At 37.5% G+C, this 72089-nt stretch overlaps 4 protein-coding genes and 1 long non-coding RNA gene across 6 annotated transcripts in view; 2 read left to right on the top strand and 3 right to left on the bottom strand.

Moving 5' to 3' along the window:
- Window positions 1-38202: 38202 nt before the first annotated feature.
- On the top strand, window positions 38203-43106 carry LOC110711890. The gene is made up of 4 exons (XM_021890332.1): window positions 38203-38360; window positions 39346-39636; window positions 41962-42219; window positions 42549-43106. The coding sequence occupies exons 2-4, from the start codon at window positions 39403-39405 to the stop codon at window positions 42894-42896; spliced, it is 840 nt and encodes a 279-aa protein (XP_021746024.1). The 5' UTR covers window positions 38203-38360; window positions 39346-39402; the 3' UTR covers window positions 42897-43106.
- Window positions 43107-55594: 12488 nt separating this feature from the next.
- LOC110711838 (serine/threonine-protein phosphatase 7 long form homolog) lies at window positions 55595-59353 on the bottom strand. The gene is made up of 7 exons (XM_021890272.1): window positions 59080-59353; window positions 58146-58243; window positions 57411-58067; window positions 57181-57320; window positions 57018-57105; window positions 56487-56920; window positions 55595-56405 (listed from the first exon to the last, which is right to left on the bottom strand). The coding sequence occupies exons 2-6, from the start codon at window positions 58236-58238 to the stop codon at window positions 56828-56830; spliced, it is 1071 nt and encodes a 356-aa protein (XP_021745964.1). The 5' UTR covers window positions 58239-58243; window positions 59080-59353; the 3' UTR covers window positions 55595-56405; window positions 56487-56827.
- A 183-nt stretch (window positions 59354-59536) lies between these two features.
- LOC110711935 (serine/threonine-protein phosphatase 7 long form homolog) lies at window positions 59537-60550 on the top strand. Its single transcript, XM_021890372.1, has 3 exons — window positions 59537-59563; window positions 59661-60094; window positions 60176-60550. Exons 2-3 carry the CDS (start codon window positions 59795-59797, stop codon window positions 60548-60550), a joined length of 675 nt encoding a protein of 224 aa, XP_021746064.1. The 5' UTR covers window positions 59537-59563; window positions 59661-59794.
- Window positions 60551-61055: 505 nt separating this feature from the next.
- Window positions 61056-62616, bottom strand: LOC110711839. The gene is made up of 4 exons (XM_021890273.1): window positions 62272-62616; window positions 62028-62094; window positions 61619-61731; window positions 61056-61483 (listed from the first exon to the last, which is right to left on the bottom strand). Exons 1-4 carry the CDS (start codon window positions 62319-62321, stop codon window positions 61324-61326), a joined length of 390 nt encoding a protein of 129 aa, XP_021745965.1. The 5' UTR covers window positions 62322-62616; the 3' UTR covers window positions 61056-61323.
- A 7237-nt stretch (window positions 62617-69853) lies between these two features.
- Window positions 69854-72089, bottom strand: part of LOC110711981 — a 14858-nt gene continuing 12622 nt past the window's right edge. The window contains exons 3-4 of one of the 2 annotated variants that reach the window (XR_002509467.1): window positions 71211-71328; window positions 69854-70169 (exon numbers count right to left, since the gene is read on the bottom strand). This is a non-coding gene — a long non-coding RNA (uncharacterized LOC110711981). The remainder of the gene's footprint in view (window positions 70170-71210; window positions 71329-72089) is intronic. The other variant, XR_002509468.1, reaches the window with a different exon arrangement.

The raw sequence follows: 72089 nt of genomic DNA, 5'->3' as shown, positions 1-72089 counted from the left end.
TTTCTGTGGAAACTCCTTCATGATGGCATAGTGGTAAAGGTAAACCTGGCTAACAAAGGCATTTCAATCAATGCTATCTGTGATTTTTGTTCTGAGGATTTGGAAGATAGCCAACATTTGTTCCGTTACTGTTCTCTAGCAAAGGCAATCTGGGATAGTAGTCCCCTGACTATTTGCTATGATCTTCCTAAACTCCCTTCTCTACGAAATTGGATCAAGCACTTTATCCTGCTCTTCTATAACAAGGATGGTAAACATAGTATATGTATCACCAAGTTTATTGCTACTCTGTGGGGTTTGTGGACAACTAGGAATGAAAGAATTTTTAAGGGAGTCGCGGTAACCATGGCAACGGCCACAGAACTGGTCAACATAGCCCTTAAGGATCACGAGGTGTTCACTGAAGGGATAAGGGGCCTAGGCCCAAGTATGATAAAGAAAGTATTAACTCCCCTGCCTCCTGGCTTCAACCATGTTCACTTAGGGGTATAGAAAACCAACTTTGCTAACTTTATTTTGTAGGTTGATGGCTCCTGTGAGAAAACGTCTACAAGGGCGGGTATCGGCTGGGTTACCTCTGGGCCTAACCACTCTTACCCTTTTGATGGTGGAGATAAGTTTGGGATGGCATCCTCGTCTTTACAATGTGAGGCTTGGGCATGCCTTGAAGCATTAAATGGGCCGAAACACAAGGAAAGGAGGAAGTTCTAATTCTCTCCGACTCTGCCTTGCTAGAAAATCTTAAAAGTGCCCGAGGGAACGATATCTCGATTGCTTGGATGCTTGAGGAGATTAAGTCTGTGGCCATTAGTTTCAGGAAATGTTCTGTTATTAAGGTCATGAGAGATCAGGTGCAACGGGCAAATGATATTGCGAAGAAATGTCGTTGCACCCTCTCTAATTTAGTTCTTTAGTCATGTTCTTGTTAATTTGCTATTGTCAAAAAAAAAAAAAGATTATTTATGGCATGCAATTGTTGGATTATGTGTTTGATTATACCATTAATCTTCTACAATGTTACTCCTTATTAAGCATGTTTATGAAGTCATATTGGTTGCTTAAATTGGTGAGCTCTTAATTTCACATAAACTTGAAATTTCACATTATTGCAAATAAATTGCTTGTAGTGTGAAAGTTTATGGTGAACATGATTTTTGAAGCCCTTAAAATGTTAAAGATTCAATCTTTGATAGTTTAAATGGTTGAATCTTAACTTGCTAAATTCCATAATGAACAAATTTTTGGTTTTAATTATTTTTGAAGTTGATTAAAATCTTAAATGTTCATACTTGTGCTTTAAATATCATTACTCTTCATATTGGAAGGTTGTAATGTTCATATGTGCATAAGTAATTGTTGGATAAATTTTTTCATTGGATGATTATTTATTTATTCAACTATTTTTTGTCAAATCTCATTATTAATTTATGTTAGTGATATTAATTGTGAGAATAGCCCTTAATTTTTGTTGTATCAAGTTAAGCCAAAAATAATTAAAGAATGGTTCTTGAATTTATTTTGGTTTGTGCACTAAAATTGAATTTATTTAAGTTGGACTTGTTTTATTTTCAATATTGCTCAATATTAGTTCTAAAATTAATTTAGAATTAATTTACGTCACACAAAATTCAGAATAAAATCTTAAAGCACAACAAGCACAAAATCGAAGCCCAAGTTTTCGAGCACCTAGGCTCGGCTAGCAGGGCTGCTTGCACAACCCACATGTTGCTGCCGAGCCAAGGGTGTGCGTGTATGTGCGTTGTGTGCGAGCAAGTGTGCGGCAGGCCAGCACGCAAGCACTGCTAGGCAACGCGCGTATAGCGAGTGCTAGCAAGCACAGCAGCAAGCTGCCAGCGCCAGCAGCGTGCACACATGCGTAGCATGCTGCAAGGCTATTGGTGCCAGCAGGTGCGCCATGCTATTTGCTGCTAGCTGAGCGTGGCAACACCCGCATGCGACTATTGGCTAGGGTGCCTAGCAACCCTTGGCTTGGTTGCTAGGAACTTGGCCCTTGAGGGATTTGCTATTATGCGCTTTTGCGTTTTTGCATATTTTATTAAAACGAGGCTAGGCCTTTGTTTTTCCATGTACTTGCAAAATTATTTTTGACAAAAAAGTATTTGGTTAACTGGCTTAATTAATTTTAGTGGGAGCTTCATTAATCATTTTGAGCATAAATTAGCCTTAATTGTGCTATTATTATTGCGTTAATTCACATAATCGGATAATTAATTTGACTAGTTTTAATTAGGCGCGTTAATCGGATTAACCACCTAAGTTAGTAACTAGTTTGCGCTCGTTTTGAATTGTTGCTTGAATTATTTGTAAAATGCATGGGCCATTCACTTTAGAAGTGAATGGATGAATGAAATATATGATCTAATGCAGGTTTTACAAAATGGCAACTAGTATGGCCCAACTAGGATAGTAAATACGGACTGCGTTCCGTTTTGTATTTTTGTAAATCTAAATACGGACTACGTGCCGTTAAGTATTTTTGTACTTAAATTATTTAGATTAGTCCCAGTTTTTATATTAGTTGCATAATTGGTGGTGATGTCTCAAAGACAGTGTTTCTAAGAAGACGAAGCCAAGAAGATGCAATGAAGGCCTTGAAGATTCAAGTTTCAAGGGGCTCATGCTAGTTTGCCAATGCATCTTTATTTATGCCTTATATTTTTTGCTTATATATAATTGCAATATTAGATGCATGTTTAGGATTTCGAATGTTGAATGATTAGTTTAGCTCACTTAAATCAACCAACATATAAACCCTATGTCCTTATAAAATTGAGTTAAAATTTGCCATTCCAAAATAAAACTGATAAGTCTATTTTATATATTTTTATTCCCCGTCCCTTGGTCATAGTTAGGAGTATTTTTGGCTCTTCAGAGCCGATTTTATTACTAATATGCATTTTTTAGTGTTTTCGTAGATGTGGTATTATTTTACAGGAAATTGCAGAATTGGAGCATTTCCCCGTACTTAGTTGAGCTACCGCGAGCATTGGAGCGGGAACGCATTGCTATGATCGTGTCCCAAAGCCCAGGACCGTGTTAGAGAAGTCGACTTGGTGATTAAGGGCTCGGTGATGAAAAGAGGAGCTCGGACATTGGACCCAAGGAAGATAATATATTGGGCTAAGGTTCTAAGCCCAAAGAAGTGAAGGAATATGGGCACCTGAGCAATCGCCCGATCGGGCAGGGCTTCACCAAAAGGCGCGCCCGGCCGGGTGAGGGAGTATAAGAAAGGGCGAGCTTCTCCCTATCTCGCGCCCGACCGGGCGCGAGCGAAGCATTAGAAGAGAAAAGGCGCGCCCGACCGGGCGCGTGGTTACGTTAGGATTTTTAATTTGTTTTAGCTATTTCTTTAATTTGTATTAAGAGTTTAGTATAGATACGCTTTTGTTAAGCGAGTTAGAGACGACTTTTCTTTACCTTCCTTTTCTCTCTCTCTCTCTCTCTCTCTCTCTCTAAGTTCTCTCTTACTTTCTCTCTCTACACTTTTTCTCTCTACACACTCTTGTGTATTATGCAATTAATAATTTCCATTAATTTTGGTAACAATTTCTTCCCTCATTACTTTCAGTAATTTAATTGCTTTGATTTAATTATGTCTTGCTTTATTAGTTTGCTTAGTTTAGATTTTAATATGTGTGAGTAGTTTAATTCTAGGTTTGTGGGGATCCACGAATAATACAAAGGGGTAAATTATTATTGTTAATTATTTATGATTGATTAATTTCCTATTGATTGATTTAATACTATGCAATTAGATTTGTCCAGGTTTAATTGTATGAGTTTTGCAATATTGATTCGAGATTCGAGAGATGAGAATTGATGTTTAGGCTTAGTTTCAATAGGCATATTAATCTATAAATGGTTAGGTTGAGATTCGAGAGATTAGATTTAATACCGGTAGATTGATTATGTGATTATAATATGTAGCGACAACCCTTTATAATCTGGTTGATTTATGCATTGATAATTGATTGTTATGTTTACCCTAGAGTATTATTTATTTGCTTAGTTTTATTATTAGTTTAATCCATACAAATACAAATTTATTACCTGATAATTTAGATTATAATAATTAATTAGGAGTAAAAGAACATTGTTTCCTTGTGGATTCGACCCTACTTCCCTATCTACTTTAGTTAGAGGACTTAGGAATTACTTTTGATTAGGTGATACGACAAGAACCTGTCAAAAAATTTGGCGCCGTTACCGGGGAAACGGTTTTATTTTTATTTTTGATTATTATTGTAGTCTAAGTTATTTTCTTTCGTCTCAGAGAACGCAAGTTCTTTGGAATAGTTTCTCATACTTGTTTGTTTAGTTCTGTGTTTATGCCCAGGAGTTCTAGATCAGGTTACATTCCGTTTGACGCTGAAATTGAACGTTCTTTTCATAGACAGAAGAACCTTTTTAGACAGGTACGAGCTACTTCCGAGGGTACTATACCTTTGGAACCACCATTTGATTCTAGTGATATAGAAGTTTATTTAGAACTAGAAGCAGAGATGACGCACCAACCACCTCGAAAGCTCAGCGATTATTCGCAGCCGTCCCTGGCAGATTTCCCACATTTTTCTCCTACACCCGAGCTCAAGGGAGTACAGTTCGAGATTAAACCCCAATTTATCACCATGATCGAGAGGAAGCAATTTAGCGGAGCTAAGGGTGAAGATCTAAATCTTCACATCTTGGATTTTTGCCAATATTGCAATACTATTAGGCAAGCTGGGGTTATGCAGGACCAAATCAGGGAGATTCTTTTTCCTTTTTCTTTATGTGGTAAAGCTAGATTGTGGTATAATGGACTGAATAGAACTGCACTTGCTATTACTGACTGGGAAACTATTGTTTTGAATTTCTATAACAAAAACTACCCTGCAGAGAGAACAGCTTTATTAAGGAGTAAGATCTTAAATTTTTCCCAAGAAGCAGATGAATCTTTGTATGAAGCTTGGGAAAGATTTAAGGATTTACAGAGAGAATGCCCTCATCATGGGCTAGCACAGTGGCAGATAATCCAAGCCTTCTACAATGGGATTGGATATAATTCAAGAATGATTTTGGACTCTGCAGCTAACGACAGATTTATGAACTTGGATGTGACTATAGCGAGTAATGTTGTTGAAGAGATGGCTATTCATAATTCCCAATATGGGAATCCCAGAGGATTTGCAAATAAGGGAAAGCACCAAGTTGATTCTATATCCTTTTTGCAAGCACAATTGACTGCTATTAGCCAGAAATTAGACAATGTTAATAATTCTAGTTCATCTTCTGTAGCTAATGTTTCTGCTGTTAATAATAATATTAATGATGTTTTTGTGAAAATTGTGGAATTGTAGGTCATTGGGAACAAGATTGTAGGAGTTCCATGGAGCAAGTTAATGCCTTCCAAACCTATAGGCAAAATAACCCATACTCCAACACTTATAATCCTGGCTTCCGAGACCATCCAAATTTTTCCTACCAGAGTACCAATGTGCTAAACCCTCCACCTCCACAACAACCACAACATCAAGCACCACAACAAACACAGCAAAAATATTATCAACCTCCCAACCAAAGGGCCCAACCACAAAATCCATCTCCATCCACTGACCCTGCCTTGTCAGAAATTAGAACTATGTTAGCAAGTATGCAAAAACACATGCAGAGTAGGGATGCACAAATTGATTCACTTTTAGCCCATAATAAAATCGTGGACAATCAAATTGCGCAACTTTCCTCTGCTCTACAAACTCGCCAGCAGGGAGCCCTACCATCGCAACCGGTGCAACCTACAGATCACGTGAATGCAATTACGCTGAGAAGTGGTTCAAATTACGATGGGCCTTCTATGCCCAAAGATGATGAACCTATCATTACAAAAATTGCTAATCATGATTCTGTTACACCAAAGATTGTTGTTACTAGCCCTGCAGGGCTTCAGAGTAAAACTAACATTTCTGATGATACATTGCAGAGTATAACTCCAAAGAAGGATAAAAATCAAGACAAGAGTGGGGATGTACAGAAACCAGTTATCAAGCTACCATTTCCTAATAGACATCTCAAGAGTATATTAGATAAGCAGTTTGGTAAGTTTCTGGAAGTCGTCAAGAATTTGCAGGTAACGGTTCCTTTCACAGAATTAATTACTCAAGTTCCTGCATGTTCTAAATTCATGAAAGAAATTTTGACCAGAAAAAGATCTATTAGTGAGGTAGAGACAGTTTCTTTTACTGAGGAATGTAGTGATACACTATAGAATAAATCTCCACCTAAGCTAAAAGATCCGGGTAGTTTTTCTATTCCTTGTCACATTGGAAATTTGATGATTGATAAAGCTCTATGTGATTTGGGTGCTAGTGGAAGTGTTATGCCATTATCTGTGAGCTCTAAATTAAATATGGTTATTACTCTGCAAATGGCTTATCATTCTCTTAAATATCCTTTAGGTGTTTTAGAGGATGTACCTGTTAGAGTAGGTAAATTTTATATACCTGTTGATTTTGTTGTTCTTGAGATGGAGGAGGATTTGCAAATTCCAATTATATTGGGTAGACCATTCCTTCATACTGCAGGGGCAATAATAGATGTGAAAAGTGGTAAACTTACATTATGCGTAGGGGGTGAAAATATTTTTTTTAATCTACATAATGCCCCTAAAAGCCCCATGTTGGAAGAAAAGTGATGTAGTATTGATGTGGTTGATGTATATAATTTTTCTTATAAGCCCCAAGCTCTCGTTAGAGATCCCTTGGAGGCGGTATTTTGTGTTACATCTTCCACAAGAAAAGCCACTACATGGAAGGATGAAGTGGATGCTATAGAAAGGGCTCTAAATTGTGTAGGATTTGGGTTTGAAGATGACCAAGTGGAGAAAAAGGAACAAATTGAGAAAAATTGGACTCAAAGTGTTGTAGGGCGCCCGACCGGGCGAGCACTCGCCCGATCGGGCGCGAGAGGAAGTCCGTATACGAGCAATTTTGCCCGACCAGGCGAGATGGCGCCCAACAGGGCGCGAGAGAAAAGAGGATTTTTGCCCAAAATTCTCCTGACCAGGCGAACATCCGCTCGACCGGGCGCGAGAACAAAGGTCGAAAAAAGAGTCAAGCTCGCCTGACCGGGCGCGAGAGCGCGACAGTAAAACTGGCCAACTTCATAACGCCATAACTTTTGCGTTTCTTAATGGAATTATGCATGTGACCTATAGTTGGAAAGCTCTTCAAGTCTACTTTCCAATGAAATTAGAATCACTGCATTATCATTTGTATAAAAAAGTTTATGATCGAAATAGTGAAGCTGACTCGTTTTTAACTCTTTTCCTACTAACATTTTGTTTCTTTCTTATCCAGAATTGTACCAAAGTGATGACCTGTGATGCTTGGGATGGTGGCGGCTACAAGTTTGATGATGAGGGGTAGTCGTTTGGGTTACTAATTTCTCTTTGAGCCAATGAGGACATTGTCTGGTTTGGCTTGGGGGGGAATTTCTTGTATATATATATAAGTTTTTCTTCTTTCCTTTTTCTTTTTATTTCTTTGGTATGCTTTCTAGGTTAGATTTAATGCTTTCAAAAAAAAAATCAAAAATACATTCCAATGAATTATAAATCATGCTTCCCTATTGTGCCCCATACATGTAAATTGTTTTGATTCTTGGTATATGATGATGAGTATTGTGGATAGGTAGCCATGATTTGATGTTTGGTTTCTTGGATGCCCTAACATGAGTCAATTTTTCCCAACTCCTTGTGAATATAGTGCTTGACTAGTTGATTTGGTTAGGAATGTGTGTTAGTTCCTGGTATATCAATGAAGTTGAGTATTGGTTTATAACTCTGAGTAAAGTTTGTATGACTCATTATTATGCACATTGAGGAGGACGAAGACGTTTGTTCTCTTAGGTGGCCTTCAGATGATATTAGATACATTTGTTCCCTTCTTGCTACCCATGTTGTTTCTTGTGCCCTTTTCATTGTTTATTAGCCACACTACAAGCCTATTTTTCCCCATTGGTTACTAGTCCCGAGCTTGGCTTGGGGGAGATATTAGTGAGTGAGGTGAGGGAGTTTGTAGTGTGCGTATTCATTTGCAAAATTTGGGTGGGTTTTGAGAAGTTGTTTGTTTGTTCTTATATTTATGGATTGGAATAAATATTGAAAAGAGTGTGTTCAAAAGTGAAAAAATTCCAAGTGAGATAGAAAAGAAAAAAAGAGCAAATGAAAAAAAAATTGTTTCAATGTTCAAGTATTCTAATGAAGGTTGCTCAAAAGAAAAAAAAAATTTAAAAAAAAGGAGTTCAGAGATTGTTTATTCACTCTATTTCCTTATTGTTATATTTTATGAGTGCAATTGTAAGTGTTGGGAATTTTTATTATAATTGGATGTTTGGTGAACTTTTGGTAGAGTTGAGTTGTGTTGGAGATGATTTGGTCATTATTTAATTTTGACCTTGGTTTTATTTATTAGGATTTTAGCTCCCTTAAGCATGGCTTTACTCTCACATTTTCCCAAATATTTCCTACCCTTTGCCTAAGCCTTACATTACAAGCTTTGAAGACCTTCCGACCTTTGTGCATAGAGTTGTGTGAATGTGAAATTAGTTGTTTTCCAATGCAAGGAATGATTTGATATATTTCGAGTCGACTGCTAGGTTGAGTGCTTGTTTTCTTAAACACACGAGTGCATGAGTTGGGAGGGCATTGTTCACATTAAAGGGGTTGGATGGAGAGCGATCGAGTACATCTTTTACTCGCCACATAAATGAGAGTTGAGTGTGTGAGCACAAGTCTTGAATTCCATATACATTTGTGGTTTTCTCTGTTTGACAATTGTTAAGGAAGATTGGTAGTTGGATGGATTTGATTGGTTGACTTTGATGCATATTTGTTGGATTTGCTTTAAATCGATTGTGCTTGATTTAAATTATTTTTGGGGTGAAGTTTTGGCTTATTTATTCATTGCTTTTCTTAGGGAGAAGCAAAGGTTTGGCTTGGGGGAGTTTGATAAGTCTATTTTATATATTTTTATTCCTCATCCCTTGGTCATAGTTAGGAGTATTTTTGGCTCTTCAGAGCCACTTTTATTACTAATATGCATTTTTTAGTGTTTTCATAGATGTGGTATTATTTTACAGGAAATTGCAGAATTGGAGCATTTCCCCGTACTTAGTTGAGCTACCACGAGCATTGGAGCGGGAACGTATTGCTATGATCGTGTTCCGAAGCCCAGAACCGTGTTAGAGAAGTTGATCCAGTGATTAAGGGCTCGGTGATGAAAAGAGGAGCTCGGACATTAGACCCAAGGAAGATAATTTATTGGGCTAAGGTTCTAAGCCCAAAGAAGTGAAGGAATATGGGCACCCGAGCACTCGCCCGACCGGGCAGGGCTTCACCCAAAGGCGCGCTCGGCCGGGCGAGAGATTATAGGAAAGGGCGAGCTTCGCCCTATCTCGCACCCGACCGGGCGCGAGCGAAGCATTGGAAGAGAAAAGGTGCGCCCGACCGGGCGGTGCCTCGCCCGACCGGGCGCGTGGTTACGTTAGGATTTTTAATTTGTTTTAGCTTTTTCTTTAATTAGTATTAAGAGTTTTTATAAATACGCTTTTGTTAAGCGAGTTAGAGACGACTTTTCTTTACCTTCCTTTTCTCTCTCTCTCTCTCTCTCTCTCTATTATCTCTCTTACTTTATCTCTCTACACTTTTTCTCTCTACACACTCTTGAGTTTTATGCAATTAATTATTTCCATTAATTTTGGTAACAATTTCTTCCCTCATTACTTTCAGTAATTTAATTGCTTTGATTTAATTATGTCTTGCTTTATTAGTTTGCTTAGTTTAGATTTTAATATGTGTGAGTAGTTTAATTCTAGGTTTGTGGGGATCCATGAATAATACAAAGGGGTAAATTATTATTGTTAATTATTTATGATTGACTAATTTCCTATTGATTGATTTAATACTATACAATTAGATTTGGCCAGGTTTAATTGTATGAGTTTTGCAATATTGATTCGAGATTCGAGAGATGAGAATTGATGTTTAGGCTTAATTTCAATAGGCATGTTAATCTATAAATGGTTAGGTCGAGATTCGAGAGATGAGATTTAATACCGGTAGATTGATTATGTGATAATAATACGTAGCAACAGCCCTTTATAATCTGGTTGATTTATGCATTGATAATTGATTGTTATGTTTACCGTAGAGTATTATTTATTGGTGAACCTATACCCTAGAGCTCTTTATTATTGCTTACTCCTTTGATTTATTTGCTTAGTTTTATTATTAGTTTAATCCATACAAATACAAATTGGTTACCTGATAATTTAGATTATAATAATTAATTAGGAGTAAAAGAACATTGTTTCCCTGTGGATTCGACCCTACTTCCCTATCTACTTTAGTTAGAGGATTTAGGAATTACTTTTGATTAGGTGATACGATTAGAACCTGTCAAACACTTACCGAAAATTTGAAAGTATGTAATGGGCTATGCCAAAGAAAAGCATTACCACTCTCCTAGAGAAGTAAGGTATACTAGGTATACAAATTAGTTTTGGTTAAACTCAACGATATCGGTAAGGATTCCTTAGATGTCGTGGCAATGGAGATAAACGTAAAGAAAGCATTAGATGCAACGTTATATCAGACCAAGAATAACTTAGAGCTATTAGCAATTGGATTGCTTACCTTAAAATATTAAGTGTTAAGACAAGCCAAAGCATGCTTGATCACTTTTTTGATTTTTTGGGTCTTGGAATCATTTTATTCTCGCCAAAAAGGGACAAATTTTAAATTGTGGATAAAACACTTAATAAGATTGAAAGTTTGCATGTATGCTTTAAATTTCTTTCTTATTGGTTTTATGAATGGTTTTTCATTGCAAATTCTTTCATTTGTAATAAAATGTCTGCAATTAACAACATGTGCCCGGAACTCCCCGACAAGTTGGCTTTTAGCCTAAACTTGGTCAACTTCAAGGAATGGGAGGTGGAACTCCAGAAAACTCTACGAAATTGTTCCATGGAGTATATTTTATATACTTTCATTCTGAGCTTCTACTCGAAGGGAATCATGAGTGATGAAACTCATGATGCATGGTCTTCTAATTGCAAGAAAGTCTCACGACTAATGGCTAATTCCATCCCGGAAGAATGGAAGGAAAAGTTCTCCTCCTATTTTCCGGACATGTTCCTCCAAGCACTTGAGGACGTTGTCAATGTGAGAGTCACCAAGAGTCTCAATGGAAACTATGATGGACATGTATTTGACGTGACTAGGTCACTCTCAAACATGAAGATAAAGCCACCAAAAGAGGGTTGCCTTACCAAGGAAAGGTACTGAGTTTGGTCTAGGGTCTACAATACCAAACTGAGACCTGGTATGCCCCTCCAACCTCATGTGCTTAGAATGACTAGGCTCTTCAAGCATATGGAGCTTCTTGGAATCCCATTAGAGGATGAGATGGCGGGTCATATCTTGCTTGGCTCACTCTACTTGGGCTATGATGCACTTAGGATGCATATAGCTGTCGGGAAGGAGTCACACTCATTGAATGAGGTGGTACAAGTGCTTCACAAGGAAAACTCCTATGGAGCTACCAAGATTCCCTTGAGAGTGAAGAAGGAGTTCAAGAACCAAGAGAAGATGCGATGCTTCTATTGTGGTGGGCAAGGCCACTACAAAAGGGAATGCAAGATCTTCCGAGAAGATGAGGAAAAGAGAAATGCTCCATCCACCTCAGGTATCTTCATTAACACTTGTTTATAAGCAATTCATAGGTATTGGATACCATGTATGACTCACTTTATGCTCCTATTTCAGGGACCAAGTGAAAGGCTTCACAAGTGAATGTGCGACTACAATCAAACGATGAAGATGGTCCTTCTGCCGTGTTTGTAGGCACAATGTTTGTCTTTTGAGATGTAATAGAACTTATTGTGCTTTATCGTTGAACATATTATGATCTTTGGAGTTGGACGCCGGGTAGTTTTGATCACAAGGCAATGACAATGGTTGTTGTACATGTCTTGATTAAATGTTCTATAGTATTTCACATTCATACATGAGATTTCACTAGACAAACAAGTTTATAATGTTAATGATACCACTAAAAGGGTTAAGACCAGCGAGTCGGATCAAACCTACTTGTGGCATTGTCGTCTGGGCCACATAAACATCAAACGAATCAAGAACCTCCTCCAAGAAGGAATTCTTGATTCATTCGACTTAGAGTCGTTTGAAAACTACGAAGGATGTCTACTTGGCAAGATGATAAAACAGCCATTCTCCAAGTTAGGAGAAAGGGCTAATGACTTATTGGGCCTCATACACACGGATGTATGTGGACCAATGAGCACAACCGCAAGAAATGTTTATCACTATTTTATCATAATCACAAACGACTATAGTAGATATGGCTATGTTTACCTTATGTCGCACAAATCTGAATCCTTTGAGAAATTCAAAGAATTTCAGAGTGAAGTGGAAAATCAGCTTGGCAAGAAAATCAAAGCCTTTCGATCGGATCGTGGTGGCGAGTATTTGAGCTACAAATTCGACGATCATCTGAAAGACCATGGTATTCTCTCATAATTGACACCTCCCAAAACTCCACAATGGAAGGAAGTGTCCGAGAGGAGAAATCGAACTCTGTTAGACATGGTTCGATCCATGATGGGTCTTACCGATCTTCCTATCTCTTTTTGGGGACACGCACTTCAAACCGCGGCACTAACACTGAACTGCGCTCCATTAAAAGCTGTCGAAAAGACTCCATATGACTTATGGACGAACAAACCTCCATGATTGTCTTTTCTTAAGATTTGGGGTTGCGAAGCATATGTCAAAAGACTCATGTCCGACAAGCTTGCACCAAAATCGGACAAATGTTTCTTTATGGGGTATCCAAAAGAAACAAAGGGGTATTACTTCTACAACCAATATGAGAACAAAGTATTTGTTGCTCTAGATGGTGTCTTTTTAGAAAAGGAGCATCTTTCTAAATGACAAGTGGGAGGAAAATCGAACTTGATGAAGTTCAAGAAGATGAGCAACAAAGTCAAACTGACAAAACTGATAATCAAAGTTCTTTGTAAGCAACTGTTGATAAAATTCAGAGTCAGACCGATAATATTCAAAGTCAAACTTGCAAATGCTCATTCTACTACCCTGCGTAGGTCACAAAGGTTAAGGTCTCAACCGGATAGATACCTCGCTATCGTCTTAACCAAGAATCAAGACATCCTAGTTATGGATGAAGATAAGCTAGCGACATAAAAACAAGCTATGAAGAGTCCTAACTCTACAAAATGGTAAGAAGCCATAAAATCCGAGATGGACTCCGTGTTTGAAAATCAAGTCTGGGACTTAGTTGATTTGCCCGAAGGTTATACACCTATCGGCTGCAAATGGATTTTCAAATTGCAAACCGACAAAGATGAAGTTGTATATGTATACAAAGCTAGGCTAGTGGCAAAAGGTTACAGGCAAATTCACGGAGTTGATTATGATGAAACCTTTTCGCCATACGCCATGCTTAAATCCGTCTGGATTATCCTAGAAATTGCCGCATATTATGATTATGAGATATGGAAAATGGACGTCAAAACCGCCTTCCTTAATGGGATTTTGAAAGAAACTGTGTACATGACACAGCCCAAAGGTTTTGTAGATCCAAACAGTGCTGGGAAGGTATGCAAGCTTAAGAAGTCCATTAATGGATTAAAGCAGGCAAGCAGAAGTTGGAATCTGCGATTCGATGAAGCCATCAGTAAGTTTGGTTTTATCAAGAATCCAGATGATTTTTGTGTATACAAGAAGGTCAGTGGGAGTGACATTGCATTCCTTGTCTTATATGTCGATGACATATTGCTCATTGGAAACAACATTCTAATGTTGGAGTCTGTAAAGACTTGGCTTGGAAAGTGTTTTTCAATGAAGGACTTGGGAGAGGCACAGTGCATATTAGGCATCAAGATCTATAGGGATAGATCTAAGAGGATGATTGGATTGAGCCAAAGTACTTATATTGATAAGGTAATGGCATGATTCAATATGGTGGAAGCTAATAGAGGCCACCTACCCATGGCATAACTCTCAGCAAGAAATAGTGTCCAAAGACACTTGATGAGTGAGAGAGAATGAGTTAGATTCTATATGCTTCCCTTATTGGATCGATCATGAATGTCGTGATATGTGCAAGGTCGGATGTGTTATATGCCTTGAGTGCTACGAGCTGATACCAATCAGACCTAGGAGAGGCGCATTGGACTGCGGCAAAAAATATCCTAAAGTACCTGAAAGGAACAAGGATAAATTTCTAGTCGATGGTGGAAGTAAGGATTTGGTTGTTGAAGGTTATACCGACGCAAGCTTCCAGACTAACAGAGACAACTTCAAGTCGCAATCAGGATACGTGTTTTGTCTTAATGGAGGAGCGTTCAGTTGGAAGAGTGCTAAGCAAAGCACGACTACAGATTCTACAACCGAAGTTGAGTACTTGGAAGCATCAGAAGCAGCTAAGGAGGCAGTTTGGATTCTTAAGTTTGTTGGTGAACTTGGTGTTGTACCCTTTGTAAAGGGATCGATAAACCTCTATTGTGACAATAGTGGAGCTATTGCTCTGGCTAGGGAGCCAAGGGAACACCAGAAAATCAAACATGTCATGAGGAATTTCACATGATAAGGGAATGGAAATCCGAGGGTGAAATCAGAATTTGCAAGATTTTAACGGACGACAAAGTAGCCGATCCACTCACTAAACCTTTGTGTAATCCCCCGTATGTTTAAATATTTTATAAATGAAATTTTATTTTATTTATAATATTTATTTGTATTTTTCCAGAATTTAATTTTAAAAGTTTCCAATTATTAATTTGGGTCAAAAATTATTTTAGGCAAAATTATTTTATGAACCTATATCCTACAATCTAGTATCATAAAAACAAAGCCTAACACATTTGTTTATTTAGCTGGCCCACTATTTTCATGAGGCCAAATTCTACCCAACAATTCTCTCCTATAAAAACCCCATGAATCCCCAAATTTTCCCCCACACAAAAAGGTTAGTCTTATTTTCCTCCTCCTTTATTTCTTATTATTTTCATAAAGCTTATGTAATTAATTTTTGGGTTTTGGTTTTTAGTGCTTGAAATTAGTTTATTTAGTATCAAAATCATGTTTTTGATGTTTTAAACTAATAATTTCAGATTATAATTGTTGTTTTAATTTTCAGATTTTGAAATTTTAAACCTAGGGTTTTAATTTAGTTAAATTGGGATTTTAGGGTTCTAATGATCAATTAATTTGGGGCTTTTGTTCCTATTGAATTTCTAATTATTATTAAGCATAAAAACAAATTTTTACTTTTTCGTAATCAACTTATGATCTCCGTTCTTAATTTATTTTTAATCACGTTTGGATTTTTACTCGTTCGATTTTTACAAAAAATAGTGTTTTTCGTGTGTAAATAACGTTTTAATCAAATCACACTACCTTTGGTAGTGATCACCACCCTATCGTGGCCAAATTCAGTCTCTAAATATGGTTTTCGGGCAGTTTTTGATTTTTAACGAAGGTTTAATGTTTAAAATAAATTTTCAGATTTTTGTAAAGCTCTAAACTTGCTCTAATTTTATGAAGAAGTATTTATTTTAATGTTTTTATGTAGGAAATTTTCAGAATAATATATAAGCTTTTAATTTTAGAAAAAAGGAAGGTTTTAAAGTGTTGTTTAATTGAATTTTGAAGGTTTGATTGAGTTTTTATGAAACTAGTTGAATTCTAATTATATATTTTAAGTTTAGATTGTTGTATTCATACATTCTACTATTAAATTAAATTTTCAGATTTTAATCTTGGTTTTAAAGGTTTTAAATCAATGTTTTATGATGGATTTTTAGATTTTTAACATACTAACCTACTATACAATGATTATTTCAAGTAGAGATGTTTATGAGGTTGTTTTATAATCTTAAACTAAATTTCCAGATTATAATCCTTACTTTAAAGTTGCTCAAATTTTATGTTAGAAGCTATATTTTCATGATTTTAACATATAAACTTATAGTTGAACTATTGAATTATTAACTTTGACTAATGTGAGTATTTAAAAGCATTATCTCAATAGTTTAAGGGGTTTTAAAGTAGCTTGGTATTGCTGTAAATTATATTGCTTGGGTATTGATTGAATTATTATTATTTGGTTTAGGAAAGAACTTTGTAGAAGACGATTTCTAGTTCCTAAAGTGGCCAACCAACTCGTTTACTCAAGGTACGTACAAGAATACGAAACCTTGACTGTAGAAGCATGTTTAAGGACTTGGAAAACCTTAGAATCATGTTAAGGAAACTTGTAGATTGGTTGAAATTGTTTGGTAGTGAATTTGATTGATGATTAATGTGATGATTGGTTTGATTCATGTATGAGAAATGCGTATTGGTTTCTCTTGTAAGTATTATTTATGCAATAACTTGCAAGATGGGCTTAGAGACAAAGGTACATGAATATATGGAATGAATTATTTTATTACTCATTCATAATTAATGAAATGGAATGAGTAAAGGGAGATTTAAAGTCTTATAAGACGAGGTTGAGGATTGAGGTGCCCTATGCACTTAAGGTGTTTATACATCGAGGTAGTTAAAGGATTCAATAATAAATATTGTTTGTCACTAATAATTCAAGAATTGAATTGGAAATTTGAATTATTTGAATGATGGATGAATGATTGGTTGTATTGTTTTGCATTTGAGTCATCACCAAGTTTAAACTGGTAAATCACGTAAAGTGCAAGAAGGATGAGCAATAAAACTCTGGATTTGTGCACATCTAGAGTATTGACAATCAGGGGTTGGGGTTCACGGGGTATTAGCCGTGTACTTTCTAGAGGTCGTCTGATCTACGAGTCTTTTGTTTACAAATGTTTTTCTTTAAATTATAAGGAGTTAGATGAGATCTCATACTAGCTATAACCACGGAGTCGCGCCCGTCTGCCATTGGATGTTTATCAATGTTTCCAAAAGGAGGCATAGGGTTTTTCTTTTATTGATGTTTTGAATTGGAGCATGGGGAGATAACCTGGTCTATTGCTTAATCAAACCAATGAATGAAATGAATTATTTTTAGTAATTAGTGAGGTCTTAGTAATGTTAACAGTTGAGGCGTGTGTGTTTGAGTCAATAATTAGATTATGTGTGCTGATTGATTTTAGTAACATGTTAGGGATTCTTTGTTATATTTTGTAGCTTGTATGTACTCAGCATTGCTGATTGCGTGCTTTTGTGTGTCTTTTTCTTGGTCATGGCCTTCGCCTTTTCAATGACCCTATAATGATCCAATTTTTACACTTGTAATATTGGGGAGCAGATTAATTATAGGTTTATACATAATCAGAACTTGCATCAAGGTGGTGGGGATTTGAGTGGAGTGTTGGATATTTCCACAGTTTATTACATTTCATAAGTTTGGATTTAATTAAACTCTGGTTCGATTTATTTACTACTTTTAATTGGGTTTGAATAAGGGCCTTAATGGTTCCAACTTGTATGACTAAATTTAGTTTTGATTTTTGGTTTTGAAACTTATTGATAATTGAGTTAGTTTTTTCGTTGCTAAATTCTGAATTAGCCTTAACGTTTGAACACGTGGCGGTAGCACGTCAGTAATTCTCTTGCAAATTGATAAAAGTATTTACAGGTTTTTAAGAGAGAATTATTGGGGTGTTACACTTTGCCTCAAGTGAAACACAACAAGCACGTTGAGGCAATGGGAATTAAGCATGTCGGAGATTGGCTTTAATTTCCCTATTTATGTGTTGTAATTAAGTTGTGGAGATCTGAATGTAAAACACTAAGTTAAACCATTTATTCATGGTGTAATCTTAATTTTTCGCAAATTAATATTCCATTTCTAGTTAATTAATTGTGATTTATAATTAAATAATGAGTCCATTCGATTTAAGAATATTCAAAATAGGGTATCAAGACAATGTTTTGGATAAAGAAAAACCTATTAAGTGAACGTTGAATATCATATCGAAACTATCCCTAATCGAGGTCATTTGAAAGTTGGACGACTAATGACCATGTGAGATTAGTGTGTAGTATGATTTATTGCACCGTTTCTTGTGCTACAAGGACAAGATTGTCATAAATCATTTGCAAAGGTATAAGTTTGGAACTATACCGGATCGACCTATGAGAATACTTTCAGAGATTTATCAATCGTCAAAGTATATTACTCATTATGGCTATCGGAACCTCTTTCCTCGACCATGATAAGTATTGTTAGTTCTCTTGTTTGAGTACTAGTCCGTTTTGATGTTGTCAAACGTCTGCCGCACAAGGGGATTATAAAGGCAAAACACGGACGGCTAGGGCCTCTTAGTAAGGAAATTTAATAATGCAAGACTGGGAATGTCCCCCTATTAACAGTAGGGAATATGTCTTTGTTGTTTACAAGGCCTCTCAAAGAACGAGACTGTGAAAATGCATGGCCGTGCTCAGATGGATTTTAGAAATCATCTGCTTATTGACCGTCGAACTCGAAAATTGAGAAACACTTCTGGACATAATAAGGATGAAAAAGAATCTTACCTTATAGTTCATAAAGAGACATTAAGTGACATAGGAAAATAGGCTATACACAAACAGCACACTTGTCTGAAAGGACAAGTAGGAGATTGAAAGGAATGGTGTCCTTCGAACAAGTGTATTATTCTGATAAAGGGTTCGGAAGTAATTAGGAAAGCTAATTATTCAGTGAGGTCAAGTGATCGGAATTCCAAGCAGGAGACCAATTCTGATTAGTAACATTAATGAATAATTAATAGTACAGCTTGCTCTTGACTGAACCCTTCGGGTCACACCCAATCGTGTAACCGAACCAAGGCGACGAATTAATCCGTAGAATCAATTGAGTCGACAGAGAATTTACGAACTAAGACGTCGGATTCCGAGCTAGAGCGTTGAAGCCGAGCGTTGTAAGTCGAGTCAATTTATGCAATCGATGAGACGAGAAAATAAGTCAAATGACAAGTCATCGAAAAAGACCTAGCCTCGGATTGACCTAGCCAACCGAGGACTAGACAACATTAGCTAACATGGCTGCTAGCCATGAACTAGCCTCGGTCGCAAGCCCAGCAGCCATGCATGTGCGCTGGCCGGGTATGCTGGCTGAGCTAGCTAGCTACCAGCGCAAGGGCTCGCAAGCAATGGCTGGGTGAGCTTGCAGCGCTAGCTTTAGCCTGCAAGCCTGCGAGCAGGCCGATGCTAGCAGCACTAGCACCATCCCGCAAGAACGCGAGTAGGCTTAGCAGCAGCCCGCTAGCGCCAAACAGCTCTCGTGGGCTTGCAGCGTGCTAGTAAACCTAACCAAGGGAAAAGCTGCCAGCTGGGCGTGCTTTGGAGCAAAAGGCTTGAGGTCGATCTTCCTTGTGTTGACCAAGTATGAGTTGGTGGGTTTATGCTCTCCAAGGATGGGTTTGTGGTCCTTACCTACTCCCTCCTTCATGTTTACACTTGTCATTTGACTATTGCATAGCTTATTTAACTTAATTTGGAATTAAATTAATTGCTTATTTTCACATTTCACCACTTCTTCCACATGGAAAGTTGATGGAAACTCTTGGGAGTTTTTCCCTATAAATACCCACCTTGGGTATTGGGAATACTCACTTGAGTAGAACTTAAAAGGAATCTCCTATTAAGTAAGAAATCCTTATGTTCATAAAACTCTAGTAATTTTGGTCTAGCCCCATTTAAGCAACAGGGTAGGGCCTCGTTCGGTAATCGAGGGTATGAGACGTCGGAGGTCTTGCATTTACGGGGCTTGAAGTTTTCTTAGTTCGAGCTCGATTACTGAACCGGCCCCATTTGCATTTGTCTCACTTATATCATTCCAACAAACTGGCTTCTACACTTTTGACCATACAAAGCTTCAAATGGTGTCATTCCAATGCTTACATGATAACTGTTGTTGTAGGAAAACTCGATCAGATCCAAGTGATCTTCCCAAGACCCTTGATACTCCATCATGCATGCTCTCAACATATCTTCCAATGTCTGAATTGTTCTCTTAGTCTGACCATCTATCGCCGGATGAAATGCTATGCTCATTAACAACTTTGTTCCCATCACCTTTGCAAACTTTGCCAAAAGTTAAACAAGAATCTTGAATCTCTATCCGAAATGATATTCGTGGGTACCCCATGGTACTTCACCACAAACTTCACATAAGCTCTTCCCAACTGATCCATAGTCCAAGTACTTCTCATGGGTATAAATGTTGCTGACTTTGTTAACCTATCCAGTATTACCCAAATAGTGTCATTTCCAGCCTTGATCTTAGGCAATGCTCCAACAAAATCCGTAGAAATTGACTCAACTTCCATTTTGGCATTTCCAAGGTTTGGACCTTTCCTTGAGGCCTACGATGCTCAATCTTCACTTTCTGACATGTTAAACACTTGGCCACAAATTCAGCTACTTCTCTCTTCATATTGGGCCACCAAAAAGTCTTCTTCATATCCTTATACAATTTATCCCCTCCAAGATGCATTGAATAAGGAGAATTATGGGCTTCCTCCATCAAACTTTGCTTCAAATCTCCACGACTCTATGGTACACACCATCTTCCCTTGAAACGGATACTCTCTTCATCACCAATGGTGAAATCCAACACTTGACCTTCATCGATCTTTTTCTTTATTGCTTTCAATTTCTCGTCTTCCAGTTGACTTTCCCTTATCTCATCATAAATGGATGGTTGAATAACCAATGCATTCAACATCGTAGTCACTTCTCCATGTTCTATAACCTCCAAATTCATTTTCTGAAATTCAACACATAACTGATCTTGTACCACCTTACATTCATCGAATGTTCTGACTTCCTAATCAAAGCATCTGCCACAACATTAGCTTTTCCTTCATGATATTGAATGTCCAATTCATAATCACTGAGAAATTCCAACCATCTCCTTTTCCTTCCATTCAAATACTTTTGGGTGGAAATGTACTTCAAACTCTTATGATCCGTGAAAATCCTACAAGTCACCCTATACAAATAATGCCTCTAAATCTTCAAAGCAAACACTATTACAACTAACTCCAAATCATGGGTTGGGTAATTCCCTTCATGTGGTTTCGACTGCCTTGAAGCATACGCAATCACTCTTCGTTTCTGCATTAAAACACACCCCAATCCAAACTTCGATGCATCACTATACACCTCATATAGATTGCTTCCATCAGGCAAAGCTAAAACAGGTGCGGTTGTGGTTAACCTTTCTTTCAAGTTCTGAAAGCCTCTTCACACTCCTGAGTCCATGAAAACTTATGCTTTTTTTCATCAAACTTGTCATGGGCTTTGAAATCATTGAAAAATCCTTCACAAGCCTTCTATAATAGCCTGCTAAACCCAAGAAACTTCTCACGTCCGACACATTCTTTGGGGTTGGCCATTCACTGACAGCTCGAATCTTAATTGGATCAACTGAGACTCCTTCCTTGAAAATCACATGGCCCAAAAATGCCACTCTTTCCAACCAAAACTCACACTTTGATAACTTAGCATACAACTAGTGCTCCCTCAAACATGACAATACTCATCTCAAATGCTCCTTATGCTCCTCTTTATCCTTTGAATAAATTAAAATATCATCAATAAACACCATTAAAAACTTATCTAAGTATGGCTGAAAATCCTATGCATCAAATCCATGAACACTTCTGGTGCATTGGTCAAACCAAACGTCATAACTGTGAACTCATGATGACCGTAGAGGATCCTGAAAGCACTCTTTGGAATATCTTACTCCGCAATTCTCAAGTGGTGATAACCAGACCTCAAGTCTATCTTTGAAAATACTCCAGCCCCTTTCAACTGGTCAAACAAATCATCGATCCTTGGTAATGGATACTTATTCCTCACTGTAACCTTATTCAACTCCCGATAATCAACACAACCTCATACTTCCATCCTTTATCTTTACAAACAACACTAGAGCTCCTCAAAGTGAGGAACTAGGTCGAATGTAACCTTTCTCCAACAAATCATCCAACTGAGTCTTCAACTCATTCATCTCAGCTGGAGCCATCCTATATGGAGCTTTAGAAATAGGTCTAGTACCAGGCACTAGGTCGATAGTGAACTCAACATCCCTCACTCGTGGCATACCAGGAGTCTCATCTGGAAACACATTAGGAAACTCCTCTATACCAGGAATACTTTCATCAACCTTCTTTCCTCACTTCCAACTTCTTGAACACTACACATGAACAAAGGATAACCCTTCTTAACCAGCTTCTGTAGTTGCATTGCAGAAATAACTCATAACCCTGAACTTTTCTCTTCCTTTTTATATACCACTCTAGTTTTACTTGGGCTATTCAAAGTAACCTTTTCAGCTGCACAATCAACCTTTGCTTCATACCTTCCTAACTAATCCATACCCAAAATCACATCGAGACCCCTTAAATCGAACTCGATCAAATCCGATGGAAATTCTACCCCAAAAATGGAGATAGGTACACCCTTAAACAACGTGGAACAATTCCTCACTTCCTCAGACGGAATAGACACATCTAGAGAAACTGACTTAGGACTCTCTAACTCGAGACTTTCAACTACTCTCTTAGAAATAAAAGAATGGGATGCTCCCGAATCAAACAAAACTTTCTCAGACAAAGAACTTATAAGGAAAACACCAATTACCACATCATTAGCAGTTTCAGCCTCATGGCTGTTCATCACGAACACACGACCCTTTGGGGCACCTCCCGCAATGCTACTGGTTCCAACCATAGGTGCAAATCCACTAGGCTGAGATGGTTTGCTAGGAGCACTAGACTCTTTCACCTTTCCTGACTTAACGTCGGCCTCTTTCTTGTAACACTAATACTCACGGTGTCCCAACTTTTGGCGGTAACGGTAAGTTACCGGGTTCCCTTCACAGTCCTTCCCTAGGTGGTATTTCTCACACCGCTTGCAGATATACTTCCTCTTGGGTCTGTCACCCCTTTGGTTTCCATTTCCTCTAGCATTGGCAGACTGGCCTCCATTCCCTTTCCTAAAGTTCCCTTTGTTGTCCCTCCTATCTCCAGAATTCCCTTGGTGGTTACCATTGGGCTTATGCCTCTTTTCACCCTAGTGAAAAGAGTCCTGGTTCTTCCTTTTCTCTCTAGAATGCTCCATCTCCCTCCCCTTGAATTCGTACAAGTGGGTTGCACGGCCATAGACTTCATCTAGGGTCTCAAAAGTAACTCCCCCTAGCTTCCCTTGGAAGGTCAAGGTTAGGCCTTGCTCAAATCTTTGAGCTTTGATGTTTTTGGTAGGGACTACTTTCGAGGCAAGCCCTCATCAACTCAATGAACTTGTTGTAGTATTCATTGATAAACATGTTCCCCATTCTCAGGTTGGTGAACTCCATACACTTCTGCTTCCTCAGGTAGGAAGGGTAAAACTTCTCCCTCAAGGCTTCCATAAACTCATCCCACCCAAAGTTAGGTCTTTTCAACAACTCATCCTTTCTTTGGGTCCACCATACGTCAGCTTCCTCCGTCAGGTAGTAAACACCATTGTTCACCCTCAGCTCACTTGGGAAATTGATTGCATCAAATAGCTTGTCAATCTCCCTAATCCAGTTTTCAAGATTGGATATGTCTTCCTTTCCCAAGTAAACAGGTGGTTTGGCTGCAACAACTCTCTTAAAAACCTCACTATAAAAGTCAAGGTCAGAATTACAATTCCCTTTGTTCACCACTTTCGTGATGTTTTCAGTGCTATAGGTTAGCTTTCTAAGGACCTTCCCTACTTTGGATTCAGTGTGCTTACTTCCCATTTGGTTTCTCATCCTTGCAGACATACTTCTTAGGTATAATTACCATAATTTTGAAAATTAAAACAGTTCTACTCATATAAGTATTTAATTCGCTCAATAACATAAAGAAAATTTCAATAAAATAACTTTATTTCATTAATAATCAAATAAAAGTACAACTTTGCCATCTAAAACAATTATTGAAAACAATAACATAACATAGTTCAATCATTCAAGCAGCACTCTCAACATAGTCATCCTCATCAGGACCATAATCAGGATCATCTTGCTTAGACTTTTTCTTTTCACTTGGGTCAGTTATGAAAGTTGGGTTATATCCACTATAGCTTGGAGTATGACCTGTACTTGAATTTAGGTTGAGATCACTTAGAGTATCGTCTCGGCTTGCAAGTGGAGTGTAAGTTGGGCTCCTGAGTGGGCTAATACTACCACGAGGTTGATTTGAAGAAGCATTGGTCTTTTATTGAACTCTTGGTGAAAGTGGATGATATTCTGGACTTGGTAGCTTTTGATTAACTTCTTAGGTACGAGTTCTGGGCCTTTTGCAGTATGAAAATGGACTTTTGGGCTTGGACGCTTTGGAGGTTCATAGCTTGGAGTACGTGAAGGAGAAGGGTAATTCTTGCTCCTTCCAAGAGGTGGTATGGACTCATCACTGGAGGACACAAATTCATGACAACTCTTTCGGTATGAAAAAGGTAGTTGAGCATTTGAGTAGTACATATGGTCATCTTCTCTCAAGGTACCAGTCTTTGAAAGTTTGGGAAATCTCACAATTCTCCTCCTAGGCTAGACATGGTTGCTAACCACTTCCCTTCATGATGGTGTTTTTCATTCCACATTCCATTCTTCTTGATCACATCCCCATACTTGTGAAAGAGAGGTTCATATTGAGAGCTCTAGGTAGATGGGCTAAGGCCAAAAGAATCATCCAAGGTGGTTGGGTCAAAGCTTCAAATCCATATTTTTCATAGAGAGTTAAGGCTAAAGTAACAATGCCAGTCATAAACTCACTAACAGCGACTCCATCATCTTTCAAGTAATGCAAGTTGAATTATTTCTTTCTCATTTCATCAATCATTTCCATCTGTTTCACATACACATGCAAAACAATCAATTCAATGCTAAATCACATAAACAATTCAACTCAAAAATTCATTTGCATAAAGCAATTCATAACTCAATCAACCAAGTATAACTCAAGATTAGAAAACCAAGGAAGAGAAGAAGAAGAAGAGTGGCGGCAAAAGGGCAGCAGTCGTTCGGTATGTGGCTGCTGGTGACCGGAGGTGGTGGCTGGCGTTGGCGGCTTGCCAGAGGAGGTGGCAGCCGGCGGTGGAGGTGGTGTTTGGTGGTGGTGGTCGTGCAAAAACTGAGAGAAAGATAAGAGAATTAAAGAGGAATTAAGAGAGAAATTTAGAGAGTTTTGGTGTGAGTGTTTAGCTAAGATTCAAGGGTATTTATAGGCTAGCTCATGCAAGAATTATGGTAGGAAAATGTAGGAAGAATGATGGTAAATTAGTTTAACGAATTACTTGGAGAAGAGAGCTAAAGAATTAAGGAAAGTTTGGTTTTGTGGTGACTAAGGAATAATTAATTATGGAAAGTATGTTGTCATGAAAAATAATATGGCAAATGGCTTTGTTTGGGGAATAATCAAGAATGGTTTAAGGTAAGGAAATAAGATGCTCAAATATTTGGGGGATGGAAAATAAGAATTAAGGAAAATAATAAAATTAAGGAAGATAATTAAAATACAAAAAATTACCAAAATAAATTGCTCAAATATGTCATATGGTGGTCGAAAATTTGAGCCTTCCTAAGCTCATACTTTCGGACCTCCCTTTCAATATTTAGGCAATTACTTTGCTAGTTTTCAAGGAATAAAAATGATTGTGTAAATAATATATATTGTATAATTAATTAAGAAAATAACAATTATGCACTAAATAAATTAACTAAGAAAATCAGATTTTCCACACTGGGAAAATCTGAAATTCATAGCTAACTAATTAGAAATTTTCGGCCTTTTTGATTAAATAAGAAAATCTTATTTTGCTTAATTAAAATATTCTAAATGTATATATATATACATATATAAATAAAATAAATCTTATATACATATTAATTAAATAAAATAAATGGATAATAAATCTTATCCAAAATCCAAAAATAATAATTAAGTTTTTAAAATTCTTTTGGCGCCAAAATTCAAATATCATTTTGGCTTCAAAATACAAATAGTAAAATAAATTACTAAAATACCCTTTTTTAGGAAATAATAATTAATTATTTAATTAGAAATATGTTTCAAAAATACGGGGTATTACACCTGCATCTAGAATTTTTTTTGACTTCGGCTGCGATGTCGCGGTTCTTACTGGCGGAATAATTCTGCTTCTTTTGCTTGACCGGTCGACAGGTGGGGTCGACGTTCATCTTGTGAGAGATGAGGTTCGGGTCAATCCCAGGCATGTCTGCGGCTGAGAATGCGAACACATCTCTGTTGTCCTGAAGGAGTTGGATGAGCTCGACTCTAATATTCGGATCAAGTCCGAGCCCGATACTAACACATTTTTCTAAATCTCCTTCGGTCAACTCGATTAATTTAGTCTGCTGGTCCAGCTCCATTGATTTGGAACCGGACTCTTCATTCTTCGGCCTGCTGTCGATGTCAGCGGGCTTGGAAGACTTTGGCTGGCTTTCCGAATCTACTGCTTCAGATGAGGAGCCAACCTTTCCTTTCCCCTTTTCTTTTTCTTGAGGGGGGGTCCCCTGGGCCGAAGGACTTAGGCCTTTTTGCTTCTTAGTGCTTCGGTCTTTCTCTCTTTCTTTCTCCTCATCATCCTTGTCTTCACGTCGTTCGATCTTTGGATGGTTTGAGGTAGTTGCACTTGCGAGCGGCTTCTTGGTTCCCCTAAATTCTTTCGGAGTGGCCTTCATCCGACACATATATCATCATCTGATGGTATGTGGATACTAATCCTTGAATTTGGTGAATCATGGGTCTCCCCATGATCACATTATAGACAAATGGAACGTCCATGACCAAAAATTCGACCATAACGTTCTGAGCTACTTAATCTCTGCGGATGGTGACGAGAAGGGTGAACTTCCCATCTGGATACGTTGTAGAACCGTTGAATTTGGATACCGAGGTAGGGTACCGAACTCAAGTCCTTAGATTGCAACTTGAGCTGGTCATAAGCATCCCGAAATAGGATGTTTGCCCCGTTGCCACCGTTGACTAGGGTTCGCCAAATGTTGTGGTTTGCAATCCCAGTGATGATCGCCAACGGGTCGTCATGGGGGTATGCCACCCCCTGGCAGTCTTCGGCTGTGAACGTGATGTTTGGCACCGAAGATTTTGGACCTCGGATGAAGGCATGGTTGACTTGATAAGTTAAACCCCTCAAGTGGCGTTTGTGAGCGTTGCGAGAGCTCAGTCCTCCGGAGATGACAAGAATGTCAATATTCTCCTTATCCTGCGGCTTGGTCTTTCTTCCGGCTAAAGTTTATTTGCTGCTAAGAGTCTTGCTCGGCTTTTATCTCCTCGCAGTGGTCCGCAAGATATTTTTTCAGGTATCCTTTTCGGACCATATCCTCAATCTGGTCCTTCAACTGGATACAGTCTTCGATGTGATGTCCAGGAGACTCACGGAACTCACAATATTTGTCTTTTTTTTGTTTTGGTGCCATGACGGTAGCGCCCTCGGTTTTTTCCACTTCTCGTCGTTCTTCATTATGTTGTAGATTTTAACACGTGGAAGAGCGAGAGGAGTGTAGGATTCGTATTTCCCTACGAATGGGGTCTTTTCTTTCTTCGGCTCAGTGGCCGAGGAGGGTTCTGAGGCTTTTGCTTTACCTTTACTCTAGATCTGGCCTTCGGACGGTTGTCCTTTTGCCTTACCAGTCCCAGTTTGAGATTGGGACTTGGTCTTGTTCCATTCCTCCGCTCGGATGTACTTATCCAAAGCGTAGAGGGCTTCCTTTAAGGTCTGCGGGGTGTGAATGACCATGAAGTCCAAGGAATTTTCCAGCTTGCAGCCCGTTCCACAACGCGAAAACGGCCAACCCTTTGTCCAAATTTGTAATTCTGGAGAACTCGTTGTTGAAGCGGGTCAGATAGTCTCGGAGGCTTTTGTCCTCCCCTTGCTGCAGGCCCATGAGCTGTGCAATTTTTATCTCTCGGCGGTTTGCCGTAGAGAATTTACTCTTGAACTTGTTGGAGAGGTCTTTCTAACCGGTTATCGAGCCTTTCTTCACCCCTTTGGTGATCCATGCTTGTGCAACACCTTTTAGGGTGGTTGGGAAATATTTCCACCAGGTCGCTTCAGACCTAGGGTTCAAATACATGTGCCCCTAGTAAGAGGCAATATGGTCCTTCGGGTCCAAAGTTCCATCATATGTGATGTGTGCTGGGATTTTTACAGTTGGCACTCGTTCTTCCAGAATCCATTTTTGGAATGGGGGACTGGAAGGAGCCATCACAGCCTTCCCTTTGGTTCCAGCCGTTGGAACCTCGCTTCCTCCCCTGTGAGAGGCGGAAGTGGTTTTTGTCCTCGGTTGGGACCGTGAAGGGTAGGGTTGAGTTATTCGTTAGGGTAGGTGAGGCAGTTGTGGATGCACACCTCCCTTGAGTCGATACGTTTGTGAACATTTCGGCGAATAGTTTATGGCCGCGTGGAAGCGATGTTGCTGCTTCTAAAGCTTTGGTCTTCGGGCTCCTTACAGAACTTGGGTTCTTTTTTCTTTCCCGCTCAGTCCTCTAAGTATCCTCTTTCCAATGCTCCCCAAGCTTCTTAGGGTATGGAGTTCGTCTTCCATCCTCTTGACCTATTCTCCTTCTTTGGTTTCTCGGTTGCTCGATTGTATCAACGCGCACCGAGGAGATAGGAGATGGGAACTGTTGGTTTGCTTGGGCTTTCATGAATTCCATGAAAACTGTGAGGGCTTAAGCCACCTCTTTCGAGGTGGGACCCGTCTGGGGTGTCCCCCTCGGGTGAGATTGAGATTTTCGACTAGGAGTAAGACTCATAGCATTAGAATGGCTCGGTCGACGTGAACCTGATGGTTCGCCGGCGTTGTGAGATTATCTCTCAGGCATGACTCTCTCAGATGAAGATGAAGAAGGACCCTTCTTTGAGGAAGAAGGATTAGTTTTCTTCGCGCTCTTAGTCATGTTGCTAAGATGATTGATTTTTAGCTTGTTTTTTATTGTCTTCCTCACAGACGGCGCCAAATTATTTCGGGTTTAAACAATGGGTCCTTCGTCGGGACATTTCCTGTGGGCTGAAGACTGGATTCGGCCCAAGTGATGACTAGGACGAGGGTTTTCTGCACAGCAAACACACATAAACTGGCCTCGAGGGTTGTGCCGAGGAAGGCCCCTCCGATGCCGAAGTCGGTATAGTGTTTTTAGAGAGAGACAGCTATGCAAGAGAATTAATTGCTCGAGGCTTAATGTGAATGAATGTAGAGAGAGAGAGAAGTGAAGGCTTTTATACCTTGCTCAAATAGATTAAATGGGCCTTGGAGCCAAATGGGTTTGCCATGTTGACTGGGCCTTTGACTGACTTAACATGCTTTTGGAGGGTTGAACCTTCTTTGGATTTGTAATTGAATCATTCATGGGCCGGCCCAATTAGAGTAAATTGGACCCAAACAATAGTTATTAAGTGAATTTACAAATTACAAAAGAAAACTATTGTCATATCCGAGAGCATATAGCATTTCCTTAGAAGAAAATCCAAGAAAAATAAAAGTTGATTTTAAATAAAATCAAAAGGAAAAACCTAAGAGACCGGTTATCTATAGAAAATGGTCATTATAGAAACCAGTCTCTTTTGATTTATATTTTACAGCATGCGGCTTTGTTACTACTAGTAATTTACAATGGCAGCACCTAAAAAATCGGTTATCTATAACTACCCATCTCTTTTCTTAATTTTTTTTTTAATTTGGAATGAGGGTTGTGTACCCCTTGGATCCGCCACTAGGAGTACTCCCTCCATTTTTTTAAGAGTTGCACTTACCAAATGCAACTGTTTTTTTTAATGTTACACTTCTTTTTTCTTTTTTTGGCCAATATCTCCATATTAATATTTTATCTCTCTCCTCCCATAGTCCCCACTCAAACTCATTATTACTTTTTTATTAGTTTCTTCCCTCTTACATGAGTCACATTCCCTTACATTTCAATAAAATATTCACCGCAATATATTTTCTTAATTTTTTTTTATACCCCAATTACCCCATCTATCTCTTTAACTCCATTTAGTTTTTATATTTAAGTCAATTATTCATCTAAAATTATGTGCCAATCAAAGTGTAACACTTAAAAAAAAAACCGATAGAATAAAAAAATACGAACTCTTAAAAAATCGGGTTTACAGTAATTGTTGAACATCTTTTGTAAAGTTGTCTTCAAATAAACTAAAACAAACAAAAGTTACCCCAACTTGAATAAAAGTTATCCCCCTATAAATAAAAATTATTTATACTCTATTGATAAAGCTAATCTCTTAAAGTGAAAATAACTATTACCATTAATAAGCTTATTTCATTGGTTATTCACATTTAAATCATAAAGTTGTCTTAAGTAAGTTTAAAAATTATCTCACATTGGTTAAAATTTACCCTAAAAAGTTTGATATCAATCATCAATAACTTAACTATATACTAAAAGACACACCAACAATGACACATGTCATCTCTTAGTTTTTTTTTTTTTTTTTTTTTTTTTTTTTTTTTTTGCGCTGAATAAGTGTTACATCCAAAAATAATTTTTTGACTTTTTATTGACTTTCTTGACTTTGACCAAGTATTTTGGTTCTTAGAGTCAGTAAAAGGCCCTCAAGCTAAACCGAAAAAGAAATAATTAAGGAGAATTGACTAATATCATTTAATGGTCCAATAAACAAGAGTCGGTTCAGAGGCAAATGGGTATTTCAATTTTAGAAGAGAGTTGGCTCCAAGAAACTTAAGCGCACAACAGTTATGGGAGTTATCATAACCGCTCCAATTTGCCTATAAATAGAAACGTGAGAATCAAAGGAAGACATCAGCAAATCAATCAACAACAAGATTTTCATTTCTTTTAAGCTTTCTTCTTAGCTTTCGTAGTTTTCCTTGGCTTAATAGCCAAGCGATAGTTTAGTTTATTCCTTAGCATGTATTGAAGATCGTTCGTCTTTTCTAGTTGTATGAACATGGAGGTAACCTCTCCTTCAACTTATACAATTGTAGAGCTGACTTTATCCTTTAATAAATGGAATGCATTTGTATCTTTTGTCATCAAATCATATGTTTATCTACTCGTTTCCTTAAGCAATCTAACTTGTTTTACTTTCTTCGGAAAAGCTTCCTTATTGTCTGTGTTGTTACGTTAGAAAGGTTATCAGTCTTTGAAACCGGTAACTCGAGGAGCAACCCACTAATACTCTAGAACAAGATAGAGTATTTAACTTGTTGGTTGTAGGGAATTTTTTAACTCATCTTTGAGCCTTAATGTGGTTCATGCTTTTAGGCATGGCGGCGTTCCAAGGAAAAGAAGCTAGAGATATAAGAGCCCCCAACAAGTTTTAGGAACTTGTAAACCGTTCACGGGTGTGAAGGTTACACCTCATTCACAATCACGGAGATCGCTAACTTCATAGTGATTCGGAACCATGACTGGATGTTCGGGGATGATGGTACGAATCCAACCTAAAAGAGATTGAACCCGCCATAAATAGGCCTCTACTTAATTCTTATGACATTCATGTGCGCTTTTCGATCAACATACATACATCAAATTAATCCTAAACCTGTTTAATCTACGTTGGTTGATTATTAATGCACAATCAAATCTATTATTGGTGATCACTTGAATTAAAATCATATTTTTCTAAATCAAATTATTAATTATCTTATTAGGCGTGATTTCAAGTACAAATTCCCTTTAAACTTGCAAAAAGGGGCGCGATCAAGCAAAAATAATAAATCATGAATAATCAAGCAACATATGATTAATACAACAATCATCATCATAAAAACATCGTTAGTAATAAGATTCTAGGCATGATACTAAACGGAATAATAACAAATCCTAGCATGTCACTAATAACAAAATCAAAGCGTTATCCTAAACATGATACTAGAAATCAAAATAACATCCTAAACATGATACTAAAAATTAAAATAACATTGTAAACATTTCTACTCCAAAATCAAAAGAATAATAATAAGGGTGATTGAATTACTCACTTTGATGCCTCAACTTTCTTGCTATTAAAATAATACACACGTTAGTAAACTTCAAGAAAGTTAAATCAATAAATTAAATAAATCAAATATAAATAAAAATATAGATTTGGGACCAAATCCTCAAAACTATCAACCTTTCACGTCGAGGTCGAAGACAACGTCGAGGATGACTAGGAGTATTCGAATCTCGTGAATGAGGAATTGTGACTGATTTGGGAGAATATCTAGGATGTGTTTAGGCTAAGGCTAAGAACATGGGGATCAAGAAAGAGAAGAGATGATTATAATGATTGTGATGCTTGTTGATGATTGTTGGTGATTGAATTGTTGATTGTTGGTTGTTGATGATCTGAAACAGGGTAAAACGACCTCTATTTATAGGGAAAAAAGAGAGTCTGGACAATCAGAAAAGATCAGAATTTGGAACAGAATAAAATAGGTTTCATCGCGGGGCGACAGGAGTATCGTGGCGCGACGGGGCACAATAGGACTATCGCGGCGCGATGGTTCTGTCGTTCTGCGATGGTTTCAAAGATGATTAAGTAGTACGAAGTTTGATTCCTAATAGAATTGGGTTAACGAAATACATCCGTACGTCTTTGAATTTGATCGGGATAAGGATTATTAAAACAGAAGTTTTATTCGACTTCGAACTCTTTTGATCTTTATCTTTTTCAGAAAGGATAAATTAGAACCTTGTAGAGACTTATAGAAACTCCTAAGGAATCCTAATTGGTTTAGGGTTGGGAATAAGGTACTTGGACCCTCACATGATCATTGGGTTGTAGGTAAGGTGGACCTATGTAACACCCCAATAATTCTCTCTTTAAAAACCTGTAAATACCTTTAACAATTTGCAAGAGAATTACTGACGTGCTACCGCCACATGTTCAAACGTGAAAACTAGTTCAGAATTTAGCAGCGGAAAAACTAACTCAGCTATCAATAAATTTCAAAACCAAAAATCAAAACCAAATTTAGTCTTACAAGTTGGAACCAATAAGGCCCTCATTCAAAACCCAATAAAAGTAGTAAATAAATCAAACCAAAGTTTAATTAAATCCAAACTTATGAAATGTAATAAACTGTGAGATTAACCAACATTCCACTCAAAATCCCATCACCTTGATGCAAGTTCTGATTAGGTAAGACCTGTGATTAGTCTGCTCCCCAATATTACAAGTGTAAAAATTGGATCATTACAGGGTCATTGAAAGGCGAAGGCCATGACCAGGAAAAAGACATACAAAAGCACGCAATCAGCAACGCTGAGTACATACAAGCTACGAAATATAGCAAAGAGCCCTAGCATGTTACTAAAAATCAATCTGCACACACACAATATAATCATTAACTCGAACACATGACTCAATTGTTAATCATTACTAAGTTATCACTAAATAGCATTGATCATTTCATTAATTTGGTTGGATTAAGCAATTGACCAGGTTGTCCCCCTATGCTCCGTTTCGGAACATTAATAAAAGAAAACCCTATGCCTCCTTTCGGAAACATTAATAAACATCTAATGGCAGACGGGCTCGACTCCGTGGCCATAGCTAGTATGAGATCTCATCTAACTCATTATAATTTTAAAAGTATTTGAAAACAAGAGACTCGCAGATCAGACGACCTCTGAAAAGTACACGGCTAATACCCCGTGTACCCCAACCCTTGTTTGTCAATACTCCAGATGTGCACAAATCCAAAGTTTTATTGCTCATCCATCTTGCACTTTACGTGATTTACCAGTTTAAACTTGGTGATGACTCAAATGCAAAACAACACAACCAATCATACATCCATCATTCAAACAATTCAAATTTCCAATTCAATTCTTGATTTATTAGTGACAAACAATATTTAGTATTGAATCCTTTAAATTCCTCGGTGTATAAACACCTTAAGTGCATAAGGCACCTCAATCCTCAACCTTGTCTTATAAGACTTTAAATCTCCCTTTACTCATTCCATTTCATTAATCATGAACGAGTAATACAATAATTCATTCCACATATTCATGTACCTTTGCCTCTAAGCTCATCTTGCATGTTAATGCATAAATAATACTTACAAGATAAATTAATACGCAATTCTAATACATGAAACAAAGCCAATCACCACATTAATCACCAAACAAACTTACTACAATACAATTCCAACCAATCTACAAGTTTCCTAACATGATTCTAAGGTTTTCCAAGTCCTTAAACATGCTTCTAAAGTCAAGGTTTTCGTATCCTTGTACGTACCTTGAGTACACGAGTTGGTAGGCCACTTACAGAACTAAAAATCGCCTTCTACAAAGCCCTCTCCTAAACCAAACAATAATAATTCAATCAATACCCAAGCAATATAATGTACAACAATATTAACTTACTTTAAAACCCCTTAAACCATTGGAATAATGCTTTTAAATTACTCACAATAGTCAAAGTTAATAATTCAATAGTTCAAGTATAAGTTTATATGTTAAAATCATGAAAATATAGCTTATAACATAAAATTCCAGCAACTTTAAAGTAAGGATTATAATCTGGAAATTTAGTTTAAGACTATAAAACAACCTCATAAACATCTCTACTTGAAATAATCATTATATAGTAGGTTAGTATGTTAAAAACCTAAAAATCCATCATAAAACCATGATTTAAAACCTTTAAACCAAGATTAAAAATCTGAAAATTTAATTTAATAGTAGAATGTATGAATACAACAATCTAAACTTAAAATATATAATTAGAATTCAACTAGTTTCATAAAAACTCAATTAAACCTTCAAAATTCAATTAAACAACACTTTAAAAACCTTCCTTTTTGCTAGAATTATAAGCTTATATATTATTCTTAGAATTTCCTACATAAAAACATTAAAATACATACTTAATCATAAAATTACAGCAAGTTTAAAGCTTTATAAAAATCTGAAAATTTATTTTAAACATTAAACATTCGTTAAAAATCAAAAACTACCCGAAAACCATATTTAGAGACTGAATTTGGTCACGAGAGGGTGGTGTTCACTACAAAAGGTAGTGAGCTTTGATTAAAACGTTATTTACACACGAAAAACACTATGTTTTTGCAAAATCAGACGAGTTAGAGTCAAAACGTGATTAAAACGTGATTAAGAGAAATTAAGAATGAAAATCATAAATTAACTACGAAAAATTGAAAACTTGCTTTTGAATTAAACATCATCATAATCATAGTAGAATCACAATATAATCATGCTTAAATTGAATAACTTTAGCAACACGTTAATAAGCCTAAAACCATGAAAATCAAGTTTTAAACCCTAATTTCTTAACTAAATAAATCTGAAATTTTGTTGCATAATTTAAACATAATAAAACTTATAAATTTATAATCTTTTATAATTCATATACATAATCAAACCATAATAATAACAATTAAATAACAAAAACTGATAAAGATTTAAACTTGGGTTGAATTAACAAAAGAAGAGAAAACAAGAGGGAGGAAGAAAATAAGACTAACTTTTTTGTGTGGGGGAAAATTTGGGGATTCATGGGGTATTTATAGGAGAGAATTGTAGGGTAGAATTGGGCCTCATGAAAATAATGGGCCAATTAAATAAACAAATGGGTTAGGCTTTGTTTTATAGTAATGGATTGTAGCATATAGGTAAATAAAATAATTTAGCCTAAAATAATTTTTTGACCCATATTAATAATTTGAAAATTAAATTATGGAAAAATACAAATAAATATTATAAATAAAATAAAATTTCATTTATAAAATATTTAAAAATACGGGGGATTACAACCTAGGTCCGGTTTGGGCTTGGTTTAGTATTTTAGCCATAACTTGTTCGTTTTAAGTCGGATTTGGGCTTATAATATATCGTTGGAAAGCACTTTTCAAATCCTAACAAACTAAAAAATTATTGGACTGAGAACATGGACCAAAATAATTTGGTTTGGACGTTTTTATGAGTTGGACACGAAATGAATGATTTTAAGGACACGAAATGAATGATTTTGGGTTTAAAGACACGAAATAAATGGTTTTTGGATTAAAAAATTTTAGGTAAGGTTATGGGATGGTCGAGGCTTAAGGGAAATTCACGAGACTCTTCAACTCTTTACCGAACTCGTTAATCAAAGACGTGAAAGGTACTCATCACTGGGGTTGGTTTTTTTTTTGGGAGACACAATCAGGTGTCTACATTGGCAAAGAACAATATTTGCCTCAACAATAGGATTCTATTAAAGAAACAAATTTTAAGCAAAAATAATTCCATAATCTTATACAACATAATTACTTAAAATAAAAAAGATTTGACATATCTTTAACATTACAAATATTTATATAGCTATGAAAAAACATTCTTAACTTGATTTTGATTTTTTTTACATCATTTTATATCTAATATATCTTTCGTAATCCTTTATTTTGATCAAAACTTGTCAACTATATGTTTAGATTTATTTTTTTATTTTTTTTTGTCTATAAAAAAACTATATTATAATAAATGTTTAATAATAGTTATTGAAAATTATCGTGCATGGCACAGGAACTAACTTAGTCAATATATAATATATAATCTATAACTATGACTAAAATAAAAACCGCTTACATCATCATGGTACACATGTCAATTTGTCATGAAAAAATTTCCCTACAAAATTTCTTATGACATCATTTTTTCCATATATTTTTCCTTCCAAATTCAATATTGGGAAACTAATAATAAAAGTGAGAACATCAATTAACCAAAAACGTATTAATGATATTTCTCTTTATAAAAACCTTCATTACTCCGTATTTTACATTCTTTATTGAATTTTTTTTTATTCTAAATCGTGCATCGCACGAGTGCTAATCTAGTACAATACTAAAACAGACACCAGGAATGACACGTGTTTTTTTCCATCAAAATCTCCCTCTCCTTTTTATTTTATTTTTTTATTTTTTTTGTCAATACCATCAACTACTTACTATAAAATTTGCGCAAAATATTCATCGTAACATATAATTGTAATAATTTTGAGTCATATATTTTCCATATTATATTACAATGTTTTCCATTTCTCTTACTTTGTTCTTCGCATATTTTAATTTATTTGAATTAGAGCTGACAATTGTATCGTGTTATGTCGTGTTGTGTTCTTGTTTGAAATTAAATGAGTTGGGAAGCCTCAACACTAACCCGACCCATTTAATGAACATGATGTGTCGTGTTGACCCGTTTAATTAAACGTGTCGGAAACCCTTGACACAAACCCGCTTTTTTCATGTCCGGTTCATGTCATGTTGTCGTGTTATATGAAAAAATATTAGCCTCATTCAATAATTTATCAAAATTTTCATAATTTATTAGGTTTTTTTCTTAATCGGGTTGGGTCGTGTTAATAAATATGTTATAATTGTATTTTGTCCATGATATTCTTATTAAAAAAAAAATGTTATTACTTTTCTAATTAAAAGTAGTGAAATTACTATGCATGGCACGAGACTTAACCTGTAAACTAATATTATTGTCACAAAAGTTTTAAAATATTTCTTCTGCATCACTTTCTAAAAATGAAAGTCTCACTTTAGTAGCATCAATTGCCATTTTAGGTAATAAATTATCTATATCTCACCCATATTACATGGGCTCCTTTTTTTTTTAACATGGGCTCTTTTTATCTCTTTCTACTCCAAAAATTGCTTAAAAGTCCGCAATTATAAAAGTGATACAGTTATGCGGATTACAATTAAAAATAACGGAGGAAGTTAAAAAAAAACAGTATGTCTTGTATGTGGCCGGTTGTAAAAGAACAAAGTACCCCTTATAACACTGACCGAGTTAACCTTGTAATACTGATCAAGTAACCCATATAGCATTGACGAAGTAACCCCTGTAACACTGACCGAGTAACTCTTGTAACACTGACGAGTAACTCCTGCTACACTAACGAAGTAACTTCCATTATGACTGACCACGGTGTGACCAAACACATATAAGAATTTGTGTAATACCAATTAGGAACATAGAGAATATCATGAATTATTTAGAGTTTCTTAAAAAAAAAAAAAAAAATAAATAAATAAATAAAAAGGAATTATTTAGAGTGAGTTAAACAAAGGAAAAGTTTAACCAAAAAAAAGAAAAAGAAAAAAAAAAAAAAAAAAAAAAGAGAGAGAGAGAGAAAGAAAAAGCTATCTACGTTATACTTCTCTCTCAATTTCCCATTGAAGCGCACTCCATTGAAGCGACCCCTGATACTTCTATCTTCCATTGAAGCAGCTTCTGAGGTAAGATTTTGTTTCTATTTGTAATCATCGAATTCCAATTTCACAATCTAGGGTTATCGCTAATTTTATTTTCAGTGTACAGGGTTCGTCTAAACTTGATAATCAAACTATTGTTTGTAATTACCAAATGAGAAGAAGATTATGAGCTTAATTTGATATTTGATTTAAATTTCCTTTAGTGTTAGGATGGAACTATGAAGTTGTACCTTTTATCCTTAAATTTATGAGCCTAATTTGATAATTGAACCGATTTTGGTTGCTAATGTGTTGCAGAACCCTTTAATGTTTGAATAGAACTATGGAATTGGACAATTTCTACCTAAATTATGAGCTTAATTTGATTTGTTTTGGTTGCTAATGTGTTGCAGAACTCTTTAATGTTAAAATTGAATTATGAAACTGGGACTTTTCTCCCATTTTGCGCTGGCTCAGAGACGGGCCTAAATGCATGGATAATACAGGAGCCTATGAAAGTTTAATTTCCCGGGTGTCTGAACATTTTAGCTAGGCAACTGTGAAATCGAGGTCTTGTTGTTGCACAAAGTTAAGGCTCATTTGCTTGTTACATTTCCTAATACAGTTAGAGGAGATGTTTGAGGGAGGGAAAAGAAGATGAAATCATTAGCGGGATCATTGGTTTGCCTTGATTGTTTTTGCCAAGAGCTTTTATTCTCGTTTAGTCCTTTAAATCTCAGATAAACGGAAGGCTTATTTTGTTATTTATTTTTTTTATTTGGAGACATGGTGCTACTTGTATAAGACATGGTGCTACTTGTATAATTTAGCCAAATCATCGGTGTTGTCATCATTTGAAGACATATGAAAAGAATCATTGTGTTAACACTATTAGTTAGCCTTTTTTCAATAAAGATTATGTTGTGATAAGTGTCCATAGAGTTTGTGGGTTGAATTATTTTTTCATTAAAGAGTCTATTGAAATTGGCAATTTTGTAATCTCTTATAATTGTAATATGTTCATGTGCAGTGGTAATTCAAAAGGAAGCTGTTGGTACAATTCACGAGGTTTTGACACGTTTAAAATATGATTACTACTCAGGTTAACAATGTGTTTTGCCCTAAGGCATATGTAAATGTAGTTACTAGACACAATGTGAAGGGGCTTCACCCTTTACCTTCAGTTCCTGTAGCATTTGTCCGTTGTCCTCCTCTAAAGTTTCAGGCTCCCTTGAAGATCTCAACCAATGCAGTGAAATGCAAACAGAGTATGCCAATTTGTTTGTCTGGCGGGGAAGCAAGAGCTGGGAATGGAAATCAGGTAAAAAAGAAAAACAAAAATTGTGTGCCTGTTGATAGATTGAAATTAGCTAGATTGGTGTTTTATATGGCATGTTTGGTTAAAGTAATTCAACTAGTGAAATTAATTTTAAAAATGTGTTTTAAATTTGTTATGTTTTACTTTGTGTAAAATCAAGAGCCTCTGCTATTGAAAAACTACTTAAAAGAGCTTATAATGAAAGGTTATGTTCTCGCAATTTTTTACTCATGAGAACTTTGTGGCTGAATATAAATACCAGTAATCAAATGAGTGAAGAAAAGGTGCTTATGGAGTGTTTCATGTCATTTATTCCCTTGTTAATTGTACATAATTAATTATGCTCCTATTTGTACTTCAAGCTAGATAGACTAACCCGATAATGGAGAGAAGATGACATGATTCAAGTGCTCACTAGTCTACTCACTTGATAATAGGGAGGGCAGGGAGATAGGGAATTGTGGATCCCTATAGAAATATTCCTTATATGCTCTCATTAGCCAGACAGAAAAAATTTACTTTTTAAAAATTGGATTTGAGCTCTTATCATCTCCATCTCTCTTTTGGACCCTTTATCAATCTTTCCTAAACTTGTAGTTCTGGTATTATTTATAAGGTAGCTTGGTAATTTTCAATGGAGTCTTAAAGTAATGGCAGGAAGAGCTGTTTTGGAGTTATTCAATTTAATTTATCCTTACTCAAAGTCATGAATAAATATTGGTTTGTTCTTTTTATCCAAAAAAATTAAAATAAAAAAACTTCATACAAAAAATAAATTTAGGTTGGAGCTAATAGGTTTAGGCTAGAGCCACCAAGTTCAATCTGTAATTACTGTATTATCTAAAGTCATCCTTTATGGGCACAGATTTGGGGTCATTATCCAGTTACACTTGGTGTGGAATATGGGAATCAAGATGCGTATTACAGCATGGCATGAGATGGAGAGTGGGGAGAATCAATGTAACTCCATATTTGAAATTGGAGGTTGGGTCTCTAATTGTTCCACCATTGCTGGAACTCTCAACTCATCCCTCAATTATTTCTCTATTTTGAGCAAGTGAGGATGCTGAGCATTCCCTTGAGTAATTGATTGCCTGTGGGATCTTGAGAAAAATGTAGTGTATTCTATTCGTTCATCGTATAGAGCTTTTTTTTTTTTATGATTTGGAAGGGCAATGAGGAAGCTCCACAGAAAGTGAAGAATTCATGGGAGAAGGTTTGGCATGATGCTTCCTAGAGTTAAAATCTTTCCTTGAGGTGCTGCCAACTCGGAGGGCATTTAAATTTATTTGAAATGTCATTATTTACTTGATTGGTGCGGTGCCATGGTGGGAAGTATGCTTCAATTAGCTTGGTGAAGAGGATATGTAGATTTTTCTTACTTTGTGCTGGGCAGTATGGGAGCTCAAAAACAAGTATGTAATTGAGAATGAAATAGTTGAGTTGGAAAAACTGTGAGATATGCTTTGAAGTTGGGTGGGAAAGACGAGGGATGCATCAAAAAAGAAAGCTGGTGGTGTAGCATTATGGGCAAATTTCCAACTTCCTGTACCCTACCTGCTGCTGGGTGGGTGAAGGTGAATGTCAACGCTGGAAAATAGGGAAAAGTGGGCTCAGGTGTGGTTTCAGAGATTGTGCCAGATAGGTGGTGTTCTGTGCTGCTGTCCAGTTTTAGAGGGGTGGGAGACAGGTGTTGCAGAAGCCAAAGTGGTTGGTGGTTGAAAGTGGTGGTGGAATTGGGTTTGAGGCAGTTAGTGGTTGAAAGTGATGTCATATGGTCATTTAAGCACTTCAAAGGAATTCAAAAGGAAGCAGTATCTTCCACTTGGTTATAGATGATAATATGATATTATCGGTTTAATTTCTTGTTTTGATGATGTAGATTGTAGTCTGGTCCTAAGTGTGGTGGGAATAATGTGGCCCATGATTAGAGCACATTTTCAACCTTGCTAAGTAGGCCAAAAAATATGTGAGGATGAATTACCAAGTAGAATTTTGGGTGGTGGTTCTGATTTGTAAATACTCCATATAATTCTCATTTGATGGGTTCTCTCGAAAAAAAAATCAAGTTCTGTTTATTCCAAGTTATATATGATATGTTCAGAAATAAGTTCATGTTAAAAGAATAAATTCCAGCTGTCCAACTCATAACTATTTTGAATGGATACTTCAAAGAGCACATTAATCACCATAGAGTAGTTTCTTTTTTAAAATCAAATCCATTGTCTGTGTGGACCTCTTCAATTGTGTTGATGCAGTCATGCAGTTGCTAATCAGCTGATATTTCATATATTCTTTGACTGTTGTTTAACTGTAAGTTCTGTGCAGGAACCTCTGTGGAAATCTTTTGGAAAAGCCATTGAAAATTTAGGAAAGAAACCATCAGTGGAGGATTTATTGAAACAGCAGATTGAGAAACGGGAATTTTATGATGAAGGTGGAAATCCTCCAGGAGGTAGAGGTGGCGGCAGTGGTGGAGGTGGGGGTGGTTTTGGTGATTTGGGTGGATCTGAGGAAGAAGGCTTCTCAGGAGTACTAGACGAGACTGTACAAGTTATCTTAGCAACATTTGGTTTCATCTTTTTGGTAAGAATTTCCGAATTCTGTTACAATTTTTGCTAGATTGAGTAGACTATCACTATCAAACATGTATATTATATTATCTAATAACATGAGTAGTTGTAATTTATTTTCTGGTTAACATTGATGCTTTGATGGTGTATATATATTGGTTTCTTCTGTATAATATTGATGCTTTGATGGTGTATGAGATCCTTTCTTAGCCACATCTTCTGACAAGCATATGTGATCATTCATGTGCTTAGAATATGTTTACTTGGAGAGATTGTAGTATCCTAGTTCAGCTATTCTAAAATCTGTATGCTGATGCTATTATTTTGATGATGATTTTTCAGTACATGTATATCATCAATGGTGCTGAGATGACAAGGCTAGCCAAGGACTACATCAAATATGTGTTTGGAGGAAAAAAGAGTATTCGTTTATCACGTGCATTGTATCAATGGGAGAGCTTCTGCAAGAACCTGACTGAAAAGAAGGAGACAGACAGGTATTGGTTAGAGAGGGCCATTATCAGAACCCCTACCTGGTGGGATTCTCCTGAAAAGTACAGACGCATTCTCAAAGCTTACGCTGAAACGCCATCTAATTCCAGGGACTATGAGCAGGAGCATGACCATGACCATGACCATGACCATGACCACGACCACGACCATGATGACTCCATGAGTGAAGACTTTTAAGAAAGTTGCTAAATCAACTTAAGGATTATATTTCTTTCCAGGTGGCATTCTGGTTGTAGCTATACTGAATGCACATAAATTTGGTAGGAATGCTGGTATTTTTGGTCCAATTAGTATTTTTTTCTAAAATTCTATTGCATGAAGAGGCCGAATGGCTCATATAGCATATGTTTATTTATTTTTTTGGTATTTTGTGTACCTTTGGTCCTATATACATGCCTCATATCTCTTGGGTACACAATACCTTGCTTAATCTTCTCTATATACAACGTTTTTAAAGACTTTAAGCTTTCAAGACCTTAAACATCGACAACTTTGTTGCAAATTGCAAGTTGTAGTTCTTGTAATATCTCAAAATTTGAGAACACACAGCTGACTTAATAGCGTTATTAGTTTATTACAGCCTCCCATAAACAACGTTTTTAAAGACTTTGAGCGTTCAAGACCTAGAACATCGGCAACTTTGTTGCAGTTTGCAAGTTGTAGTTCTTGTAATATCTCAAGATTTGAGAGGTCACTTATGGTCATTACTCTATAACAATCAGCAGCGTTAAGTTCTACCATAGTTGAAGGAAGCTGAGGCAGTGCAGTGGCGCAGCAATAGCTTCTGTAAAGCACTAAGACCAACCAGTGTCGCATGAAGAATGAAAATTATTGTTTCCAAGATTCAAAATCTCCAGATGGGATAACTTATCAAATTTGTCATTAACTAGTTGTGGGCCCGCGCGCTATGCGCACAGTCCCCCAATTTTGGTGATTTCGACTTGTTATTATTTCGTTAATTAAATGATTATATGTATATATGTATATTATTGTTAATGTTTTAGGTTAGTTATTATTTTTTCAGTTGATCCGTAACAAATGTCGATATATAAGAAATAGGTAATATTGATATTAAAAGGGTGTAGACTAACTGATTTTAATTTGGTTAATTGATTAAATATGTATTTCTAAGAGTATTAATGTATACATCAAACATGTAAACATGTAATGCAGAATCATGTGCTTTCTTTCTCCGACAACTACTCACTTGTCCTCTACATACAATTTTGCAAATTTTAAATAGACTTTTAAAACTTGATACCTTCCTTCCCCTCACTTTCATTCTTTCTTGATTTGCATATTTTACAAATATTTGAATGATTAGCTTGAGAATTTAGTTTTTCATGAAACAAATCACTATCTTTCTCCATCCTTCACTCTCTCCCTCCTTCCTTATCTAATTATTTAGCAAAATTTACAAAGTTAAACTTTACTTGCCACCCCTTCATCTAAGTCCCCCTCTCACCCTTTTCCATCATCTTTTACATTTAAACACTTAACTTATATGGTTTTAAAAAAATTATAATTATTTTGAAAAAGTAATATTTACCTTATTCTTGATTACATACTAAAGATTGTCATCTAAAAAGTTTTTCATCTCTTTTTCTTTCTTCAAAGGCCCTCATGTTTTTCTTTCATTCTTCATTTCACATTCCTAATTTCTCTCCATTTTCCTCCTCTATAGCCTCGAAGTCTCTTCCACAATTATATATTAAGAATGGTCTCTTGAAATGCTTCTCCTCTTCCTTCCTTTATTGCTTTAAATCGTCTCATTATCTCTTTCATTTTATCTCCCCCATGGCCTTGTCTCCCTGATCCCTCTTTTCTAATGATTTTGAAAATTATAGGTCGCACTTGCTTCTCTCTCACATATTCCTTTCTTTATTGTCCCAAACTTTGTCTCTCACTCTCTTTCTTTATTTCCTAATCCTTCTTATACCCATTCCATCCTCTCAAAGGCTTTGAAAATTGTAGGTTGCACTTGCTTCTTATACCACTTGGCCCCTCCCCCTTTTTTTCTCTCCCGAATGGCCCTTCTATCTTTCCAGCTTCTTTTTATCTCACTCTTTCTTCTGGCCTCCCCCCCATCTCACTCTCTCTCTCTTCTTCTTTATCACTAAATCACACACTCTTTCTCTCTCTCCCTCGGTCCCCCTTTCTCTTTATCACTCTATTTCTTTCTTCTCCAACCCCCATCTCTTTCTCCTAACCCTATTTCTTTTTTCGCCCTCTCTCTATCTCATCCTCTTTTTTTCCTAACTTCTTTTTCTATCACTCTCTTTTCTACCGCCTTCTCTCTCCCATTTTTTCTCACTCTTTCTCTCAGTCGTTTCTCTCTCTTCTTTTGGCCTACTCCTCTCTCTTTCAAACTGCTCTCTCTGTCTTTCGACCTACCCTCTTTCTCTCTCGGTCCCTCTTTCTCTTCTAACCCTTCTCTTTCCTAGTTCCTTTTCTTTCTCTTGATGCATCTCTCTCTTCTAGTCCATCTCCCTCCTTCTCCCTTTCCCTCCTTCTCCTCCCCCCCTTTATCTTCATCTCCCTCTTTCTTTCCTACTCTTTCTGTGGTTGTACAAACATAAAGAAAAACACTTACTCATGAATGTAACACAATTCTACCCTAATATAATGTTGAACTTTTATATAAAGGCGCTACTAATCAGATGAGTTTCTAATAATTTTCACAAAATCACATTGGTAAATTAATAACGTTTATTGATTATTGAAAGAAGCTTGTCTAAATCTAATTGTTGAAATCTACTCCCCCTTCTTGCTTTCTTAATTTGTTTCTCCTTCTCTTAGCTTTCTTTTGATTTCACTATTTTTTTTTTATTTTTTTTTTTGAGCATCTTAGAAAGTTTTTTAAAATTATTGTCATCTCCTTACTCAATTACACTCTAAAAAGTATTCTTCATTTTTCCTTATTCTCCGAATTTCTCGATCTCTTTCTCTTTCTTTGTCTTTCTCTCCCTTTTTTGCTTGCTCATTTTTAATGGTTTCATAACTTATAGATCTCTCTCTCTCTCTCTCTCTCTCTCTCTCTCTCTCTCTCTCTCTCTCTCTCTCTCTCTCTCTCTCTCTCTCTCTCTCTCTCTCTCTCTCATATGGTTATGCAAATCAAAAGAAGTATTTGCTAATAAATTTAGCACAATTCTACCTTAAGGTTGATTTTGTGTTCTAAATGTGTTATTAATTAATTTGGTTAAGTTAAATTTCTAAATCATATTATAATTATGTGAATACTTTGTTTCTCCTTCTCCATTCTATGCTTTAGAGTGAAATTTCTAAATCAGGTTATTTAGAAATTCTACACTTCATTACATACCAAAATCATGTTGTGTTTCATACAAAAGTCGTGTTTGGCACTTCTAGCATACCAGGTTCGTTAGTTAGTTATTCCAAATCAGAAACTTCTAGTAGAATTCGAGTAACATATATAAGATATAACATTAAATCAACATCCAAAACTACTAATTATATTACTCTATCTAAAGTTAAACTAAGAGTAGCTCATGATGTATATAAGTATGCAACAAAGACAAATCAATAACATTAACAAAATTTACATAAGGTCTACTTTCATGACATCAGAGTTTATTATATTATGAACATAATACTCACATAATAAACAGCATAAAACACAAATTTATAAATAATCATACAAAACACCCAACAAACCATATAATAAAACGAATATTTAATACAATATCGTAATTAATTACATCAACAAATAAATCGAATACACCCAAGTATCAAAATAATAAATTAAAATCAATGAAAGTACAAAATTATACCAGTGTGAGCCTGTGAGGGGGTGATTGGAGGATTGGTAAACTGGGTGCTGCAATCAAGGTTATTGGAGGGTTGACAAATTGGGTGTCGCGATAGGTGGTGCGATAAAGGGGATTGGAAGATTGGCAAACTGGGTGGTGTGATCAGGGCGATTGGAGGATTGACAAACTGAGTGGTGCGATCAGGGTGATTGCTGGAGGATTGGCAAACTGAGTGGTGCGATCAAAACGATTGGAGGATTGACAAAGTGGGTGGTGCGATCAAGGCGATTGGAGGATTGGTAAAAGAGAAGCTGCTTGCATCATTTTAATGTAAAATACCATCCTTTACTCAAATTAAAATGAACATAGACAAGTAGGTGTTAGACTACTAATTTAAGGATAAGTATTTAGTATGTAATACAAATACTTATTGAGATTACTGTATAAAATAAAATTTAAAAGTTAAAATCGAGGAGAGGGAGGTCGGAAGAAAGATGGAGATAGAGAGAAGCCGGGAGAGATAGAGGGATCAGTTTCCTTCTTTCTTTTCTCCTAGCCTCCCCCCCCCCCTCCCCAATCTAGCACAATATCTTTGTTAAAAGTGCTTATATGTTGACTACCGGGATAATCAATAAGTTTATCATAATTAAAACTTTCATTGTTAAACAATTTTCTTAAAGGTTTATCTTGTTATTGTGTTATTTTACGAAAGAGGTTTTAGGGCTATAACCAGTGGGGAAAAAATCTCATATTTATCCTATTTACTTACTTTTTTTTTAATAGTAAAATTAGTTCATTAATAAATTGTCATACGACATTACAAAGGAGAGTTGATTTTATCGTCGAGTAAATATTGCACTATGGAGCATCTCCCGCTTATCTCGCTGGAAAATATAACCTTGTTGGAGAGACAATCTAACGATCTTTTGTAGTCGTGAAGATGTTTTCCTTCTAATTCATCCAATTGTATTCGAAAACTTGATAACCTTTGCGATCTCGCAAAATTTTTCACCAATAATGAAATAATTTCACGACAATCCATTAAATCTATTGTCATGGATTCAAAACTAAGAAATTTCTCCCTCGAAAAGAGGAGATAAACCTTGCCTTTCGAAAAAGGTCGAAAAACCCTTGTCTTTTGAAGGAGATCGGAAACCCTTTCTTTCGAGGGAGAAAAGTTTCTCTCAAAAAGAGGAAGCATTATTATAAACCTAAAAGAACAAAAAAGAAGCAAAACAAGAATTGGGGCTTTCCACCGGTTAAAACCGATGGAAGCCCTTCCAAAATCAACAATGGAGGCTAGGGTTTAGAAGAGAGGAAAGAGGAGAGTGGAGAGAGAAAACTTTTACGAAGTAGTTTAAATTTGATGAACTTTTTTCCTATTTGCTTACTTGTACCCTATTTACCTTCTTTAGTAATATTTTTTATTTAGTAATCTCTTTTTAAGTGGTCTCTTTTTCTTTTTATTTTTTTAACAAATTTATAGAGTTTATAGTTAAGTCCTACTTGCATATTTTACCATAAACTATTATTATTGTTGTCGTCTTCTAACCCCACCTTATCTCATCTCTCACTTGTTTCATTGCTTTCCTTCTCCTATAACTTCTCCCCCATCTTCTAAGGTTTTACAAATTTCATAAACTATTTTTCAATTTGATCTTTCCCTTACCCTCATTAAGTATTTTTCTTACTCGTTTTTTACAATTTTGCATATTTCATAACAAATATCATTGCTGGTTTTCCTTTTACTTTGTTTTCCATAAAATAAACCATACCCTAATGACGTTCTTTAAAAAAGTGATCAATATCTTGTCCTCAAATTTAATTTAAAAATGGTCATAACATTTTTTTTTCTTGTTTAGTACTCTTTCTCCTAGTTTTTAGATTTGTTAATACTATAAAGTCAATTCCCACTTACTCTCCTCCCAATTCCTCCTTTTATCACTTATTTCAGATAGGTCCATCTCCTTCTCCCTCTTGCCTTAAATCCTCTTTTAGATTGACATAATATTGAAATTGTACAAACCATTTCATATTCTATACAAAACTGTACTATTTCATACTGCAAGTTACCTTCAAAAAAACGCTTTTGATACTTATTGCAAGCTAATCAATAAGTAGATGATGATTCTTAGTAAATAATGATCTTTAAGGCTCTTCGTTAATTATAACATGAGTAGTTAGTTGAAACTTAAAACTGGTTGATTGGGCTATATATGTATTTTTCTTGTTCAAAATTTCCTTATTTTAAAAACAAAATATTATCTTCTAATATTAAAAAATTTTATCTAAATATTCAATGAATGAGAAAAAGGGCTAATTTTTAATAACTTACATGATAAAATTCTTGTTCAAAATTTCCTTATTTTAAAAACAAAATATTATCTTCTAATATTAAAAAAATTTATCTACATATTCAATGAATGAGAAAAAGGGCTAATTTTTAATAACTTACATGATAAAAAATTTTAAAAATAAGAATTTATTGAATACTTGAAAAACTAAGGAAAATTGAAAAATTATGTAAGTTATTTACATTACTAATGGCATATGTTATTTACAATTTTTCAAATTGTAGTCTACAAAATTTCTTATACATAATACAATTTGACAAGACCCATCAGTCTCCAAATAAATAAGCAACTTTTTGGCTTTTTGCCATTGACACCTCGTGATTGCTCAATTAATTTAAATCAGTAGAAGAATGAACCTGTGAGTAAAAAACCTGAAATGTTGTAAAGAGGCAATTAATTTTTAAGTGGCCACAATATAAATTAGGAAACTCCAACTATTCACCTTAAGAATGGCTTAAGACATATTTCAACAACCTCTAAGTTATCACTGAACAATTAAGATATGATGTTAGCTTTTACAACACCTCGATATCCAAAATTGATTGTCCTTCTCCATTTCCATAAAGAAGTAAGACATTGCTATTAAAAAATCCAAAGTAAAAGCAGGACAAAAAGGGCTCTACCCTCCCTCCAGTTCTTCCTATGTTTCGGAAAGAAGCATCCACGCACATAAACAATATAAAAAATAAATATAAATATAAATATAAATAAAATAAAAAAAAAACTATCAGCTGAGCAAATTTCCTTTTAATGTTGAGCAAATTTGGGAGAAATGTGTGCCTAATGATGTATCTCCTTATGTACTCGTGGATACTCATATTAATGAATGATTAAGCCTTGTGCTCCCCTTAAAAAAAAAGAAAAAAAAATTGAAAAAGCTCTAGAACACTTGTTCCTGACTCCAATCTTCGAATCTCTTTCGTTGCTTCATAGCCAACCCATATGTGTCATCTGCAGTCACAAGACTGTATATTGTAGGAAATCAGGAACTTATTAACTATTCTGAATACATTGGATAATCAGTATAATTCAATGAAGTGTATTACCTGACAGCCCATCAGAATTAAGTCAAATGGAGAGAAGTTCCGGCTTAGAGTTGGAGTTATACTTGCTGCTCCTTCTGGTAAGCTAGGGAGATGTGCAGCATCCTTCGGCATTTAGAGAGGATTTGAGAGTGTTTACTGCCTGCAATCCATATCCGACAGCCATCACTCTAGCTCCTACTTTTTCCAGCATTATTGTAGCCACTCTCTGAAGATCTTCTGCAAGGAGGATCTCAATTCCTTCCAAGGATTTCTTCTATTCACTCAAATTCTTTGCAAAAATCACATCATTCCTTTCTTTACAAAGCTAAGTTTTAAATTGCGCGAAGCAAAGAGAAAGCGCACGCCTTTTAGATATGAGGCGTAAACTTTTTAATTTTTAATTTATTTTTATTTTACTTATTTTTTGGCATTGAAAATTTATTTGAAAATCAAATTAAAGTGATACTTATTTTATTTTATTTTATTTGGTGCTTTTTTGAAAAAAATTCTGCTTTTTTTGTAAGTATATTTCTAAAAATAATCAAATTTAATCATAATAAATAATTAAAATTATTCTTCTGGTTAAATAAAAGGAAAGCTGGTCAGAGAGACTGGTCACGTGATTGACTGTCAGAAGGAGAGCATGCTTTTGTTATTGTATTAACTAAAAAAAAAAAACTGAAAAAATAATAAAGAAAATAAAAATCTTTACGTTGTTAAGAAGCAGCAGAAAATGAACGAATGGAAAAGAGCATAGGTCGAAGACAGATAATAGAAGGGGAAAAAAAAAATACTTACCTGGGTTGCTTCACCGGCGCCGACCGCCGATCTGCTGCCGGAAACCGCCGGGAATTGATCTCCGGCAATGTTTGTCATAGCAGAACCCACCAATACTTTAATTGCAAAGCAACCCGTAAATTAGGGTTTTCAAAAAATTAGGGTTTTCAAATTTGGGGTAAAATTGAAGCAATTTTATTTAATTAACAAGGGGCTTTTGCTCGAATCGTTACTTTAAAGACTAGGTAAGCTTCAATTTGAAAAACAAATGCGTGTTTTTCACAAAAATTAATCCGAATCTCCTTATCTCATGCTTTTAAACATAAGGCGTCTCAGGCGCTGCGCTTTACGCCTTGGTGGAGGCGGCCTGAGGCGCGCCTTCTGGAATGCGCTACGCCTAGGAAGACCGAGTTTGGCCTGCGCCTCGCGTCGCCTTGCGCCTCAACAGCGCCTAGGCGCTCTTTTTAAAACTAAGTTGCAAAGTGTTTATGTTGTCGTCGAAATCTCTCAGACTGATTATGACCCATACAACCTTAGCATTATCACCCCCCTCCCTCTCCCTCTCTCACAGACTAAGTATGACCCCCTCCCACCCTCCCCCTCTCCATTCCCCTCCCCCCCCCCCCCCCCCCCCCCCCCCCCCCCCCCCCTTCCCCTTCCCTCTCCCTCCCCCCTTCCCCTTCCCTCTCCCTTTACCTCTCTCCCCCTTGCCCCTTTATACCTCTCGATTTCTCTGTATCTCCCTCTTTTTTCAAACCTCCCTTTCTGTCTTTTTCCCCCGACCCATCTCTCTCTTTATCACTATCTTTTTCTCTTTGTCTATCGGCCGTGCTCGCTCTCTCTCTCTCTCTTCTCTTAAGAATTAATAAAGGATTCCCAGTGATTGAAATCCTAATTGCTGCGATAATAAGTCAGCACTAACATGTTAAAGCTATATGCGGATTACCAACCTCTATTCACATCTGATCAGCATTTTGACATAATGAACAGAGAAAACATCCCTTAGCTCAGAAATCAAAGAGAAACCTAGTAATCTTTCTACTTTCCTGCACTTATTTAAATTATCCCACTTCGTCCTGGATAAAGAACCCTTCCCATGGTTATTCTCACTGCTTATAGTACCTCAATCGATATAACAATATCGATTCGATAACTTCACATTCATTCTATTCAATATTGAATCACTCAACGATTCCCCCAATAATCCCCATGCCTATCACAATTCATGCTGCTCGTCAAGATATTCTGATTAACTATCTTTAGATATATTACTTGCATCACAGTTAAGTAACTCCTAGTCTAAATAAGGACCGAATTTAATTACTTTAATCATCTTTAATAAAATAAAACCATGTAAAATAAAAAAAAAGTTACATAAAAAAAATAGCATGTAAATTTATTTATCATAATGTCTTCATTATTGAAAAAAAACAATTAACAAAAAATACAGCATAACTATCAGAATTCCAAACAAAAACCCAATAATGATCATTACAACCAAAGCTTCAAAATCCCTCAACCTCCCCAATAATTTAATTTTCTAAAAATTTAATAACAATAATTGCAAATACAATTATTATAACTCAACGAACAATGCAACAACATTAAAATAAAATTAAAAACAATCAAATAAAACAAGATAATATGAAGGTGAGCAGTACCGGATGGGGGATCAAAGTAGTATTGTATAAGATGTCAGAGAGAGACAGAGAATAGAGAAAGAGACTCATGCTGATTGCTGATGGCGTGTAAAGCACGTAATCGATCCGATTGTATACCATACAACTATTAATTAAACAGAATATTTACAATTTTAAAGAGGAAATATACAAAGTGCACAGATGAGTATACGATTTATCAGGAGAATATTCGATTTCAACTGATCAAATAGTAGCCAAACCTGAAAATATACGAAATAAATCATTTCCACTTATTTGGGATAATCTATAAACCACGTTCAACGGTAGAAGATAAAGGAATCTGTAGTATCACTATCACATGCTCATATTTTTAAGTCTTAATAGTTACTTAAATGAGAACTCTATAATATCAATTGAACACCAGAGATAAAACAGACAATCAGAATCTATATTCAGAACAATGCACCTAAGATTCCAATGTAGCTAAAATATAAAAAACAAACATCTCATTCAAATCAAGAGATCAATCAAGTAAATGTTTTTAACAAAGGCAAAAAGAGGATTCATCCAACTTGAGTATATAATTAACTAATTACCAAGATAGAGAAGTCATGCCTTAACAGAGCTCGCCAAGGGGAGAATGGCTAACATTGCTCTTGACAGAGGTTAGATTTTCCTGTGTGCATCCAAAGACTGATGCTTAGTGATCCTCACTCTCAGACCAGATTCAATAATTGTCTTTTCTTAGATTGTTTTTGATGCTGCATATTTCTGTTGGGTGGTTCAGTCGTTCAGATTGATCCTCCTCCATGAATTTCTACTTCAAAAGAAGCAGCTTGTCTGTGAGGCTAATAACCTGAAATCAATGACACCAATGAATATAACTCATAGTGTTAAATGCTAATTATCATATAACTATTGTTGAGATCAATTGGGATAGATGTATATGATTCTGTTTTGGGATATTCCAACTCAAAGTGATAGCCGTTTCAACAAATTCATATCTAATAATCCATCATCCAAGCTCAATGCAGCATGCATGTCATTGGCCACATGAGAATCTAATTGATTATTTTGCTATAACAGTGGCGAACAATAGAATATAACAGGTTAGAAATAGAAAAATAGAGAATGAAACATGCATGAAGAAAAATATCAACTTTGATAGATATTCCTTTTGCTCTCCCTCTGCAATGGCAAACTCGAGTTCGCTTTGTAATAGAACTATGCTCTGCCTTGATTTTCCTTCATAAAAATAACCCTCCAATTTTCCATAGGAACTTAAAAGCTCACTAAGGTCCTTCTTAATGCCAATTTTAAGAGCAAACTTGGTGACTTGGGCATCTTCTTTTTTATCCCACAAAATGAGACTTGAATATGCACAGCATCTCACACTATGTCAAATCATTTTCAGGTCTATGATTGGATGAATTAGTGGATGACGGTTACAAATATATAGGGAGAAAGAAGAACTAGGAATGAACATGCAAGCAAAGAATATTCCAAAGAGGTAGCCGAAGGTAAGGCTGATGTGTCTGGATTAAACCCTCAGACCTGCAAAAAATTAGCTAATGCAGGTGAAGGTAAAGAGGCATATTTTAGGGATTTTTATAAATAAGATGATAATGAGGTTCAGTGAAGGTGAGAGGAAACAAAGAGAGAGGGAGAATGGAAATGTTACTGACTTATGAGATGATCAAAATTGACACAATAACCTCTTTGGTTTACACCTGTATATACCCAACTCTAAAACTAATCAATGCCGCAAGCAGAGGTAAACAGACTAGGACCAAAGCCCCCACCAGATATAAAGTAACTACACCATACCCTTATTTTCCATAATTAAATTTTGACGTTTTGTTAGGAGTGCCAATCAAAAAATGCAGGAACATGAGTCTGCCCTACTATATCCAGGAACATGAACTAAGAGAGGGAGAATAGAGTGGTAATTTCACTTTGTATGGAGGCCTTCATCCTTTCCGACTATTTAGTTCACCAATTAACGAATAATCTGCTTAGTCTTTCTCAATAATATGCTCTGGTAATGATTTTCAGCAATTTCTAAAAAATAACAAAGTTGACAGAATAAAGCAAGTTCTATTGAAAATAAAATCAAAGAATTTCTCTAAATTCTCTCTCAATAAGGCAATACTAAAAATCACATCATTTTGAGGCAGATACTGTCCTAATCAATACTTTTTTGCTGACAATTAACATCGTACAGTAGATAAACTTTCAAAATATTCGTCCAATATACATCCAACACCCTACTTCCCAGTCTTTCCATTTTCTTCTACCGATAGCAGCAACCTACAATATCCAGGACCAAAAAAAGAAAAGAAAAGAAAAAACTTCCTGATTTCCAAGGATATATCATTTACATCTATGGCATGGCCTTTTGAAACTATGTCAATCCATTTTGCTTTACTGGTATCCAATCATAGGCCAGATGATTACAACTTTACAAGTACATTATCCACATTTACAAGTCTTACAGTCTATCACTACACCTCCACCCACTCTTTCTCTGTCCCATTTTAAAAATTCTTCTAACTTTCCCTCAATATCACACTCTCATGCAGTCACGAGCTCACGACTATCCTTCCTCTTGGAATCAGTAAACCCAATTCCCATAACACCAAATTAGCATCTTTGAATACACTTCTCCAATCTGAAAAATTGACCCTCATGTCTGAATATTTCACAATGATCTTCACATCCAATATTTCCAAAATCGAATCTTCTGTAACAACTCAAAGACAGCAGACACATTAAACCAACACTTTAATCTAAATTGCATTATAGTCAAACAATTCATCACTCATCAACTTTCTCATGAATTGACATCAGTATCAGAAATCATTTAAATTTATAATGATGATCATCCAATAAAATTAATACAAAAGTCATTTGTAATCATTATTCAATTACATATTTCAGCTAAATTAAACATTGATTAACAGTCTAACACCCATAAAAAAAATGATATTTTTTTTTTCCTTTTCAAGATAGTCAATCATACCCATCACTTAATTATACCCATTAAAAGATAAAACCAAAATCAAAATTTAATAATACCCACAATTCAATTCACCGATTAAATTGAACGTTTTTCCAATTTGAGCTCTAAACGTAAACTAATGACAAAAATGGTTGCGTGGCAAAACTATTTACCAAACTAAGCTTCCAGGGTAAATCGCTGTCTCGGACAGCGTTTTACCCCTGGTTTTTTTTTTAAAAAAAAATTCAACTACAACTATTTTATATGTTCAACATAAAGCGCTGTCTCAGACAGCGCTTTGTGCTTGAACATAAAACGCTGTCTCAGACAGCGCTTTATGCTTGAACATAAAGCGCTGTCTCAGACAGCGCTTTTCTGCTGGAAACAGCAACCAGCATCCAGGCAGAAAACAAGCTTCAGCAAACAGCTTGCATGCTGCAGTCCTCCAACAGCCACCACAACAGCCAGCTCCACAGCCCTACCCCACCACCGTCGACCACCAACTCCGCCACTCCCCACCACGTACCACCACCATATTCTGGGAGTTCCGTCAACTTTAAGCACTGCAGAAAACTCGAAACAGCCCAACAACAGTCCAACCACCAAATTAACTTCAAAGCACACACGGAGTCATTCAAAAAAGATTTATTATATTAATTTCATAAGTGTTATGTACATCATTACACAAAATAACAGGGAATACAACAGATAATACTAGCCCGACTCATTTATTCGGGGTAAAGGTCCTGCCTCCTGAGTGTCGGCCCTCCGTCTGACACGTCGCCGCCTGTAATGAGTGACGGTGGTGAATGGGTCTCGGGGCGGTGGGGGAGTCAGCTGACTGGACGAGGGGTCCTCCTGGGTACCAGAGGGCGCAGTACTGTGGATGTTGTAATCCTCTGCGTGTCTGGGTGACGTAGGATCACATCCACCGCTGCTCTGGCCGAGATCGAACTGTGAGTTGCCATCATGACCGTCCCGCCGGTGGGCGAGATGAGCGTGACCATATCTCCGTAAGGTAGCGACGCCCATATCTCGCACCTGCTCGACCTGGGCTCTAGTGGGTCCGCACTCAAGGGAGACTGATAGCGCATCAACCATCGCCACCATATCCGCCGCCTGCAGTAATCATCGATCAGTCAGATCTATGGCATACAAATATGGAAATTGTTGAAAAGGAGTAGAAAAATAATAACTCACATATCCGCTAATGATGTCATATGCTGGATGGTAATGTGTGGATGGTGGTGCGTAGCTGGGGTTGATGAAGCGTCGTGTGATACGCCTGTACCACACCATGTACGGATCGTCGGGATCCATAGCCCCCTGCATTAGATCACCTCCAACGATGAACTCCAACCGTTGCTCCCATAGCTGAAGGAAACGCCAATGCTCCAGCGCCCAGCTGGTCTCCCCCTTTCCCCGACGATCAATGCCGTGAAGCTGTACACTAGTGTCACACCCCTGTGGGATAGTCTGGCGTAGTCCAAACTGCCTCATGACTCGGTCGGGCAGGTGACTCTCCACAACCTCGAAACAGATCAGGTGACTCTAGCACGCCACTCCGCCTGATGGTCTAGCAGATGTGGAGGCATGGCATCTACCAAGTCAGGTACATACGGGTCCCATGTCACCTGTAAATACACATCAACAGTAATATTATGAATATGTTAGTTCGCAACAAGTACAATGTTAAAACAAAAAAGCTAAAACTGTATTTTAAATTGTTACCTGGTCCTCGGTGAGTCGGTCTAGGGCGTCTCGGTAATACGGAAGACCCCTCGCCGCATGAGCATGTGTCAGCCTGGGTACCACCCACCTAATATCGAACAATGTTTCAGTTAACAACCCCGCGCATTAAATAAAGCCTAACTCAATGAAAGTTGTATCGAACCTGCAACCATATGCCTCATCCGGTGTAGGGAGCGGGGGAGCATCGTACGCCTGGTACTGGTCGTCCTGGTCCTGCTCCCCCCGACGGTGTATCGCAGGTCTGCCTGGTCTGCCTACATGGATATGCTCCCAAGCCCAGAACTGGCACACAGAGACACAAAACTAGCTTCAGTATGAAATATGTAAGTGCGTGGTGAAATAGTTTTTTTGGTACAGAAATAAGTGAGGTACCTGGAGGACAATCAGGGGACCTCCAATCTCGTTAGCACCTACGTGGGATGCTCTGCACAGCTGGCGATACAACGTCGCCAGACAGGCGCTACCCCAGCTGTAGCCTCGGATATGATCCCAGTCGTGGTCCAACAGCTGCACGTAAATGAGCTGGAGATGGCTCCCGCTCTTATTCCCGAACAACACGCCCGAGATGAGGAAGAACAAGTACGCCCGGGCGTATCTCTGAACCTGGGCGTCATCAGCCCCTGGTGGTAGCTCACGGAAAGTCTCACGGACCCAGCCGGTCCTCAACCCGGATCCCCTAATATCGGCGGGACCTGGCTGGACACCAAGTACCCGACCAACCAAACCGACGGGATCGACTAACGCATGTCCTGTCACCGCAGACCCATGTACTGGAAGGCGCGTAAGAATCGCCACGTCCCGTAACGTAACGGTCGTCTCACCAACAGGTAGGTGGAAGGAGTGCGTCTCCTGTCTCCACCTCTCCGCGAGCGCAGTGACAAGCGCTCGATCGATCTCCCTATACGCCATACGGTGAAAACCACCTAAACCGACAAACTCGACGTACGCCAAAACGCGAGGATCGATTCCCCACCCCACCATGAACCTGGTGGTGTAATGCCTGCAAACGAGCTGCTTTGCCGGATCAACCTGTTAGAAAGAAATTAAGATCATATACCATATAAACTCAACAAGTTGTAGTCCATGAACAAACAAATGCAATATTACCGTCTGATCCCATACGGCAACGCTGCGGTGTGTGCCCTGTAGTGTAAGCACAGAAGGGTCAACGGGTCCAGGCGTACGATCTTCACCGTCCATCGTATCTGTTCACATGCAATTTAACAAATCCCAACAGAGTTAACGCATTAGCAATTAACCAAAATGTTAACGATCAAATGTTCCAAATGTTATTAAATCAAAATGTTCCAAATGTTATTAAATCAAAATTTTCTGTCACATGCTTATTCGTAGAAACCGGTAACACTTGAACCCCATTGCCGGTCTCAAACCTCATTTTAATGTGTACGTCAACGGTCATCGGGTCTGAACCAATACTACTATGAACCTCATTCATCAAATCATTCATAGTCATGTTCGGTTCTAGTGTTAGTGGTTCCATATTTCCCCCACTATACTCGACCCGGGGTCCATCAAACAGAATTTCTCCTCCCCACCGGCATAACAAAACTACATTTTGTGACGCCATATTCTACATAACCAAAACACATTTTAGGATTATCGAAATCTAGAGCGAGGTAAATTATCAACACTGAAATAAGACTCTTCTCACCTATAACAACTTCACTTTCAACAACTTCACCAATTTCAACAATTTCATGAACAATTTGAATTATTTCAACAATTTCAACCTAAACTATTTCAATAATTTCAACAATTTCATCTCTTCTCACCAATTTCAACCATTAACAACTTCAACATTTTCACCATCATCAACTTCACCAATGTCATGAACAATTTCAATAACAATGTACCACATCACCATCAATAATTATCAACAATGTACCACATTTTCATTAATAATTAGCAACAATTACATGCAATTGACATGAATTAACAACAAGTAAGAGCAATTACATACAATTCACAATAATTAACCACAATAACTATGCAATTACACTAAATTCAGTTTAGGGCTAACCACGAAATTGAGTGAGTGAGTGTGAGAGGGAGGAGGGCAGCAGCAAGGTGGCGGCAGCAGCGGTGGCGCAAGGGTGGGCGGCGGCGGCAATGCGGGTGTTTGAGTACGGTCGTGGTTTAGTGTGAGAGGGAGGAGGGAAAGCGTTGAGGTTGAGGTTGAGTTCTTGCGCATTCTGCTGAAGTGAACATGCTGATATATGGCCATGAAACGCTGTCCCGGACAGCGTTTCATTTAAAAAAAAAAACAGGGCATAAAACGCTGTCTCGGACAGCGTTTTACCCCTGGTTTTTTTTTAAAAAAAAATTCAACTGGTAAACGCTGTCCCAGACAGCGTTTTACCTTCTGTATTTTTTTAAATTCAGTAGGGCATAAAACGCTGTCTCGGACAGCGTTTTATCCTTGGGTTTTTTTTTAAAAAAATTCAATGGGTAAAACGCTGTCCGAGACAGCGTTTTATGCCCTAGACCGACTCACCGAGGACCAGGTAACAATTTAAAATACAGTTTTAGCTTTTTTGTTTTAACATTGTACTTGTTGCGAACTAACATATTCATAATATTACTGTTGATGTGTATTTACAGGTGACATGGGACCCGTATGTACCTGACTTGGTAGATGCCATGCCTCCACATCTGCTAGACCATCAGGCGGAGTGGCGTGCTAGAGTCACCTGATCTGTTTCGAGGTTGTGGAGAGTCACCTGCCCGACCGAGTCATGAGGCAGTTTGGACTACGCCAGACTATCCCACAGGGGTGTGACACTAGTGTACAGCTTCACGGCATTGATCGTCGGGGAAAGGGGGAGACCAGCTGGGCGCTGGAGCATTGGCGTTTCCTTCAGCTATGGGAGCAACGGTTGGAGTTCATCGTTGGAGGTGATCTAATGCAGGGGGCTATGGATCCCGACGATCCGTACATGGTGTGGTACAGGCGTATCACACGACGCTTCATCAACCCCAGCTACGCACCACCATCCACACATTACCATCCAGCATATGACATCATTAGCGGATATGTGAGTTATTATTTTTCTACTCCTTTTCAACAATTTCCATATTTGTATGCCATAGATCTGACTGATCGATGATTACTGCAGGCGGCGGATATGGTGGCGATGGTTGATGCGCTATCAGTCTCCCTTGAGTGCGGACCCACTAGAGCCCAGGTCGAGCAGGTGCGAGATATGGGCGTCGCTACCTTACGGAGATATGGTCACGCTCATCTCGCCCACCGGCGGGACGGTCATGATGGCAACTCACAGTTCGATCTCGGCCAGAGCAGCGGTGGATGTGATCCTACGTCACCCAGACACGCAGAGGATTACAACATCCACAGTACTGCGCCCTCTGGTACCCAGGAGGACCCCTCGTCCAGTCAGCTGACTCCCCCACCGCCCCGAGACCCATTCACCACCGTCACTCATTACAGGCGGCGACGTGTCAGACGGAGGGCCGACACTCTGAATAAATGAGTCGGGCTAGTATTATCTGTTGTATTCCCTGTTATTTTGTGTAATGATGTACATAACACTTATGAAATTAATATAATAAATCTTTTTTGAATGACTCCGTGTGTGCTTTGAAGTTAATTTGGTGGTTGGACTGTTGTTGGGCTGTTTCGAGTTTTCTGCAGTGCTTAAAGTTGACGGAACTCCCAGAATATGGTGGTGGTACGTGGTGGGGAGTGGCGGAGTTGGTGGTCGACGGTGGTGGGGTAGGGCTGTGGAGCTGGCTGTTGTGGTGGCTGTTGGAGGACTGCAGCATGCAAGCTGTTTGCTGAAGCTTGTTTTCTGCCTGGATGCTGGTTGCTGTTTCCAGCAGAAAAGCGCTGTCTGAGACAGCGCTTTATGTTCAAGCATAAAGCGCTGTCTGAGACAGCGTTTTATGTTCAAGCACAAAGCGCTGTCTGAGACAGCGCTTTATGTTGAACATATAAAATAGTTGTAGTTGAATTTTTTTTAAAAAAAAAAACCAGGGGTAAAACGCTGTCCGAGACAGCGATTTACCCTGGAAGCTTAGTTTGGTAAATAGTTTTGCCACGCAACCATTTTTGTCATTAGTTTACGTTTAGAGCTCAAATTGGAAAAACGTTCGATTAAATTACCCAAACAATAACAAAAGTCAAAAAGATCATCATACCTTAACTTTAAAAGGGTAATTCAATTCACCAATTTAATCACCCAAACAACAACAAATGTCAAAAAGGATCATACAAAAAAATTTACCTTAACTTTATAAGGGTAATTCAATTCACCAATTTAATCACCCAAACAACAACAACAACAACAACAACAACAAAGTCAAAAATATCATCAAAAAAAATATACCTTAACTTTAGAAGGGTCAAAGGAGGGAGAAGCATCAGACCCACCAGAGCATAAAGCAGAAACAACCTTAGAAGCAGTCTGAAAAACGCGATGAATTGGAAATCCGACCCGAATTCGAAATTCAGTACCAACATTAATTTATAATGACTCAATTAATTAACGACAAACCCTAGCTTTTGAAATGCAAAATTCGATAATTGAAAAACAAATAACCTCGCAAGCTGCTTCAATGGAGGGGAAAGCTCAGAAGTTCCTTCAATGGAGGATCGGAGAAAACTCTGAAGTGAAAACAAGCAGCCCTGGCCATTTTGACAAATAAATTCAACCTAAGAACCGAATAATTAATTTTGTAAAATTGTACATTAATCAATGAAAATCCCCAAAATTACCGACGAGTAAACCACAATTTTACAGTAAAAGTCGCAAATTCAACCCAAAAAACCGAAAATAATTACAATCAATAAAGAACGAAAAAAATTGTTCTATGCTCCATTAACAAAACTATATTGAAAAAAAAAAAAAAATCAATCTTCATATACAATCAATTAAAATCGAAAATATTTTGAAAAACCCTAGACTGTGAAATTGAAATTCGACTATTACACAAAGAAAACATCTATACCTCAGAAAGTTGTTTCAATGGAAGATAGATAGAAATCAGAAGCCACTTCAATGGAGATGAAAGAAACCTGTTGTTGCATGACAATTGACAAACAATTAGCAAAGTGATGAAGGAAAAAAGCTCAGATGATTTCGAATTTAAAATCCCTAAATCAAACCTCAAACGGCCAAACCCCCAAATCAAACCCCAAACCCCCAATTAAAATCCCGAAAACCAGAAATTTCGAAATATGAAGAAAATTTACCGTCCTTCCCTCCAATCTTCTCTACCGTCCGATAGTTTGTTTTCCGTCATTTTCACTGTTTTTACGGCGATGTGTACGTCGACAAGTACGCCCTTCTCGGGTGGTTTGCGGTGGATACTCGCATTTCTCTATTATTGGTGCTGCTACTGCTACTGTTGCTGCATTATCTTCGGGTAAATGGAGGAGCCAGAAGAATGAGTGTATATTGTATAGTGAGGTAGGCTTTAGTATCACTAAAGGAAGAGGAACGACTAAGGAGAGGGAGAATGGGATGGTAGAGAAAGAAGGAAAGTATAGAGAGAGAACACTCAAAATAGCCATGGAGAAGAAGAGTAAACCAATGGCAGGGAGTGAACTGAGGAAAAGCAAACAGCAAAGCAGGCTCAGGCATGCCACGCAAGAAGAAATCAAAAGACAAAACTAACCCTGCTAATTTTGGAGATCCAGTTTAGGGGGCTAAGGGCAGAATCGGTACGTCACTATTGTTAAGTGAACAGTAAATTTGGTGCTTGGGACTTTTGTATATGTTAGTTATTATAGATTTGAGCATTTGACCACAAATACCACAAGTCTGGGCATCAAATTCTTCCAAATTTAAAAGCTTCACTAAACCTAGTTAATGGGCAACTTTTCATTTTCAATACCCTTAAGTCACCAAGCAACCCAAAGCTTTTAGGCAAACATGTCACAGCAGTTTCCTCCATCATAAGTATGCACATGGACGACAATAATGCTATGATAGGCTCGGGTAGGCTGCATAGCTTATGGCAATTATTCAAGTTTAACCATCTAAGACTAGCCAACTCTCCTATGGATTGTGGCAACTGTGTTAAATCGGCGCCTGCAAGGACGTAACTGTGAGCATGGTAAGATTTGATATTTTTCCCAATTGTTTTAGTAGTTTTTAAAAAAGACTACAACCACTCATCTGAAGCTTTTCAATAAATTTTAAGGAACAAATATCATCTGGCAATGAATTCATCGTTGTATTAGTTAGCTTTAGATCGATAATAGAATCTAATCCTACTACTTAAACGGGCTACTTAAGGGAACGCCAACTTTCAAGTGATAAGACTTTTAGATAGGATAGTAAACACACTAGTACAAAACTAACCTCCAGTAACATCCAAAAAGTGTTACAAAAAGTAATAAAAGTGTTATTATAGACGTTTCGGGGTTTTCTGATGTCCTGCGGGAGAGTTACAATTCCGGGACTGGTATCCTTGCGCCTGTACCTGCAAAACAACGGAGACTCCTTGTGGTGGGAGCTCCGCCTCCAACGGTCAAGTTAGTACTTGTTTGAGGAGTAATAAATGCGGAAAGTAAAGGTGGGAGATCTGGTTCCTCTAGGGGTGGAGTGATCAATGTGTTTAGACTTCTCCAGGTGAGAGTCATCAATTGTTGAATCCCCTTTAATGAGGATTAATTAAGTATTTATAGTCTTGAAAAGCGTGCCAATCCTAGGTTTAGGTTAACCAGGGCAAATTGGGCTTCTCTCGGACTTTGGGCCTTGGTGGCCATTTTGCCTATTTGGCATATGGGTGGCCACGTGGCGTGGCCTGATTAGTCCATGTTGGATCTCTTAGGGTGACAAGTGGCGGACGCTGATTGGCCCACGTGGTGGACACGTGGCAAGTCCGGATTGGTCCATTTGTCATGGGTAATTTTTACCCTAAACATTTTCCCCTCGGAAGGAGTAATTTCTCTTTCCAGGAGGGATTGCTCCTTTCGAAAGTTAGACCCTCGAAGCTTTGCTAGGTCGGCATCTTGTCTAGTTCTAATGGGAGATGGACTTGATTAACTTAGAAAATTTTGATACCTTGGGCGGTATGACATTCTCAAGGTTAATCAATCATAATAATGATTGCCGCCGAACTAGACAGATGCCGATTCTTTGCCCCACTATGCAGATAGCCCCTGATCAGGTGGACTGTCAACTATTGCACAAGGGTAAGCATTTAGCATTATTCGGCCGTTGGCCTCTTTTGTTTAAGTAGTAGGGAAGCCAGGCGGCGGGGGCCGGATAGTCCCCTTGATTCGCCAAGTTTTTCTTGGCTATTAACTCAAAGGTTGTTAACCTAGCAGGAGTAGTGGTTGAGAGCCCCTGTTTGCTAAAAACAGGCGGGCGACTCATACCTTTTAGGCTCCATACTAAGTTTGAGAGAGTGACTATGAGTTAACATGGGAGTTACTCAGTCTCCGTCACACTCTAGCTTGAGTAGTAGAGGTACCAGGCGGCGGAGGCCGGCTGATCCCCTTGATTCGCCAATGTTTGTTGGCTATTAACCCAAGGAGTGGTTACCTAGTAGGAATAGGGGTTTGAGTGCCCCTGTTTGCCAAAAAACAGGCGGTCTACTCAAACCTTTTAGGTTCCATACCAAGTTTGAGGGAGTGCCTATGAGTTGACTTTGGTGTTACTCAGTCGCCGTCACTCCTGCTTGAGTAGTAAAGGTACCAGGCGGCGGAGGCCGGCTGAACCTTTTGATTCGCCAATGTTTGTTGGCTATTAACTCAAGAGGTACCCCCTGCATTTATCCCAAGTAATACAGGGGGTCATCCGTCTCAGATGTCAACTGCTACCACTGGTTTGGTTAGTGATAGAGTTATCCTTGTCTCAAAAACGGCTACGTGGTTGTCCTTGGGGACAGTCATCTAGGTGTCGTGTACTTAGTTTATAGAGCAATGTTCCACCCAAAAGGGAGTTGCTCTCTGCGACGAATTTCATCCGGAGGGATGCCGCCGGACGCCTGCTATTATGTTGGGACAGGTCGTATTAGTTTAATTTTAAGGGAGGATCAGTCGGCCTGGCGCCTGGGCTGATCATCGGGCCTGTGGCCTTGGTTAGTTCTTGGCGAACGTAGGTGCTAAGTAAGAAGAGGGCAGCCGCTTGTTTAGGCACATGGTCGGCCTGTCCCTAATCTTTTTTAGCTAAGTATAAGGGGGTGGTTGTCTGTTTTGGAAACAGCCGTCCCTCTTCTATGGAGAGTGGCCGACTGTATGTCTAGACGGCATGCCCCTCTGGTGGAGTAAAATAACCAATGGAGAGTAGCCGCCCATAAAGGTACAGGCGGCATGCCCCTTTGAAGATAAAGAGTGAAATACTCAATGGAGAGTAGCCGACTGTAAAGGTACAGGTGGCATGCCCCTCTGAATCAGTATCAAGTATTGAAATCATTTCAAGTGTTAGAGCAGATGGATCACCTATTTCCCTTCCATAAAGGATGGATGGTGTTATTAATGAGAGTCGGCTGCTTTCATAGCTACGAGACTTCATTGTATAGGGGGTCGGCTAGTATTCATGCCGCTTTTCTTGCCTGATAGACTGTCATGCAAACAAGTGGAGGTAATCCACGAAGAAAGACGGTCTTCAATAGAGTGCCGCCTATGCTGCCTGGTTTAATAACCTTAGGCAACATTTTTTAGGGCATCTTATACTTTTTTTTTTTATCATAATAATGATTGAGGTCGCCTAAACCAAGGCTACGAAACCATGATAATTATACCACCAGACATTCGGCATGCCGCTTGCTTTCATTTGGCAAGACATCCAATCTTCTCAGCTTCAAAATCACGATGCATGATCATGATGATGTTGGGCTTAGCATAATGATGCTAGTTGTACTCGTATCCATGATAATTTTCTTGATGATAATTTCTTTCGTGTAACAGCCGGCTGTTTAGAGCTGGCAGGCCGGGTGCTTAGTGGCTGGGTTGGGGCCGGCTGCCGCCTGCTGGCTTTGAGGAACGATGCCTAGGAGCCGGTTGTTCAAGCATAGGTGTCATAAAGCTGGCTGTATTGAGGCAGTTGGGAGCCTTGTATTTTGACGCCTGCTTTCATTAGTTTAGCGAGGACACTAGGTGTAGTTAAACAGCCAAAGGCTTGACTAGCTAGGTGCATCTCTGTGCTCAACCACTAATGCCGGCTGTAGCCTAAGGCCGGCTTGGCTTGTGCGGGCGCCTCAATGGTGGACTGGCAACGAGGGCCGCCTATTCTGAAAATTTACAAACGACTTCTCAAATTCAGGCGTCCATACCCATCTTGCGTATCCAGCCATGCATAACATTCTCTCGTTCTCGCATATGCTGCTTTATTAGAGCTAGCTTGAAGTTCGACATTGAGATATCGTCTTGCACATTCTCAAACAAGGAACTTTTTGGTGTTAAACGGTTTCGGACACCATTAATAACCAAGGTGCGCAGCCGGCAACCGAGAGTTTGAGTTCAACATTTTACTTGCATTTTACTTGAGTTTGAGTTTGAGCTCATGCCTTTTCAACCAAGTGCCGACTGTTTTAGGTGAGTCGGTGTACTTAACACATGCGCCTGGCTGGGGCTGGGCTGAACGCCATCGACTCTCAGCAATTTAGTTGGTAAGCTAGGCAAGTGATACAATTGGTGATAAGGCCGGTTTATTTTTCCATGATGTGTCGGCTGTCCTCATAGCGTTCTTGCCAATTATATATTAGCCGCTGTTCATTAAAGAGTGCCGGCATCTGGCTGCTCCCACAAGGTGAGTTTACTCGCCCATCGCCATATCTAGATGGTCTTCATACACTAAGTGTGAACGGTATACACTCAATCATACGCTTGTCGCTTGTATTAATCACCATAATGGTTATTGATGGTATGATGCTGCTGCTTGTATGAGAGAAAGGGGGGTTTGTTAGCTTCTCTTGATGGCTTAACAGCCGGTGGTACAGTGCTTCCCCTACATACATACAGCCGCCTAGCTGCCTACTTTGTACATACACACGAACTCATTCGACTCGGCATTTAGAGTCGCTTGTTCTTGGAGTGCCGTTTGATATTCTGCTGTTTGCCCATGATACTTCGAGATTCAAGAATCACTTAGCTTGAGGTTACATGTGGAGCATGCCGGCTTCTTTCATGGTTACGAGGACTTGTTTGTTAGCGTCGTACCGCAATCGGCTTTAGGAGTGTTACATAAACGCCATTTCTTCAAATTCATCTAGCTTTCTCAAGGCTATCCTCATTTATCACCGGCTGTTTGATGGCTCGGATTAGGCTGGCTGTTTTGCGGCCGTGTTGTCAAACACCTTATACTTGATGCTATACGTACACTTGATGCTAGTTGTTTAAATTTAACCAACCAAGCTATACGTACACTTGTTGCGTTTGTTGTGAAGGTCGCCTGCTTTAACATGGCTGGCTGCCTCTTGCTTGATAGCTTGAGGAACGATGCCTAGGTGCCGCTTAGGATACACAAGTGAGTTGCTTTCCCATCTAACTTTACCCTTGTCTTTTCTCATAATGCAAGTAAGCTAGCTTCTCTATATAGAAAATGAAAGACGAATAGATAATGGACAAGCTTGTTCCACTAATTAATAAAATAGTTAATAAACTAGTGGAGCTTTGCCGCCTGACATCATCCCCAAATTGAGTGGACCAGCTCATAAAGCATAGCAAATACTTGGGAATTAATGATGGCGTTTATGGTGTATTGGAGTGTGAAATTAGTTGGCTTTCGTTGCAAGTAGCACAGCCCCACTCAACAGATTTAAAGAAACAAGTCGCCCTTTTTTTTATTTTTTTTTTTAATTCAAAATCATAATAATGATTTGATAATAATAATAGCCTACAAGCTTGACCATCCGACTCCTGTTATTCGGTCGTATGGCGTTTGTGGCACATGCGGGGCCGACTAGTTTTGTTATGAGGTGCCGACTGTTATGAACCATTCGAGTGTCTTGATTTTAATGCTTGTGTGCATTTGAGGTAGGAGTCATCAAGCTCTCGCTTATAATCAAGGCCTAAGTTTGAGGCTACATGCTCACACACTCGGCAATGTAACTCATGCCCAACATCGAAGTGCCGGACGCATGGTTAAAGTTGATCGTGGCTACCACCTGCTACTTCGTGGCTGGGACTAGGCCGGCTGCCATTTAGCCGCCTGCTTTCTTGGGCGAGACGCCAATGCCCAGCTTTCACAATAAGAGAATTAGCACATGAACAAGTTTAAGCATTCACTCTCATGGCCGATTATATTACTACGAGCCAAGCGCTACTCCTCTCGGCAGGCCGTGAGGTTTGAGGTTTATATGTGCGAGTATGTTGGCTGTTTACTTTTGGAAGATCAAGCTGGAACCAAACTCATTTGTATCAAGTATACTTGGCATTATATTTTTGAGCAAAAACCATGCGGTTATACCATGATAAAACATCATATAGAGCAGGCTGGTCTTATCACAATAGCAAAGATCATAGATGCTCGCATGCCGGGGCCGTTTTTGAACCTTAAGTAAACCGAGCACAATGGTTTTTTTGGGTATGGCCGGCTGTAATCTTGAGGAGCACTTGTGATTGTGTAATTATTCACGGCATTCTTGCTTTAAATACATATAGCCGGTTTTTCAAGGCTACCCTCGACGAGCACCGGCTGTTTGGCTGAACGAATGCCGACTAACTCTATAATGTCGCCTGCTCTCAAATGCTGAGAGTGCCGGATGTTTTATCAAGAGCTAACTAATGTTGCGTAGAGATGGCCGGCTGCTATTCATGCACCTAACTCTTGTTTTTTACGGCTGGTTTTCAGTTTTGTTTCAGCCAGACCAAGACCCACTAGTTGACCCGCATATGATGCAAGCTGGAAAAAGTTTCATTTGAATTGAAATACATATGGCATTATAAATGTTGGGTGAGCATATATGGAGCTGGCCGGATGTATTGCTTGCAGCCTTTGATGCCGCCTATATCAAACAGATGCTTAGCATGAGGAGAAGTCCGCCTGGTTAGAAGCTCACAAACGACTTCTTCCAGAATTTACTCAGTAATTAAGATTCACCCTGGGGTAAGAGCTTCCTCACGGTAATTGAAAAAGTTAGTACTTATTTGAGGAGTAATAAATGCGGAAAGTAAAGGTGGGAGATCTGGTTCCTCTAGGGGAGGAGTGATCAATGTGTTTAGACTTCTCTAGGTGAGAGTCATCAATTGCTGAATCCCCTTTAATGAGGATTAATTAAGTATTTATAGTCTTGAGAAGCGTGCCAATCCTAGGTTTAGGTTAACCAGGGCAAATTGGGCTTCTCTCGGACTTTGGGCCTTGGTGGCCATTTTGCCTATTTGGCATATGGGTGGCCACGTGGCGTGGCCTGATTAGTCCATGTTGGACCTCTTAGGGTGACAAGTGGCGGACGCTGATTGGCCCACGTGGTGGACACGTGGCAGGTCCGGATTGGTCCATTTGTCATGGGTAATTTTTACCCTAAACAATAGACAATAGGTAACACTTTAGTGGGTGATACATCCGCCCATGTTACCTAAGGTCTTATGTAACACTTCTGACAACATATGGTAACACTTTTCAAAGTGTTACTATATAACCTCTTATGTAACACTTTTTTATATCATTAGTATCATTTTTAAAGTGTTACTTTTTATTTCTTATGTAACACTTACTTATCTTTAGGAACATTTTTCAAACATATAGTATCACTTTATCCGACATTATGTATCACTTTTTCAATCTAATGTAACACTTTGTTAATTATTAGGTAACATTTTTCAATCATCTTTTGACATATAGTAGCACTTTATTCGACATTATGTATCACTTTTTGCAAGCTAATGTAACACTTTATTCATTAATAGATTATTAAAAAATCACAAAATGATACAAAGTACTTCACCTGTTCACCACAAGCTATATTCATTATCAATAAAACTAAATTCAATCTTTAATTGATAAAGGTGAAGTCAAATACAAGAAAAAACCAAATAAATCAAAACTTAGTAGTACTCCATTACACTATTACTATATACAATAAAAAAAAAAAAAAAACTGCACAACAGCTCCAAAGAAATAAAACTAATGGAATCAAGTTTCTCTCTATCTTCTACTAATTGCTTGAAGATTTATGAGTATCTTTGTCTTCATTAATCTGCACAATAAGCAAAAAAACTAAAATTAAATACAATCAATATACACAAAAGTTAAACATAGATACATAATTAGGCCTAACAAGTGAACACAAAAAATGTATACAGAAGCCTATAAAGATTGCTTAATTACAAGTAGAATACAATTAAAAAAAAAGGAGTGAAACCATACTAATATTTGGGCAGGCGTATTGGCGATTGCAATGACAAGTTAATTCAAATTCTCAATTACTTTTTAAGATCAATTAGTTAAAATTGTATTTCACCTGAACAATAATTAGTTCCAAAGTCGTTTTTAACTAGAAATTTTAGCTTGGTTAATTTACCAATTCTAGGTCTCAATTTATATAAATGAGGTGTATCTAGAAAATTGAAACTGATAATTCCCCTAAAAACCTACAAGTATCTTAACGTACTCCTTAATGAAGGTATGACTTTTAAAATTAGCAAGCCATTACCGACAAGATTCATACAAAATTAAACCAAAACAGAAACCAAATTGACAAATAAATAGATTTGACTACACTAATGATATGCGACAAGTTTATAAGATAATTGTCAAAATATATATACTCCCTCCGTTAATTTTTATTTGCAACTTTTGTCATTTTAGTCCGCTAACCATTATGTGCAACTTTCTATTTTATTTCTACTTTTAATACACAAAAACCCTGAAAATTACAAATTTACCCTTAATTAAAAATTCTGATTTTAATAATTTTACTAGTGGGTGGGCCAACTTTCTCTCTCCAAACACTTTAATCACTTTCATTTGCTAGTGGGTGGGTCAACTTTCTCTCTCCAAACACTTTAATCACTTTCATTTACTCCCACTAATGTTTGCCCCTTAAATTTTGCCTCGTGAACCACAAAACCCCCCAAAGTTGCAAATAAAAATTAACGGAGTGAGTAGATAAAAACAACATCAAATTCAATTAAAATCAAAGAGTAACAGTTTATTGATAAAGAATCACAAATAAAATGTGGAGATTGAAGAAAAAAGCAAAGAATAAAGAGGGGAAAGAAAATAGGAGAATACTTACGAAATCGTCGTATCAAACTGGCTCATAGAGACTGAAATTTGCTAGTGAGGTTGATTAGCAGGGGTGATTTAAGATCTAACAAATGAAGAAGGTGGTTCCCTTTAGACCACCTATTCTCCTTTTACATAAACACAGCCGGAAATCATTAGTTGGTCACTGACTGTTTGCTTTAGAATTACCATTACATGCATTCAGCTAGCAAGAAAAATTAAATTTTAGACTTCTACGAGTAGTACATAACTTGCCTTTACTTTTCTCATAACAAACTCATAGAGATTAATATACACTTATCTCATGCTTTATCTCGAATTTCCACCTCTTTGTGAAGAAAGATGAACAGGAAAAATACACTAACATAGTGGAATTTAGATAAATCATAAATCACGTGCCTTGCTAGCACTAAGTCAATGCATATTCTAATTACTCATTCAAACTTTAGTCATTGCATAACTCAAGTACCACTTTACGGTAAAGTAAGACTATCATGTTGAACTACTAGTCCTTGTACAATTACTAGTCCTTGTACAACTACTCAAGAAAATAAATATAAAAGTATAGAAACTTAAAAACCATGGCCTCTATGGCTCAAACAATGTCGTAGTTTCTAGTTAAAATACATAGCCACTAATTCATAATATAAATCAATATATTGATTACATGATAGGACTAATTCTCCTTCAATATAACTCCTAATTCACCTCTTTGTCATACCACTTGTAGGTTCCCTATTGGCATTATCATTCACTTGCCAATTGCTTAAATTAGTCATGTAACCTAACAATTGAGAGCTTGACTAAAGGTAACTGATTATGTAGCCTTGAGAAAGAGAGATAAACAGAGTATAACTAAGTTTTCAGACTGAAGTGAAAGTTAAACTAA

This window comes from Chenopodium quinoa, unplaced genomic scaffold (assembly GCF_001683475.1).
Source record: "Chenopodium quinoa cultivar QQ74 unplaced genomic scaffold, ASM168347v1, whole genome shotgun sequence".
In the NCBI taxonomy this organism is placed as follows: domain Eukaryota; kingdom Viridiplantae; phylum Streptophyta; class Magnoliopsida; order Caryophyllales; family Amaranthaceae; genus Chenopodium; species Chenopodium quinoa.
Note: the sequence above shows the minus strand (reverse complement) of the source record. Positions and strands in the feature narration are given on the sequence as shown.

What these genes read in the sequence shown, in the direction of transcription:
- LOC110711890 (XM_021890332.1), top strand. Translation starts at nt 39,403, where the DNA reads ATGATTACTACTCAGGTTAACAATGTGTTTTGCCCTAAGGCATATGTA. An exon ending in GAGCTGGGAATGGAAATCAG is followed by an intron (nt 39,637 to 41,961) that starts GTAAAAAAGAAA and finishes AGTTCTGTGCAG; the next exon opens with GAACCTCTGTGGAAATCTTT. An exon ending in CATTTGGTTTCATCTTTTTG is followed by an intron (nt 42,220 to 42,548) that starts GTAAGAATTTCC and finishes ATGATTTTTCAG; the next exon opens with TACATGTATATCATCAATGG.
- LOC110711838 (XM_021890272.1), bottom strand. Translation starts at nt 58,238, where the DNA reads ATGGACGGTGAAGATCGTACGCCTGGACCCGTTGACCCTTCTGTGCTT. An exon ending in GATGAGGCATATGGTTGCAG is followed by an intron (nt 57,106 to 57,180) that starts GTTCGATACAAC and finishes GTTCGATATTAG; the next exon opens with GTGGGTGGTACCCAGGCTGA. An exon ending in ACCGACTCACCGAGGACCAG is followed by an intron (nt 56,921 to 57,017) that starts GTAACAATTTAA and finishes GTGTATTTACAG; the next exon opens with GTGACATGGGACCCGTATGT.
- LOC110711935 (XM_021890372.1), top strand. Translation starts at nt 59,795, where the DNA reads ATGAGGCAGTTTGGACTACGCCAGACTATCCCACAGGGGTGTGACACT. An exon ending in ATGACATCATTAGCGGATAT is followed by an intron (nt 60,095 to 60,175) that starts GTGAGTTATTAT and finishes TGATTACTGCAG; the next exon opens with GCGGCGGATATGGTGGCGAT.
- LOC110711839 (XM_021890273.1), bottom strand. Translation starts at nt 62,321, where the DNA reads ATGACGGAAAACAAACTATCGGACGGTAGAGAAGATTGGAGGGAAGGA. An exon ending in GAAGATTGGAGGGAAGGACG is followed by an intron (nt 62,095 to 62,271) that starts GTAAATTTTCTT and finishes ATGCAACAACAG; the next exon opens with GTTTCTTTCATCTCCATTGA. An exon ending in CCATTGAAGCAGCTTGCGAG is followed by an intron (nt 61,484 to 61,618) that starts GTTATTTGTTTT and finishes CGCGTTTTTCAG; the next exon opens with ACTGCTTCTAAGGTTGTTTC.